Source organism: Thalassophryne amazonica, chromosome 2 (genome assembly GCF_902500255.1).
Source record: "Thalassophryne amazonica chromosome 2, fThaAma1.1, whole genome shotgun sequence".
NCBI lineage: Eukaryota > Metazoa > Chordata > Actinopteri > Batrachoidiformes > Batrachoididae > Thalassophryne > Thalassophryne amazonica.
This window is the reverse complement of record NC_047104.1, coordinates 93,910,835-93,982,923: the sequence shown is the minus strand read 5'-3', so window position 1 is coordinate 93,982,923 and position 72,089 is coordinate 93,910,835. Positions and strand designations below refer to the sequence as shown.

Here is a 72,089-nt window from a genome sequence, read left to right as displayed (position 1 = left end):
CAATAAGATTCAGTGTGATGATGGCTGTGCATGTTCCTGGGAAACAAATGATCTTCGCTGACACGCTGTCTAGAAGATGGCGCACCTGCCCTCCACGACGAGCCTGCAGGCCATCAACTGCTTAAAGGGTATCTTTGCTGCAGGATTTCGTTATAGTGACAATGCCATGTAGTTTGCTTCAGCATAATTCATAGACTTTGCTAAAGATTATGGGTTCACCCATATGACCTCCAGTCCACACTACCCCCAGTCACATGGGGCAGCTGAGAGAGTGGTTCAAACCGCTAAAAGGATCCTCAAGCAGCCTGATCCATCACTATCTCTGCTGAGGTGACATCATCAGATCCTGTAGGATGGGACCTAGTGTTACAAAATTATTTGAAGATCAAAAAGACATATAAACACTTCTACAACAGGAGACCACTTGTGGAGAGCTTCAGAAAGACCTGGAATTAGCAGGTACAATTGTTTCAAAGAAAACAATAAGTAATGCCCTTGCCTGCTACAGCCTGTATGCATGCTGACAGTGGTGGGCACAGATAACCAAAAAATTAACTTCGATAACAGATAATCAGATAACTGAAAAGTTATCTTTGATAAGATAAAACGATAAACCACCCAAAAATGTATTGGAAATTACAGATAACCAATAAATTCCAGTATTGTCTCCGGTATAGTTGCAACTACTAACAAGCTGATTTTGAGTTTTAACACCAGGATCGCTTTTGGAAGCATCAAAAGCGACAACAGACCCCAACAATGAGCCAGCACTTTTGTCTTTCAGTAGCCTGCCCCCTGCCGGAAGCTCCAGTTTACTACATGGCTTCCAGCACAGACACAACTGAAAGGAGCCAGAAAGCTCAACTCTACTCAATCACAACGCTGCCATCAGGTCGAGGTCTTGGAAAATAAAGCAGTGCTGAGTTATGGTTTGGTGTATAAATAAAATTAATACTGATAGAATAACTCAATTAATGTCAATTCTGTCATTTGTGCAAAGTTAAGATATAACATATATCTTTTAATGTTGAATAATGCACTAATTCTGAAGTTTTGTAACAAACAGACAGATGGCATTCTGGGTAAAATGTGCCTCCGCTACACTGATTGGTTGATTAATTTTATGTAAACCAACACGTTAATGTGAGGTGTGTTGGTTTTTACAGATAAATGTGCTTTGGTAAAATATGTCATTTTTATTTGTAAATAAAAAAAAGCCAAGTTGTAATTAGATAACCGTCTGATATAACCGGTGTCAAAATAAATAGAACACTGCCAACTACTGGTGCCAGTGCGAGTTTTGGCCCCTTTTCAGCTGATTTTTCATTCGTGTGAGAATTTTTTGGATCGCACCTAGTTTCAGGTTAATCGCGCGTCCTGCATCATTTAGTATACATGGAGTAAGGAGCTGCGTTTAACATCTCACAACCACCTCTCGCACTGTGCCTGTGCAAACACTGCAGACCTGTCTTGTAATGTTTTTTTGTTTTGTTTTTAAACTTTGATGTCTCCAATCGAGAGTTTTTGTAAATTAAGTTTGGAAAGTAAGTAAGTAAGTAAGCTTTATTTATAAAGCGCCTTTCACAGACCAGGGTCACAAAGCGCTGCACATGGCATACAAAAATAATCTAAAAATAACATACGAAAACAATAAAATACAATATTAGGCTAAAAAGCTAACTTAAAGAAATGCGTCTTTAGTTGCCTTCTAAAAGTATCTATACAATCCAGAGAACGAAGGGCACAGGGAAGCTCATTCCAGAGGCTAGGCGCCACCGCTTTAAAAGATCTGTCCCCGCGAGTTTTAAAACGGGTCCGAGGAACCATCAACAGGTTCTGATTGGACGACCTGAGGCTCCTGGAGGAAGCATAAGGCTGGATCAGGTCCCTGATGTACTCCGGTGCCTGTCCATGCAGAGCTCTAAAAGTCAATACCAGGATTTTGTAATGAATCCTGTAGGAGACAGGCAGCCAATGCAAAGTATTAAGAATAGGAGTAATATGGTCCCTCCTGCGGGTGCGGGTAAGCAGGTGCGCAGCAGAATTTTGCACAACCTGTAGGCGGGCCAACTCCTTCTTATTCAGACAGGTGAAAAGACTGTTACAATAATCCAAACGCGATGAGATGAACGCATGAACAATCATCTCAAGCTCTTTTAAAGTCACCATCTTACGGAGCTTAGAGATGTTCCGAATTTGGAAAAAACAGTTCTTAACCAGGTAATTTGTGTGCTGCTCCAGAGACATCCCTCCATCCAAAATGACACCCAGGTTACGCAGGCTGCTTTTGACCGTGCAGCTTAGGCTACCAAGATGCTGCTTAATTCCAGGTACAGCACTATCTGGTGCTACAATCAGAGTCTCAGTCTTATTGGAATTTAACTGCAGACTGTTCTCAGTGAGCCATTCCGTAATTTTGGCCAAACAATTTGTGAGAGAACAGAGTTTGTGTGGCTCAGTTGTCTTAAAAGAGCAGTACAGCTGCAGATCATCAGCATACAAATGATAGGACAATCACTGAACTGCTGGATCAGCTTGCTGAGAGGAAGGAGAGAAAACGAGAACAAAACAGGTCCCAAGACCGATCCCTGCGGCACACCCCACAGAGGATCTGCAGATTCTGACACTGCATTGCCCACCATCACACTAAAAGTTCTACCAGTCAGGTAAGAGGTAAACCACTGTAAAACACAACCTGACATTCCAACCAAATCCCGCAATCTGTTTATCAGAATGCCATGGTCAACGGTATCAAACACCGAAGACAGATCAAGCAGAATCAGCACAGAACATTTGCCAGTGTCAGCTGCCATCATCATGTCACTAGACACCTTCAACAGGGCTGTTTCAGTAGAATGAAACTCATGGTACCCAGATTGAAAAGTGTCATGGATGTCGTTAGCCTGCAAAAACGATCTCAATTGAGCACAGACTACCTTTTCCAAGACTTTGGCCAAGAAAGGGGTTTTAGATATTGGCCTAAAGTTCTTGATTTCTGTAGAATCCAATCCAGCTTTCTTTAACTGTGGTTCCACAATGGCATGTTTAAAATAACAGGGAAACACACCACTCACAAAGATATATTAAACATTTTAGCAATGTAGGGCCCGATGGAGTCAAATACATTCACAAACAGTTTAAACGGAAGAACATCCAAAATACCAGAGGATGGCTTCACTTTATTCATGATGGTTGAGATGTCCTCTACAGTAACAGGCTCAAATGAGGCCCAGCACTGAGTGGGAGGTTCCCAGTGCTGGGGACCATGGCATGGAGGCAGGTTGTCCTTTATAACTCTAACCTTATCAATAAAGAAATCCAGGAACTCCTCACAACTAGTTTTAGAGATAACAGGAGTGACGGCAGCAGGTGACACAAGAGAGCTGATTGTGTCAAAAAGCACTTTAGGATTTCTTTTATTGGAGGCAATCAGGCGATTAAAATAACTCGTCCTGGCCTCCTCTATCATCTTATTTAAGGAAGATATTAAGTCTCTTAAATGTAGCCTGTGAACCTCCAGTTTTGTTGACTTCCATAGGCGTTCAATCTGGCGACATGTTCTCCTTAGAGTCATAATCCCATCATTTATCCAAGGACAGAAACTTTCACCAGGAGCTTTATTAGCCTTAAGTGGTGCCACTTGATCCAAGATAGTTGCACAGTGGCTATTAACCCCTTAACGCCCAAATTTATATAGCTGTATATAAAAAAATGTTTTGTGTGTGTTTTTGCCTTTAAGTAGATGGTAAATAATGTTGAGATTATTAATTTCACTTTTGCACAAAAACTAGATAGTAATATTGGGTATTCTGGTAATGACTTTATGTTATTACATAAAGGGGGTCGTTTTGACTGTTGGGGTTTTTCCGTAATTACTGTATGGCTTTGCCTTACAATATAAAGCACCTTGGGGCAACTGTTTGTTGTGATTTGGCGCTATATAAATAAAATTGATTTGATTTGATTTATAATGTTATAATAATAATGATGGTATGTTGCAAATTTGCGACAACAGGCATACAGGTCAATTTGGTAAGTTGCATGTTTGAGTCAGAGATTGTAGCATATATGCGACGATGGGCGTTAAGGGGTTAAAGCTATTCAGAAAACAATCAGTTTCAGTGAGATTATTAAAAAGTAAAGGGTTGAACTTATCACAGAAAAGCGTAGCTGTTGTCTGTGATAATTCTCCTTTCTGCCTTAGTAGAAACAGGTCGAGACTCAGATGGCACCATCAAATCAAAGAAAACACAACAATGGTCACTCAGAAGAACATCCTCCACACATACATTGGTAATTTCCAGGCCCAGTGCAAAAACCAGATCCAATGTGTGACCCTTGTTGTGAGTGGGACCTGACACATACTGTTTAAAATGAAAATGGAAACACGACGTGGTTTTTGAACGTACGTGTGTGAGAACATATATCGGGTGCTCTGAACGTTTACACAGTGTGGTGCTGTGGTACAGTGTCTGCCCAGCTTCAGTCTGAATACTGCCATGAACACTACTGGCCAGTCGATGGCAGTAGAGACCTGGAAAAATTGCCAAAACAAAATTAGAGCGTTTTTTTTTGAAGCAGTTCTCTGTTTGCAGAGGGTAGAACTACACATTTGTTTATCACGTTAACGGTCTAAAAATTAGCGGACAAAAATTTATCGGAAGATAATTAGTCTGATAATGGTTTTCAAAGTTATCTGAAAAGATAATGTGATAATGAAAACTTTATCTTCGATAGTTATCGGATTATCGGAAGTGTGCCCACCACTGGTTATCGGATTATGTGAAATGTGCCCACCACTGCATGCTGACCACGCAAGAGTCCATTGCTAAATGAAAAAGCTTGCTGAGGCTCATTTAAAGCTTGCTGAACAACATCTTGGCAAGCCTATAAAATACTGGGAGAATATAGTCTGGTCAGATGAGACCAAAACTGAACTCTTTGGATGTCATAATACACACCATGTTTGGAGGTCATCACCCCAATAACACCACGCCAACAGTGGAAGTGGTGGAATAACATAAAAATCTATGCAAATTGTTACATCAATTTTTCTCATTGAGACAGTGGTTTTTAGAGTGTAGAGCTGCTCATGTCTGCAAGCATTTCTTCTGATGGGACTTTGTCAGTGAGTGAAGGAAGTTGCACTCTTGGCTGTGTTTCTGTCTGCTTTAGTCTGGTCACAATCTTCATCCTCAAATCAGTAGTCACACCAGGTGTTTGGGTATCATCTGCTTCCTTAACCCTACTCTCTTCTAACAGGGTCTGCTTCTTGCATTCGTACTTCTCAGCACTGTGGTGCTGTAACCTCTGGTTCTCCAGTTTCAATAGCAGCATCCTTCTGTTGATATTAGAACACTGAGCTACCAGGTGCTTCTTAGTCCGTATGTTCATCCGTAGTTCCCACATGCTTTGCATGTAACCGCTCTCATCAGGTCTGCTGTCATAGCAGCACTCCATCAGTCCATCAGTTCATTGCTGTCAGTCCTTGTCCATGTGTGTGTGCATTTTTCTAGCTTTTTATCCTAATAGCTCTTCATGCCACCATGCGGTTTATGGCGTAGTGGATGGGTTTTTATTGTGTGTTAAAAAATTCGCACTGTCAATTAGCTCGTTCAAGGGTGATTCTTAGACTATGGGAACTTATTATGTCCTTTGATCATATTGTATGAAAAACAGAAAAAAGGGGAAATTTCACACTTTTATAGTTATGTTTACAATGAAAGTGTGTTAAGAAATTTGTTCTAGTAGTCTATGATGACTTTTTCACCTTTTTTTCAGCATCATTATATGCAAATATTGCCGTTTTGTGCTTGTCCCACACCCAGACTTTGATCTTCAATGATAAAAATGAATGGTAAAGAAACGTTTTTTCTAATGTTTTAAAATATCTCTGAATAAAATATCAGTAAAATAATCAAAACATAATCGGGGTATTCAATGTCATACAACTGTTCCACCACAACACTGTAATGTCCCTAAACAGTTTGTATGAAAGATTGTTTGGGTAGTTTCTATGGAGATAAACAGTGACATCAGAGCACATGTAATAGCGCCAAATCACAACAAACAGTTGCCCCAAGGCGCTTTATATTGTAAGGCAATGGTGTGGTGGAAATTACATTTACAAGGCCAATAGTGCCCGTAGTTAAAGAATCACCCTCAAATTGTCATCTGTCAGCAAAACAAACTCTGCCATGTTTAGCTAAACGCTGTCCCCACTAGTGTGTGCATGGGTGGGGTTCACAGCGTGCAATGGTACAAAACGTGTGGAACCAAATTTGCACGGAAAACGGAACCATATTTGCACACTAAATGCAATGCAACACAAATGGGACGAATAATTCATGTCACGTGACACACAAAGCACCAATCAAATGACAAGGATCCACTCAACCGTTATATATAATATTTAATAGCTTATGTTATTTGTGTCTTCTTTATGTCTGTGTTGGTTTGATTGTAATGTGATCAATTATGCAGCCCTATTTATTATAATGATTAGGCTGTTGTGACGCTCTACGCACAGACTGTGGTAGCAACACAGCTGAGTAAGAATATCTTAATTCCTTGCCATGAATGAATCAAGGAATGGTGACTTTGTCTATGGGATGGGCCAAATATGATCACAACGGAGGCCCTGCAAAGTGAAAATGATCCACCTAAAACTCAGGTGTAACAGGAAAGAACATTGCGTAGTTGCATATCTTTATTTTTTTAATGCAAGTGAAGAACAGTTGTCTTGTTAAATTTATTCAATCCCTTGACAACACATTAGAACAGTACAAGCCCGCTAGAATAAAATACATTAGTTTAGTAAGTAGTTGATATATGGGGAGAGGTGAACAAATATTGACATGAAGGAAATGTAAAACATAGCAATGGAAACAGCAATGGAAAATCAAATAAATAAATACACAGCATACACCTGCAGAGTTGGCCATGTACTGTATATATGTCACTTTGGAATCATAAAATGGAACAGCATGCTTTCAAAAGCACAGCTGAGTTCATTCTAAAGCCTCTTTCACATTGGTGTATTCGTAGAGCTGCTTATTATGGCGTATCTTCTACACTGAGTTGAGCAGCTCTCCACCCACTTTTAGCAGCTCTACGTCGAGTTTTTGCTGCCTACGCAGCAGTATGTCGCATAGGACGGAAGAAATTAAACATGTTGAATTTTCTTCGGTGTAGAGTGCTGGACACAGTTTTAAGCATGTCTGCGCAGCACAGAGTTACTGCATGCAAGTCTGTGCAACACGGCACTCCTGTACACAACCAAAAACTGAGTGCGTGCATCCAGAGGAATCAGCCGGAGAACATGAGAACATGATCACACAGCCCACAGCGCCTGTGTGTGCTCAGAACAGGGAATCGAACCTCAACTCAGAAATCCATAAACAGCAGGTCGGTCACTGGCTCTGTCGCGCTCTCTCACTCTGTCTGTCTCTCTCTCTCTCTGTCTGTCTGTCTGCATCTCTCTCTCCCTCTGTCGCTCTCTCCTTCACTCTCTCTTTGTTGCTCTCTATCTCTCTGACTGATCAAACAATAAATAAGCACTAAATACACGCTGTGACTTTAAAATAAAAGTGCACTCGCTGCATGTCGACACACTCATCAGATGCCCTGATCAATCAGGTCTGATCAAATCAGCGGACCTGATCGGAGCAACCGGAGGTTTAAAAGTTTAGAGTCACAGCGCTTCATTCACAACAGCCTTTACCACAGCCAGACTCAGCAGCATCTGTACACAATGAAAATGATCCACCAAGACAAAAAATAATAATAATAAAATAATAATAATAATGTTAAATGACTCTGTTTCTGAGCCGCACCACACCGTGCAGAAGAGAACAGAGCGCACTTCCACAGAGGCAGAAAATAGCAGCTATGGCTACATACATGGCAGTAATGAAACTGTAAAAACCTTAGTGCCTCAGTGCAGACACGTGCCCCTCTATTCTGATAGAAATATAGAATTTTCATGCTAATTTGCATAATTAATATGCACAATTATAAGAGGGCTCAAATACAAACATTTTGAGGTATATATGGTTGCTATGTGGTTTGTAAATCTCGAGATATTGCAATTTATGTTTCCCTTACTACTGAATAATACAACAACAGAAGCTGAAAGTGGGCGTGGCTGATTACGTAATTTTCTCGCTTACTGCCGGGGTAGCAAAAGTCCAACCAGCCGTTTTTGATATGTCTAATGGTCTAGTTTAAAGATATGAAGAAAAATTCAGGGGACCATGAATTTTATGGCCATGGGATCCCCTCAGCCAATGGACTATTGATCTGATCAAGTGGTCTCTGAACGCAATTGATACTATTTTTTCCACAAGGCACTCGGGAACAGAGGACCCAACCTGTCCTGCCGGGACACATGTGATGGGTTACGTGATGGACAGCTGGCGGAGGTGGCAAGTCATGTGCCTGTACACGTTGTCTGTAGAGGACGTTGAAGATGTTTACTTATTTGGAGCTGTGGTGACCGGGTTTCTGCTGTGTGGAGCGGCCACAGCACTGGTTTACCGGAAAATTAAGAAGGTGGAGGCGGCATTAACTGGCCCATCCAAGCTGCCCAACATGATTGATTCAATTGGAAGGGCAGTGTCAGCTCAGTTGGCGGGTGTCAACCGCACGTTGGAATCCATCTCGGGGAGAATGGCTGCACTGGAAAACCACTTTGATCGTCTGTAAGACCACATCTCTCCTCAATTCAAATGTATTGGGAGCCACTCTGAAGTTTCAGACTGTGGAATCTGCCAGGCGTCTGTTAATCTGGATATCTATTTGGTTCCCAAACACCAGCTGTCCTTCAAGGCCGCTGGGATAAAATCTTCCCCCCGAAGAACACTCCTGATAGCCTCGCTCCTCGTCTCCCCCACCTCCTTGTCTTCCCCTGCCTCCCTCCCTTCCCAGTCCTGAGATGTTGACTGTGGGACCTTGAGACTCTGGTGGACTGATTCAAGACTGGGATCCCCCCCTCAGGATGGACAGATAAGGCCTGATGGCGCCTCAAGGGCAGCCTTTCCGGGCTGTCTGTCTGGACACATCCAAGTCTCGGCTGTTGTCTGTCGTCTGTTGTGTTTTTTTGTTTTTGTTATGACTGTTTTTCTGTGCTATGGTTTTTTTTTTTTGCTCTCCAGTGGTGCTGCGGGAGTTCAACGCAGCAGCAATGGAGGTTTTTCTTTTCCCAATTCTTTCCTTGTGTGTGCTTTTATATGTGTTCATGTACCGGACCGGCTTATGTGTGTTGTTGTTTGTTAAGTGTGTCATGAGGCCGGTCAAGGTTTGCTCAGCCCTGCTCGTGACCTAGGGCAGGGATATACATCTGGAGCTGGTCCCCGGGCGCCAAAAAGGCGACCTCTTCTCCTAACTGGCAATTAGGATGTATCAGGAGTGTCAGGCAAAGAAGGCAGGAGACAAATGCAGGACTCACTTAGTAGCTCTGGTGCAAGAAAGCGTTTACTGAGAGGCTTAGCTGGGTACGGTACACAGTAAGGCAGTCCAAGAAAAGCAAACAAGTCCAAAACGTCAGGCAAAGGCGTGGTCAAAAAATACAGGCAGGCGGTCAAAACACAAGGTGGAAGCAGGACTTAGACAGAGCGAGGTACAGAGCTTGAACAATGGCACAGGGCACAACGATCAGGCAAAAACCCGGTGCAACCAGTGGTGTTTAAATACTCCCAGCAAAAGGTGCAGAAAGACCTAGAACAAGGCGTGACCCAATCACAAAGAACCGCCCCCCACCAAGCTCAGAGAAGGCAGCCAAGAAACATACAGACCAGAAAAACCCAAGCAAAGCACCCCCAGCCAGAAAAGCAACAAAATCCAAAACCCCACATTTACAATAGAGGGCAAACACAATACATGACAGGATGGGTAAAATGCAGTAAACACATTTCACTGTGCAGGGAACATGTTCCTATGTGCATATAACAATAAACTTCTTTTGAATCCTTGAATCCTTTGAATCCTTGAATTGCACAAACTAAAGAGACTTTTGTGTTTTTCCCCATATTAAGGGAAACTGCTTAAACTATGGGCGTTTAAAAAAAAAAAAACAATTCTAATGAAGTTGGGACATTGTGTAAAATGTAAAAAAAGAATACGATTTGCAAATCCTCTTCAACCTATATTTAACTGAATACACCACAAAGACAAGATATTTAATGTTCAAACTGATAAACGTTATTGTTTTTGTGCAAATATTTGCTCATTTTGAAATGGATGCCTGCAACACGTTTCAAAAAAGTTGGGACAGGGCAACAAAAGACTGGGAAAGTTGATGAATGCTCAAAGAACACCTAATTGGAAACAGGTGAGTCTCATGATTGGGTATAAAAGGAGCATCCCCAAAAGGCTCAGCCATTCACAAGCAAAGATGGGGCGAGGAGCACCATTTTGTGAACAACTGCATGAAAAAATAGTCCAATAGTTTAAGAACAATGTTTCTCAATGTTCAACTGTAAGGAATTTAGGGATTCCATCATCTACAGTGCATAATATAATCAGAAGATTCAGAGAATCTGGAGAACTTTCTACATGTAAGCGGCAAGGCCGAAAACCAACATTGAATTCCCGTGACCTTCGATCCCTCAGCCGGCACTGCATTAAAAACCGACATCGTGTAAAGGATCTTACCGCATGGGCTCAGGAACACTTCAGAAAACCAGTGTCAGTTAACACAGTTCGTCGCTACATCTGCAAGTGCAAGTTAAAACTCTACCATGCAAAGCAAAAGTCATACATCAACAACATCCAGAAACGCTGCCGCCTTCTCTGGGCCCGAGCGCATTTGAAATGGACAAACGCAAAGTGGAAAAGTGTGCTGTGGTCTGAGGAGTCTACATTTCAAATTGTTTTTGGAAATCATGGATGTCGTGTCCTCCGGACAAAAGAAGAAAAAGACCATCCAGATTGTTACCTGCGCAAAGTTCAAAAGCCAGCATCTGAAATGGTATGGGGGTGTGTCTGTGCTCATGGCATGGGCAACTTACACATCTGTGATGGCATCATCAATGCTGAAAGGTACATCAAGGTTTTGGAACAAAACATGGTGCCATCCAAGCAACGTCTTTTTCAGGGATGTCCCTGCTTATTTCAGCAAGACAATGTAACATATTACAAAAGCATGGCTTCGTAGTAAAAGTGTGTGGGTATGAGACTGGCCTGCCTGCAGTCCAGACCTGTCACCCATTCAAAATGTGTGGCGCATTGTGAAACGCAAAATACGACAACAGCGACCCCAGTCTGTTGAACAACTGAAGTTGCACATCAAGCAAGAATGGGAAAGAATTCCACCTACAAAGCTTCAACAATTAGTGTCCTCAGTTCCCAAACGCTTATTGAGTGTTGTTAGAACAAAAGGTGACGTAACACAGTGGTAAACATACCACTGTCCCAGCTTTTTTGAAACGTGTTGCAGGCATCTATTTCAAAATGAGCAAATATTTGCACAAAAACTATAAAGTTTATCAGTTTGGACATTGGTAACTAGCAACTGAGGATTGCAGGGAAGTCCTGGATTGCGGCTGTCAGACACTGCTAGTCTGTGTCATCCACAGGAGCCAGCGTAGGTGTGCACTGCACAGTCATGGCACACCCTGGCACACTGGCCCCGTCTCACAGCTCACAGTTTCCACTATTAGCCAGTGCAGCGAGCTCACCTCCAAAAGTGCCTGGCCCTGGCCCGCGTAGACTAAATCTGACTCCTGCTCCTGTCTTCACGAGGACAGACCCGCAACCCTGTTCTTTTCCTCATAAGAATTAATTTGGGAGACTTTATAGTGGGGAAAATAAGTATTTGATCCCCTGTCAGTTTTGCAGGTTTTCCCACCTATAAAGAATGGAGAGGTCTGTAATTTTTATTGTACGTACACTTCAACTGTGAGAGACAGAATCTAAAAAAATATCCAGTAAATCACATTGTATGATTTTTAAATAATTAATTTGCATTTTATTGCATAAAATAAGTATTTGACCCCCTAGAATAACAGAGCTTAACAGTTGGTACAGAAACATTTGTCTGCCATTACAGAGGTCAGATGTTTCCTGTAGTTCTTGACCAAGTTTTCACACACTGGAACAGGTGTTTTGGTCCACTCCTCCATACAGATCTTCTCCAAATCTTTCAGGTTTGGAGTTTCAGCTCCCTCTAAAGATTTTCTATTGAGTTCAGGTCTGAAGACTGGCCAGGCCACTCCAGGGCCTGGAAATGCTTCTTATGGAGCCCCTCCTTAGTTGCCCTGGCTGTGTGTTTGGGGTCGTTGTCATGCTGGAAGACCCAGCCATGACCCATCTTCAATGCTCTTACTGAGGGAAGGAGGTTGTTTGCCAAAATCTCGCAATAAATGACCCCATCCATCCTGCCTTCAATACGGTGCAGTCGTCCTGTCCCCATTGCAGAAGAGCACCCCCAGAGTATGATGTTTCCACCCCCATGCTTCATGGTTGGGATGGTTTTCTTGGGGTTGTTCTCATCCTCTAAACATGGTAAGTGGAGCTGATTCCAAAAAGCTCTATTTTGGTCTCATCTGACCACATGACCTTCTCCCATGCCTCCTCTGGATCATCCAGATGGTCACTGGTGAACTTCAAATGGGCCTGGACATGTGCTGGCTTGAACAGGGGGACCTTGCTGCCCTGCAGGATTTTAAACCATGACAGCATCATGTGTTACTGATGTAATCTTTGTGACTGTGGTCCCAGCTCTCTTCAGGTCATAGACCAGGTCCTCCTATGTAGTTCTGAGCTTTCTCAGAATCATCCTTAAACCACAAAGTGAGATCTTGCATGGAATCCCAGACCGAGGGAGATTGACAGTCATCTTGTGTTTGTTCCACTTTCTAATAAATAATCATAACAGTTGTTGTCTTCTACCTAGCTGCTTGCCTGTTGTCCTGTAGTCCATCCCAGCCTTGTGCAGGTCTACAGTTTTGTCCCTGGTGTCCTTAGAGAGCTCTTTGGTCTTGGCTATGGTGGACAGGTTGGCGTGTGATTGATTGAGTGTGTGAACAGGTGTCTTTTATACAGGTAACAAGTTCAAACAGGTGCAGTTAATACAGGTAAAGAGTGCAGAATAACAGGGCTTCTTAAAGAAAAATGAACTGGTCTGTGAGAGCCAGAATTCTTGCTGGTTGGTAGGGGGTCAAATACTTATTTTATGCAATAAAATATTTAAAAATCATATAATGTGATTTTCTGGAATTTTTTTAGATTCTGTCTCTCACAGTTGAAGTGTACCTACGATAAAAATTAAAGACCTCTCCATTTTTTGTAGGTGGGAAAACCTGCAAAACTGAAAGGGGGTCAAATATTTATTTCCCCCACTGTATGCACTGGATTATGGACAAGATTACGCATCTGTCCACGCGGCCAGGTATCCCCCTGGGGGTCAACAAGGTGGCTTAGAGTTGCTTGTCTCTTAAGCGTGGTTGCGCTTTCACCTGTTCCTCTCCCTGTCGTGGATGCGCAGCACTAAAAAGCACGGACTTCTCCCCTTTGCTCCCCCACCAACACCACACTTGCTGGACTCTCCACTACGTTCTGGACAGATGTCCGAGGTTGAGATTGAGATTAATAAATGCAAATTTCTTTAGTAAATAATATACACAAGTACTACTTATGTATATTACTAACTGAAGAAATTTGCACATTATCACTTATATGTATATTTACAAGGCTAAATACTTGAATACTTTGTTCTGTGTTTACAAAGTTTAGTGCAATGTTCAGTCTACTGTGGTTGCACAAATCAGTTTTTTTTAAATAATGGTGGTGGTATTTATTTATTTATTTAAAATTTTATGTTTATTTTTTGTCATGTTTGGTGTCATTGTTGCAAAATTATTTATTTGCAGCTGTTTTCAAAACAATCTATTATTAAAGTAAGAACTCAATATTAATTTAATATTGAGTATTGAGAAGTTATTTTGGAAATAAAGAGAACCGTACTGACAAATTCTGAATTACTGTTCATTTCAGGAGGGGGGCACCACAAAGCATTTGTGTTTAGGGCACCCAAATGGCTAGCAGCGGCCCTGTACAAACGTGACCTGAACTGAGACTTCTGTGTAGCATGACACCCCTAATCAATACCAACACCAATTCTGGAACAATGTGGCTGTATTGCATCATATTTCATGAGAATAAAACATTAAAAACTGTGTTTGCCCAATAAACAAATAAGTGAAGCACATCGTGACGAACAGGATTAAATTAAAACTGGCAGAGTTTTAAGTATATACAACCTGTGCAGATGTGTGCGTGATTATGTTTTAAGATATACATTTACACAATAGTGTAGGTAATGGTGACCTGTGACTGTTCACACATAAGGTGCAGCTTCTCTCTGCAAATGTATCTTTTTTGTTGTTGCATACTCGTACTTTCACACATTAAGCAACAAATTAACAAGGGCACAATTTAGAACTAGAAATTAGGGGGGACAAAGTGCGTGGCCCGCAGGGCCGAAGCCCATAGGCTGGGGGTCTGGGGGCCGCTTTAGGCCCCCAGAAGCCAACGATTTCTAGATAAGCTCAAATACATTCTGAGCATCCAGAACAGTAATTTTAATGTTTTGAGAAGACCATAAAGTGGACACCATTTGACTTATGCAATTTGAAACTGTGGATATAAGTACTTTATTCTGAGAATAGCCAGCACTGATTTTATTAATATCCTGATGTAAGTATGGTATCACCACATGTGTAGAACTCAAAAACAATGATAGGTTGAGTTTTCATTAAAAAAAAAAAACAAAAAAAAAAAACAACAACAACTGCAATGTGGTAAAATGTGTTCATAAATATGAAAGAACAGGCTCTTAATAATTATTAACTATCGCATACTGTTTTTTTTTTCCTCAAGATTTTTTTTGCATAAGTTTGAAAAAACAACAGATCATAAGTTTAGGATAAATTACTTATGAATTTAATTTTCGAAGTGGCACTAATGACAACACTCATACTGAACATAATTCCGCTTGCATAGACTGATTTTGGAGATCAAGCAATAATTGCAGACGGGCTTTCTGAGGTCCCACATAGCTTTTCTGATTTCCTTTTCTAACTTTCAGAATTTAGTAAATTAGCATATGGTCCATTGATACTTATGTGTAGACACTAGTCCCTAGAGGCAACTATTTTTGGTTTTAAATCTGGGCAAATGCAGTCCCAGAAAATTCCGAATGTGACAAACAAGAAACAGGTGTTGTAAACAAGTCAATGCTACTAAAAATACAAACTTGCAGAAACAAAGATACTATTCTGACATGGTTTTGCACATAAGACTGACATGGTTTGCACATAACACTGGCATAGCATGTTTCAAGTACACATATATATGTCAGAAGGTGGGGGGGGACATACCATATTCTGTCCCCCCTGGTCGAAAAGGTGGGGGGGACATGTCCCCCCTATCCCCCACCAAATTGCACCCATGCAAATCAATATAGACAGATTTACTAACTTCCTGCCATAATTATTCCCCAGTTTTGGAAAAGCCTGGGCATGTACCCTGGAAAATGCAATGACTGTTTGATAGACAAACAAACATGTCCGTCCCCTCCAGGTTACAATCAATGTTGTTATCATGGATGTACCTGATTTAAAAGGGCATATAATGACAACAAACCCATTCAAATTTGGCAAACAGATCAACTGAAAAAGCAATATTTGCTCTGATTATGTAATAGACCTCCTTACCACCACCATCTGCTGCATGGTTAGTGGATGCTGGGTTGATGATGGATTAGGAGCAGGTGTGGTTATCAGTGAGAGGTTGTTTTGTGCAGAAATGTAGTGCATGTGAAAAGTAAACTTGATTTTTTAAAATTGACTTCTTATAGTTACATATGATTAGAGTTTGATGTTTTACATCATCAAAATCCAGCAATTCTGTGTCTCCAAGCAAATGAAATGGCTCATTTGAGCTGCGAGTGCTCTGTGAGACACACCTGCTGAGTTGTTCTGCTCTTTGTGTCACATACCATCACGGTGTAGATGAGATCAGTGACTGTTCAGCCATGAAACTGCTCCTGCTGCATGACCCTTTGACTGGGGAGGGACATGGGGAACATGTCTGTTGGAAACTAGAAAGTTTTGGTTATTTTTAGGATGCATCACAACAGTGTCTGTGGGTATTTTTTAATACAATTTTAATATTTAATTTTATGACACTTGGTGACCAATATCAGCGCACTGACAAAACATAATTGAACCTCTTTAAGTGCCTTCTTCCAGTGACAAATGTAAGGAATAAACAGCTTCATTTCAATGAAACAGCTACAGTTGAGCTCTTAGCACTGACATAAAGCACTGTCAGAAACCTCCGGGGGTAGTAGTGCTGCTTGTGCTGGTTGATGCGACTCCACCAAAACAGGGCCCTAAATGGTGTAGTGAGGTTAAGGGTCATACATGCACAAGGTTACATCAAGAGGTAGGAAGAAGGCAGCAGGGGATGGCTGGGGCCAAAGCACTGAGGTCACAGCTTGGGGTCCTGACAGAGGACCATCTCCATCTCAGCACGGTACAGTTTCCCTCCATCCGACAGAGCCATGATGCTCTTCTTGTACCCGACAAGTCCGTTTGCATCAACATCCTGTCACAGAGGTGGATTTACAGTGAAAAGGGTCAGTGTCGCAGTGATGCACCAGGTAGTTATTCCAGCTCTCTTCTATAATTTGCAAGTCAAAAAGTAACCAGACCTGATCTGTCAATAAGCTTAATATTGGTTACCATGTTATTCTTCTCACAGAGGTCCTTCAGCAAAGCATCCAATTCCTGCTCATCAATATAGCCGTTACCATCCTGAAGAAAGAGGAAACATGGAGGTCTCAATTATCCTGAGAGAAATTCAGGCTTATCAAAGCATTTAATTATCTAGGAAATGAATAATAAGAAGTAAATACTCATTAGTCAGTGCATTGTGGGATTCATTGGCTGAGTGCTACCAACCAACATAGTAAAGGTGGCAAATTGCAATATAAGCATGAGCGATCGGCACAGTGTAGATGACTTTAAAAGGTGGAAAGTCAATGAACTGAAACTTTATTGTAAGTGCCGATGTCTCCATGTTCATGAGAAACGCCAAGATGAACGTACTGCATTAGCATACAGGGCAGTAACTATCAATTTGCCATGTGTTTTAACTGCTAAGAACCCCGTCACACAAAGCAAGAATGTGCAGGAATCAGGCAGAATCAGCCGGAATGGGAAATACAACCCAAACCTTGAGGTGCAGTCGGGAGGGACAGATAGTCCCTCGAGGTAGGACCGGGTCGACCACATGGAATGTGGGCAGATCTAGTCTGGCCTGAGTTTTGCACACCTACACAACCGCAGACCAAACATTGTTGGACAACAGCACAGAGACTGTCAGACTGCACCAGAAACACAAATAAAGCACCCAGACTGGTGGACGATGCGCTGAGTGTTGTAACTCACTCACTCACCCACTCATACACTGATCTACTCTTCCACTAGTCCTGGCTCACTAAAAACTGTCTTCAGTTGAACTGTAAAAACACTGAGACTCTGATTATTGCTCCAGAGCAGAAAATTACTTTGTGAACCACCTTGGTTCTCTGGGCTCCTCTGTTTAGTCGAGCATCGGAAATCTTGGTGTTTGGTTTGATTAGTAATTGTTAGCCAGTAATTGATAGACATTCTAGACTCTTGGTCAAAAACTGTTTTTGAGAAATATTGCCAAGTTGAGGCCAATTTTGTCTAAGTCTGATCTGGAAGTTGTGATTCATGTTTAATTTCTTATCGTTTAGATTACTGCAACTCGCTTTTTACTTGTTTTAATAAATCTGCCTTAAATCATCTTCAAATGGTCCAAAATGCTGCAGCGAGACTTTTAACAAGATCTAGTAGACGGACTCACATTACCCCCATTCTATCCTCCCTGCACTGGCTTCCTATCAAATTTCGTATCGATTTTAAAATTTTGGTTTTGACTTTTAGAGCCTTGCATGGTCAGGCCCCCAAATATGTGTTGGATATGTTGAGCCCTACATCTCTGGTCGCTCCCTTTGTTCCTCGGAGCAGAACCTCCTCACAGTTCCGAGAACCCGCTTTAAAACCAGAGGAGACTTATCCTTTCAAGTTGTGGCTCCTAAACTTTGGAATAATCTCCCTCTGTCCCTTCGTGCGACCGTCTCTGTGGATTCTTTTAAAAGGCAGCTAAAGACATTTTTGTTTGGTCAAGCTTTTAGTTGATTGTTCTCTTAATCACTGTTTTTTTTTAACATGGTTGTGTATTTTGTTTACCTTTTGTAAAGCACTTTCTGATTTTTATGTGTAAAGGGGGGGGAGCTTCCCTGACCGGTGTCTGCCCTGTGCTATGAAGCGCACCTGAGGCTGTACCGGAGGTGAGTTCACATGTATATTTACAGTGTCATGGGCTGGCGAAACAGTTCCACCATAATTCCTCTGACAGAGTTAGATGGTACACATGTCATAATCTGTGTATTACGGGGATGACATCCCGTTTGGCTGCACTGTGGGCACTGCGCCTCTGACGCGCACAATGACGCACTGACTCGCAGTGACAGACGGTGCTTTTGATTTGATTCTGCAATGTTCATGTCTATTGCACATGATGAATGTGTGCCACATACATTTTGCATATCAACATATCCTTTGCAATCCCTGAAAGAGGATCCAGTGGAGGTGCACATACGTGGCAGAAGTGGTTAAGCTGTTATGCTGTTATAATGTTGGTGAGAACCCTGACATGTTGTTTCACTGTATCCTGAGTATAGTGATAATAAAGGCATCTTATCTTATAATTAGGCATTAAAACAGACAGTTCTGCCTCCAACATGATTATTTGAATAACAAGAAAGATACTGAAGTAAACTGGTCCAAAAATAATCTATTACTGCTACATGCTACTGCTATTATGATCAGTACACTAAACAGTTTTGGCCTGCAATTACAGGCATATGCAGAATCGCCTTTGGTGTAACATATGTGCACAGTAGTCAGTAAACAAAGGACATGGATGTACATTTAAAACAATGTGCTGTTACTGAATTCCTCACAGCTGAGGGCTGCACACCCATGGACATTCATCGATGAATGAGTGTTGTCTATGGTGACGCCTGTGTGGATGTCAGTACAGTCAGGAGCAGGGTCGGACTGGGAACAAATTTTGGCCCTGGCATTTTTCCTCTGGACCAGCCCACTATTAGCCCGACGAATCCACCCCCAAACACGCACACCCACCCGTCCATACCGAACCCCCAATGAACAAATACTATACACCTAAACACCATGAACACACACCTAAACACACACTTTCACTGTCATTTCACCTTGATCATAGTACAAAACAGAAGCAAAAGCACACAGGTGGAAAAAAGCTTTTGTGTCTCCAAAGTGTGTGAGTGAGTGAGTGAGTGAGAGAGAGAGAGAGAGAGAGAGAGAGAGAGAGAGAGAGAGACAGAGAGACAGAGAGAGAGAGAGAAAAAATAAAGGTAATATTTTGCATGAACATTACTGATTGGAATGGAGGCAAAAAAGAAGCTTGAAAAACTTAAATTAAATAATTTGACTAACTAATAACACCAAAACCTTTAAATTAAATTGGTTAAAATTAATTAACAGTGTAGAGGACAAAGCAAATTAAGTATACAAAACCACTTAATTAAATGCGTTGCTAAACTTGGGTTTGTCTGACTATATGTATCTTGTGTGTACTCAGTGGCTGAGTTAGAATTTCTTTAAAAAACATGCAAATTGCTATTTTAGGGTTTTGTTTTGTTTTTAAACTGAGCAAATAATTTGTTTTAGAGTGTGGAATACGCCAAAGAATATTTCACTTCTGTGAACTGATCCTCATAACGTGTAAAGTGAAATCAAAATGCCAGAGGGGCGGGAGCGGCCGCCTGCTCTTCCTGCAATCTGATTGGCCACCCTGTATGCTTCTCCAATTGTCATTGGCTGTTGGTCATGTCAATCATTGTGCTCGATGTAAGTCACCATTGTGTGATCAAATGGAAACAAAACTGAAACCTAGAATAAGACTGCGCCGTGTATGAAACACTACAGAACTTTTATTTTGACACAAATTCAGGAAGTGGTTCTTCAGCTGTGCTGCTGTAGCTTCACCGATCACGGACTTTCCTCGTGTTGACAGCAGAGCGCGGTTCGAGAACACTGTATTTCCATAATCTTTATAAATATGGGAGGGCTGGCCCGCACACGTGAAAACGTGCAGCGGCCCACCGGGCAAATGCCCAAAATCACAGATTATCAGTCCGAGTATGGTCAGGAGGTGAACACAGAATCTGAAGGGTGAAAATCTCGTCACAAGTCTGCATGACCAGACCCGTAGATGGAGTAGTTCTCATACAATTTTTGGGACACAGCAAGACTGTCTTCTCCGACCGATATGTGGACACTTGTAAAACCTGCACCCATACAAGTGCGTTCGTCCTTAAGACGATGCAATTCGTCAGCATGACAATGCTTATCCACACACGAGTTGACAAACACAGGATGTATTGCAGAAGCTCAAATGTTGAGATATTTTACCACACACACTGTATATTCCGGATCTCACGCCCTTTGGCTTTTTCATTTTATTCAAGTTGACATAACATCAGAAGGGACACAGTTACACTAATAATTCAGAAGTGCAACCAGCTGTGCATCGCTGGTGTAGAGAAAAGACACCTGATTTCTTCACCGACAGGATGCAAAAACTTCTCTAGCATTGGGATGAGTGGAAAGGTGAGCTGAATATGTGGAAAATGAATGACATTTCAGTATGTGCTTGTTATTGAAATAATCACGTATGAGGCAAAACCTTTCAGCTGATCCTCATAAAATATAAAATTAATGCATATTTGTTTATACTATATCATACACATTTTGTCCAGTATATATAGCATACCCATACACAGAGAGAAAATGCTCGTTTCACCTTATCATAGAGGGTGAAGAGAGCTTCAAACTCGTTGTCTGTGAGTGTGATATCCTGTGAGAGAGACACAAATAGAGCAATGAATTGTTAAAAACTGCTGGTTATTTGGACAGAGCAGATAAAGCTCCATCATATGCAGAACTGATAATATTCCCTGTAGATTATAACTGGGACTACAATTGGGTTAATCCTGGTAAAATGGACTAATCATCTGTCCAAAAGGAATTTTAGATCTACTCTAATAAGACACAGTGCAAACACTCGCAGCATATAGACACATTGCAGGTATTTTTCAATCATGAAACAACAAAGTGGTGTGTCTTCTCCTCCCTATGCATTCTCTCAGGAGTATTTTCTAGATGATATGATAATATGATTTTTTTAGTGACTGATCTAAATGCAACATATTCAAAGTAATTACAAGTACAGAATATTTTTTTATTTGAATCATTTGATTCAAATCAAATTGTAGAAACATTCAGAATAATCTGCTTCCAAATACATTCAATATGAGTGGAAATGCATCACATTTCACAAAACAATACAGCTGAGGACGAGGCATTTGTTTTAAAGCCCCATATGTCTATTCACTACTGTGATGGCATGTAATCCTCTTGTAGTGAAACCATTATTGTAAATGCTGATTCCCCAATATGCAGTAACCTTTGTACATCAAGACAGGATTTCAGTGTTTAGTGACTGAGAGATGATGAGATGAGATGATGTTTAGTCTGGGATAGAGTTAAAAATGTCAGAGCTTTGTGTATAAACTCTCACCTGGAACTTTAGCAGGAAATTTTCCTGAACAGGCAAGAGCCTGCAGTAGAACAAATAAGGTTCAATCCACTTAAATTTATAGAGTGCAAAATCATAAGTCATTTCAAAGCACTATAAATAAGTAACATCTAAACCTTAGCCATCCCATGAGCAAGCACATTTGTTGCAACAATAAGAGCAAACTCCAGTTTTTTATATATTTGTTACAGGGAGAAACCTCAAGCAGACCAAACACAATGGGGTGACACATCGGTTTTGGCCACACAGACAGAACAGAAAGCACAAAACAATACTGACAGACATGTAATGGGAAAGTTGCAACTGAGATAACCAAATATAGCTTTCCGTGTGCAATAGCAGGATTAACAGACACTCAGGTACGCAGTTTTTGGACAGCAGCATTATTTTTGGTCATTTTGCTTCTGTACATAACCATAATGTTTTTAAACTGAAGCAATCGAGATGTGATTCAAGCATGGGCTTTAAGCTTTAATTCAAGGGGTTTAAAGTTGTAGAAGAAGAAGTCAGTCCAAGACCCACTTGGCAATTCTATGAGATGCAATGTCCGTTTCCACTTTCAGTGGTCCTGTTGTGTTCTAGCCGTCCCAGGGAATTATGGCTTGACCATTACTTATTAATCCAATTGAGAATAATTAGTCTTTGTGACAGCTAGATTACAGCAGGACCATTGAAAGTGGAAACGGACGTTACAGTCTCATGGAATAACCCCATTGGTGCCACAGGCCATAAATAATTGGACAATTAACTGACAGGTACCATAGCTTCACTGCCAGGTGTAGCATGTTCTCTTTTGCTCCATGGAAAAATAATAAATACATTTTGTGGAAAACTGCACAGATAAAAGGTCTGGAATAGATTCCAACTGTTGAATTTGCATTTGGTAGCTGCTCATTGGAACTCTCAATATAATATTAATAACAGTAGGTCAGGTCTGGGAGCATGCACTGGTGCCACGTGTTTCCACATCTACCATACCATGGAACCGCTTTGGATTATGGATGGCGACCAACCTGGCAGGCAACCAGTCCATCCTCACCTCTTGAAAGTAACCAGCCACAGCCAAGTGAAATGCGAGTATCCCCTTGACCTTTCATACCCACTGGTCTCCTCATCAATGAGACACCTGCATACTGGATCATGTACGGATAAATAAGCCACATGTCCAAAATGGCAAAGGTGACATTCCCTCACAATTCAAATGATACTACCCATCTATACTCCATACTACTGCAACAAGTACGACTACTAATATTAACTACTACTACTACTACTACTACTACTACTACTAACAGTGCTAAATTTGTTCAGTGTTGTCAAATAATTGCCACAAAGTGCATTACAGCATGTATAAAAATTAGCAACAGAACACAAGACAAAACTATTTTATAGCACAGTCATACAAAAATATAAATCATAAAAAGAAAAGAAAAATTAATACCCACAGCATTACCAGCAAGATGTCTGTCCATTATGCTGCGTTTACACATAACGACAACAAGTCACGAATGCCACGAAGTACACATTCTTGACTGCTGATCACGAATGTGATGATTCGGGGCAGAGGCGTCAGGTGTCCTCAGGAACTGCTGCAACCTGTTACCACACGTTATGATTAATGGCACATGTTGCTGGAGAATTATCAGGAACCATTACGCACGGTCAAGAATAGTGTTCAGCGTTGTTGCGCGCTATTGCGCGTAACAGCGCATCGTTAAGTTCTGTCATGTTGTGAACGAGGTGAATTGTCTCCACACACACACCCATATTCATCCAACCGACTTCAGATCGCTCCAGTTTTTCAGAAGAACTTTGTGACTGCATGCATAGTTGGGCTCTGTGCCACTAAGGAGGAGGAGGACAGAGCCAGATATGTGGCCTCATGCGGGTCTCGTCTCGTGCATTTTCCCAAACATCAGGCACATGCAGCAGGTGGAACACCTGCAGGAGCGTGCTGAAGAGCACTGAAATTAGACTTTTAGCCAAGTTGGTGTCAGCAATCAAACTAAATGCGGTGCAGCAGGGTTTAATTGTGCGCACGCTTCTTCCTCTGCTGGACTGGAGGAGGTGCAGAGATGTCTGGCTGCACGTAAGTCTCCTCTTGCTCCTCTGGCTCAGACTCGTTCTCCCGCTCATCGGTTACAACAGCAGGTGGAACACCTGCAGGAGCGTCCTGAGGAGCTTCAGCAGGAACTGTGGAACGACATTTGGAGCCGAGTTTAACTGTGCGCACGTAACAGAAAACTGATTCCTCGTGGCGCCCAGTGAAATGTGACGCCGCGTTACAAGTCGTGTCAAAACTTGACAGTTTCTGTGTCACTTCGTAATAACGCGTGACAGTTTGGGCTCCAAGAACCATCACAGGAACCACTACGAACATTGTCACGTTCTATTAACGATCACTACTCATCAAGACGGATCAACACGCTCAGTTGCGACCTCCATGACGTGAGACAAAATGAGGGTGGTGTGTGACATTCGTGGAAGATTTTTTGACAGGCAAAAACATGCTCCACGAATATCAAGAATATCACGCAACAGCATACACTATTAAGAAATGTATTCAGATGCGTTAAGTCACATTAAGAATGTCAGGAATGTGTCACAAATGACAGAAAAATGACATTCATAACGCGTCTTGGTTATGTGTAAACGCACCTTTACAAAAAGGTCACCAAACAAAGAAACAAAGAAACAAAACCAAAAGATATAACACATATAAGTGTATTAAATGCAAATACTGTATATGAGGTCTGTGATAAAAGTAACAGACCTTATTATTTTTTTCAAAAACGATATGGATTTGAATCACGTGTGATTACATCAGACATGCTTGAACCCTCGTGGGCATGCAAGAGTTTTTTCATGCCTGTCGGTTACGTCATTCGTCTGTGGGCAGTCTTTGAGTGAGGAGTGGCCCACCATCTCGTCGATTTTTTCATTGTTTAGGAATGGCTCAGAGACTGCTGCTTTGTTTGATCAAAATTTTTTCAAAACTGTAAGACACAACTGAGTGGACACCATTCGATAAATTCAGCTGGTTTTCGGTAAAAAGTTTAACGGCTGATGAGAGATTTTGGTCTGGTAGTGTCGCTTTAAGGACGGCCCACGGTGCCTGATGGCGATCTGCGCTTCGAGGCGGCAGCGTCTCACCGTTTCAAGTTGAAAACTTCCACATTTCAGGCTCTGTTGACCCAGTAAGTCGTCAGAGAACAGAGAACTTGCAGAAGAAGTCGGCATGAGGAGTTTATTTGGACATTCCATTGTTAACAGACATTTTGTAATGAAAGAACGTGTGGGCAGAGTCGCATGTCGGGCCGGACCCGACCGCGGGGGGTCGCGACAGGAAAAACACCTCCGTTGGAAACCTTAACGGACAAGTTGGAACATGCCCAAGCTGTTAAACAATTTCTCAGTTACTCACTTGTTGAAAGCCATCAAAAGCCGCCTGAATTTTACAAATGGTTTTCAACACAGAGGGGTTTTTCCTGTCGCGGCGCACACAGATTTGCCGAGTCGTTTCCGTGACGACTCGGCAAATCTTTCATTAAAAAATGTCCTTAAACAGTGGAATGTCCGCATAAAGTCCTCATGCCGGCCTCTTCTGAATCTTCTCTGTTCTCTCATGACGTCCTGGGTGAATTAAGCCTTAAATTAGGATGTTTTCAGGTCGAAACAGGCTGACGACGGAGCCTGGAAGCGCTGCAGGACGTCCCGCTCCGTGGGAAGTCCTTACACCGACAGAAACACCCCATAATCTCTCATCAGCCGTTAAACCTTTCACCGAAAACCAGCTTAATTTCTCCAATAGTGTCCACTCGGATATCCCTCACAAGTCCAGAAAAAATGCTGATAAAGCAACGCGCGCCGTCCGCAGCGGCTATTCAGACAAAGAGATTCCGACGGGCGGGGTGGAGCACTCCTCACTCAAGGCCTGCCCACACGCAAATGACGTCACCGACGCGTGAAAAAACTCACGCATGCGCACGAGGGTTCAAGCATGTCTGACGTAAAAACATATGAATCAAATCCATTTATTTTTTGAAAAAAATAAAAAGGACCGCTTTTTTCATCACAGACCTCGTATACATCGAGACAAGTTTACCAGTTGATCCCACTTTATTCAAGGTTACAACAGCAGATCCAGCACAGATCCAGATTGGGAAATGACAAGTTTTCGACCAGATGGCCTTCCCAACGCAAGTCCAGTTTTACATGGGGAAACAGACAAAGCCCCTAGTCTTCCTGGTCTCCATTTTAGGAAGTACTAACTAGGACCCACTCTGCTTAGCTTCTGAGAGCTGATGGGATCAGGCTGCACAACAGAGCAGACTGGCTGCCTTTTCATCAAGACAAGACATCAACTAATTATAAATACTACAAAAAAGAGGCATGACTGTAGTCCAGATTTGGATATTTCAACCAAATCTGCCTAACTTCAACAGGCAGCCTACTGCGCAAAGTTGAGGCACAATAAGCAAAGGCTGAACACACAATAAGTCAACACACTGACAGTGCAGTGAAGACACACTCACCTGGCCATCTCAGAGAGGCCCAGCTTGCCATCATCATTAAGGTCAAACATCTTCAACTGCACAAAAAAAAAAAACAAAAAAACCCCCAAAAACAAACAAACTGTAACTCTTATTATTAAATGATTTTAGATTATAAGCATGCACTACTGGCTACAAAGCGTGCCTATTATTCTGATTTGATCAATAAAAACAAGCATAACTCAAAGTTTTTGTTTGAAACTGTAGCATTTCTCATTCATGGACGGCCACCTGTTATTCACTCTCCCTTTTCAGCACAGGACTTCTTGGACTATTTTGAGAAGAAAATTGAGGATATTAGGTTGAGCATATCTCAGCAGGTTTTGGTCCAACCACCGCATACTGCTATGGAGGTGGATGCGCCCACTGAGGTGTTACCCAGATTTACAGATTTTGATGGTATCTCGCTAGGCGCGCTGACAAAGCTCGTGACATCTACTAAAAGCACAACCTGCTTATTTGATCCCATACCAACAAAACTGTTTAAGGACCTGTGGCCCATTCTTGGGCCGACTGTGCTGGAAATGATAAATCTCTCATTAACATCTGGATTTGTTCCTAAATGTTTCAAGTCTGCAGTGATTAAACCATTACTTAAGAAATCCAATCTCGACCCTAGTGTATTGAAAAAATTATAGACTGATATCAAATCTATCCTTTTGTTCTAAAATCCTGGAAAAAGTGGTTTCGTGACAGCTCATGGACCACCTCACTGAGAATAATCTTTTTGAGCCATTGCTTTTAGAACATATCACTCCACAGAGACAGCACCTACTAAAGTTCACCTTTTGCGAGCAATGGAGTCAGATACCACTACAGTCTTGGTGCTGCTGGATCTTAGGGCTCCGTTTGATACTGTGGATCATCATATTTTAATCGATAGGCTGGAGAATCATTTTGGGATTACTGGGAGTGCCCTTGCATGGTTGCGTCATACGTGTCCAGTCATTCTTACTGTGTATTAATTAATTAAGTAATTAATTAAATTTAATGAATTGCTTCATTTCAGTCACCTCATTCCAGTCACCAATAAAGCAACTGGGATGAGGATCAGCACCACCAAATTTGAAAGCTTGGTCCTCTGTCAGAAAAGGGTGGATTGTCTCCTCTGTGTCAGAGGCAGTCTTGCCACAGTTACTTTGAAAAAGTAATCCAATTACTGATTACTGATTACTCCTTGAAAAAGTAACTTAGTTACTTTACTGATTACTCAATTGTAAAAGTAACTAAGTTAGATTACTAGTTACTTTTTTAGTTACTTTTCCCAGCTGCCGACAACAACCCTCTGCCACCTCAACATGACAATGATACCTGTTTTGCCAAAACTTACTTTATAGTCACCCTTTCTTGACTTCAATGAAAATAAATACTTGTTTTATAAAAAGTAAAATAAAGACCTCTTTCTTGACCTCATATTTAACTGTTGACAGCACTGTAACAGTAAAACTTGCAATTTCGAACCTACATTGTTTATAAATGTAACTATTAAATTCATTCTAGCATTTTTCTAACATTTAAATTCTCTCTAAATATTTTACTTGTCGAAATTAATATTATTTTAAGTAGTATTAGTAGTTGTAGTAAAAAAAGGCTTCAAAACTGGACCTTTAATCTAGGGGTGTTGTGGGGGGGGCACATCCCTCCCCCACGCCCCCATTCCATCTGGATTCGCCCCTACTTTGGCGTTTGAGCACAAAGAATGGATAACATTTATTTATGCAGAAAACGTGACCAGATTTACAAGTAAGAAAGTTTTATTGTGTTTTCACATCATGTGGTCCTCAGAAAGAGAGTTTAGGTGCATTTGAGTGGAAAATAGTGTTAGTTGTTGACGCGTCGCGGAGGATCAGCTGTTTTAACGTGCAGATATGGAGCGGCTCAGCTCAGCTCTAAATAAAGGAGGAAAAAAGTATAAAAATGTCTTTGTAAAGCTCAGTGCAGGTGTGCTGATCACCGTGCTTTAAGAGGAGACGACGAGTCGAGCAGCTGCAAAAAACCGTGGATGAAAAGCTCACAGCTCACTGAAAGTGGGCAGTTCAGTCGAACCCCGACCTCCTGCCCACAGACCAAGTTTAATGCTGCTATCGACCCACAATGAAAAATAATAGTAACGCACAGTGACATGGAGAAGTAACTTTAATCTGATTACTGATTTGGAAAGATTAACGCGTTAGATTACTCGTTACTAAAAAAAGTGGTCAGATTAGAGTAACGCGTTACTAAGTAACGCGTTACCGGCATCACTGGTCAGAGGAGAAATTTTTTGCCCCAAGTGGAGGAGTTCAAGTATCTTGGGATCATGTTCGTGAGCGGGGGATAAGTTGGAGTGTGAGATCAGCAGATGGACTGGAGCTGCATCTGATGTTCTGTGGATGCTGTGAACAGACTGTCATGGTGATGAAAGAGTTTAGCCAGAAGGTTTGACCCTTGGTTTACCAGTTGATTTATGCTCCTTTCCTCACCTATGGTCATGAACTTTTGGGCTACGACCAAAAGCACAAGGTTGCTGTTCCAAGCAGAGGAAATGAGACTCCTCCATCTGTTGTCTGGCCTTACACTCATGGACATGGTGCTTGAATATCTAGGAGGGGCTCAGAGTACAGCCTCTGCCTTTTTACATCAAAAGGAGCCATCTGAGGTGGTTTGAATATCTGGTGAAGATGCCTTCTGGACATGTCACCTGGAGGGAACCCATGCAAACATGGGGAGAACATGCAAACTCCACACAGAAAGGACCAGGCGGGAAGTGATTTCAAGATCCTCGTGCTGTGAGGCAACAGTGCTACCCATTACGCCACCATGCTGCCCATGGTTTTAAAATTAGCTCTAAAAAATTCAGTCGAAGTGGATATTCTAAGTAGACTGTTCCATAAACTAAGAGCACAATTAGCAAAGTCCCTAAGGCCCACTGACCTCTTAAAACACAGAAACACACAAGCAAACAAAAAACAGACATTGCAGAGCTGGAGCAAGCCATTGTTCAGTTGATCAACTGGCATATTATAGCTCTGGTGCCCCCAGTGGGACCAGAAGGACTGCTCCACCATGGCTCCAGCATCCTCTTGAGACTGAGAGTAATGTGGCAGATCTGCTGCATGATGAAATCTACTGCCTCTGAAGACTGGGAGTAGTACCATGATGGCTTTCAGTGAACCACCACAGGCCTTAAAAACCAGTGTTAGAATCATACCTCACCCACATTTGCTTGGTGGACAAATACAGTGCCTTGAGCAGCAAGGAAGCAGTCAAGCCCTCCAAGGATAATGCACACATGAAGGCTATTTAGGTCAGAACAAAGGACTGTATGGGAGCTGCCGAATCAAGGTGTCAGTCTAGTTCTGGTGGACACCAGAGTGATCATCTCCATTGTTCAGCGTGATGTTCATTCAAGTACTACATGCCATTGCTAGCAGCCAGGATGCAAACTAATACTCAGCTGAGAAGGCAGCATGAAAGCAATCCAAGTGGAAGACCGGGAAAGGATGCATGAGTTCTGGCTCAATAAGATCCAAGAATGGTACATCATCTGCTGGGACCTTGCTGACCCGGTGGGAAGCCACCTTTAATGTGTCCATGACTACCACAACCCTCGACATGGAGACTGTGGCTCCACAGACTGGTCAGTGGGAAGAGAAGAGGCTGAAGCGAAGGCTGGGAGCAGAACTCATAAGCAGTCCAGCATGTATTAATATTGGGTCTGTAGAGTTGTGAATGCTCATGGTGAGAATTGAGGAGCAAGGAATATTTGCAAGGACACCTGAGGAGTGAAACACTGTAGCAATAAAGCCAGAGGAGTGGTGCATACAACTCTCAAAGCTCATGGAACAGTGCACACTACTTGTGAATCCTGTTCAGCAGCACTCACTACTGGCTCAGCATAGATGCCTGGCTCACACTGGATGCCACGTGAGTGACGGTGGCGAAAGGTTGCCATGTAATCCCTATGGAAGGAGGTGTTGTGGCGCCACAAAAGTTCAAGCCATGCAATGCGACGCGATGGACGCAAATAAAGCGACGTGTATAAAGCGATTTTGAGCAATTGGCGCATTTGTGGCGCGAAATCACGTTGCATCGCGTCGCGTCATCCTCTTCCCCAAGTTGGAAAAATCTGAACTTTTTCGTCTTCTCGCGCCGCGATGACTAATCAGGGACTGGATATGTAGTGACGTGGAGATGTCTGGAGTTTATACTTGATGTGGACATGTCCTGTCTCTGGCAGCCAGCCTGTGAGCAGGACTTATGTCCCTTTTACAATTATGACAAAGTTTGAGGGGAGCGTGAGCAGCAGCACCGCAGCAGCAGCAGCAGCCAGTTTTTTTTTCACATGCTCTGAGTCCTTTCTTGTTCGCAGTGGTGATGGACAGGTTGACGATGAGATCAGACAGGAGTCCCCATGGACTATGATGTTTACAGATGACATTGTGATCTGTAGTGAGAGTAGAGAGCAAGTTGAGTCTAGTCTGGAGAGGTGGAGATATGCTCTGGAGAGCAGGGGAATGAAAGTCAGTAGACACAAGACTGAGTACATGTGTGTGAATAGGAGGGAGCCCAGTGGAATAGTGCAGTTACAAGGAGTAGAAGTGGTGAAAGTAGATGAGTTTAAATATTTGGGGTCAACTGTTCAAAGTAATGGAGAGTGTGGTGGAGAGGTGAAGAAGAGAGTGCAGGCAGCGTGGAGTGGGTGGAGAAAGGTGGCAGGAGTGATTTGTGACCGAAGAATATCAGCAAGAGTGAAGGGGAAAGTTTACAAGACAGTAGTGAGACCAGCTATGTTGTACAGTTTAGAGACGGTGGCACTAACAAAAAGACAGGAAGCAGAGCTGGAGGTGGCAGAGCTGAAGATTCTCTTTGGGAGTGACGAGAATGGACAAGATTAGGAATGAACATATCAGAGGGACAGCTCAGGTGGGACGGTCAGAGAGGCGAGATTGAGATGGTTTGGATATGCGTAGAGGAGGGACCCAGGGTATATAGGGAGAAGGATGCTGAGGATGGAGCCACCAGGCAGGAGGAGAAGAGGGAGGCCAAAGAGGAGGTTTATGGATGTGCTGAGGGAGGACATGCAGGTGCTTGGTGTGACAGAGGAAGATACAGAGGACAGGGTGAGATGGAAATGATTGATCTGCTGTGGCGACCCCTAACGGAAGAGCCGAAAGACGAAGAAGAAGAAGTGTGCGCGAACGAATCGTCCGTGAAGATGATTTTATTAACTACACAGATGTATAATAAAACAAATGGTGACTGGCTTATAACACAATTATGACAGAGTTGGAGAGGAGAGCGAGGAACTGCAGTAGCAGCCAGTATTTTTTTTTTAATTGTTCACATGTGCGCGTGTGAATGGGACAGGAGGTCCTCAAACTGGGTCCTGGAGAGGCGGAAGTACCGCTGAAAGCAAATAATGAAACTCCCCGAATTGGGAACGTCTCATGAGGATGTTGTGAACCCTGGGACGGTACCACTAGCGACATTTGTCAGCTTTCCACAACAAATAGAGCACAGCAACTCGCTCTGTTTGATCAAGGTCCACCATGTCGCCTTGACGGCGAGCGGAATGGAAGCTCCTCCTATTTGGTGACGCATTGGGGTGAATTTTTGCAGCGAAAAAAGCAGAGTGACACACCGGGCGATGGTGGCGCGTCCATCGCCAGGCGAGGGATGCGAAATTGTGGCGTTGCGTGGCATCCGGTGTGAACACAACTTTAAAGAAATGCAGCAGCCATGGGCTTGTCTCACGACTGAGCCACTAGCTCAAACTCCTCCTGTATATGGACAAATACAACCACGGCGCAGTTTGCCAAAATACCTAGTTTGTAAGGTAAACCTTAGACAAGAGATATTCCATTTATGTAGTTTTTAATGCTTAAATGTCTTTATTATAAAGTATTTAATATTCATGTTTGCATCATTTTTGCACAGTACTGTAGTATTTATTTTACTAAACTAACACATTTCTTTAGTATATGATACTCACAATTGTCTGTGTATACTCATTGAGCTTCTTGTCATCGCACTGTCTGTCAACCTTCCTCAGCAGGTCTGACAGGAAACCCTACAGGAAATAACATCATCATTATCATCATCACGATCAACATAAACATCATAATTACCACCGTCGCCATCATCATCATAAGTATCATCATCATGACCATCATCATCAACGTTATAATCCTCATCATCTCATGATCACTATCATAATCATCATTGTCACCATCATCGTTATCCTAATTGTCATAATCAACATCTTAATTGTTATCATCACCGTCATCATAATTGTCATTGTCATAATCAACGTCTTACTTGTCATCATCATCGTTATAATCATAATAGTTATTGTCACATCATCATCATCATCATAGCTGTCACTGTCATCGCAATCATATAACAATCATTATTATCATCATCATCATTATTATCATCATAATGTCATTGTCATCATCGTACTATTTTTCCAAAAATGACCTGAGCCATGATGAAGCTTGCAAAATTTGTTTTCAGAGTGGCCGTGTGTGTGTGCGTTTTAACAACAGCAAGTTTGTTCAATGCAGAAAGCATCACACATTTCTAATCAAAAGCGCTGGAAACTAATCATCATCTGAGCTAAACTTGAATTTGTTTATAGTCATTATTTCACCATGTCAGAGCAGCAGTAACATTCATATGGGCTTGAAAAAAACACATGTACTTTTAATTAGTCATCTTTTATTTTACCTTTAGCTCATTGGACTCAATGTACCCACTGCGGTCTGTGTCATAGGTCCTCCATGCCTGCAGAAGGAGAGCAATACAGTGAATTTTCAGCAAACAAGAATAAAGTGTCTGGTTGCTAGCTGCAAGGACAAAGTAAGTTAAAAACACACACTTGTCTTTAAGTTTAGAAACCGCTGTCTTGAGAGCCAGAAAATACAGCACCAATTCCAAAGAAGTTGAGACGTTGTGGGAATGTAAATAAAAACAGAATACAACCTATATTCAATTGAATACACCACAAAGACAAGATATTTAATGTTCAAACTGATAGACTTTTTGTTTTTGTGCAAATATTTGATAATTTTGAAATGGATGCCGGCAACACGTTTCAAAAAAGCTGAGACAGGGGCAACAAAAGACTGGGAAAGTTGATGAATGCTCAAAGAACACCTGTTTGGAACATTCCACAGGTGAACAGGTTAATTGGAAACAGGTGAGTGTCATGACTGGGTATTAAAGGAGCATCCCCAAAAGGCTCCGCCATTCACAAGCAAAGATGGAGCAAGGATCACCACTTTGTGAACAACTGCATGAAAAAATAGTCCAACAGTTTAAGAACAATGTTTCTCAACGTTCAATTGCAAGGAAGTTAGGGATTCCATCATCTACAGTCCATAATATAATCAGAAAATTCAGAGAATCTGGAGAATCTGCATGGTCCTGTGGTGTCTGATTTTATTGAGTGGTATAAGGCCTCCTTTTAAAGGATAAACTCCTCAAAAACAAAAGAGATGCATATTGACTTTAGGAGATCTCCCCCTCCCCCCTGTCCTGTGCTCTTTGGCTCAGAGCCGGTGGAAGTGGTGCACCAGTACAAATATTTGGGAACAATTATTGATGACAAACTGACTTTCGAGGCTCAAGTTGATGTCCTCTGTTCCAAGGCCCATCAGCGCATGCACTTTTATTGGAAACTGCGGAATTTTAATGTTGAGAAGACTTTTATGAGAATGTTTTATTCATGTTTTATTGAGCCTATTTTAACATTTTCTTTTATATGTTGGTTTGGTGCTCTTTCTATGAAGAATAAAAAGCACCTGCAAAGCACTGTGCACACCTGTGGCAAAACTGCAGGATGCACTTTTAATGACCTGCAGGATGTGTACAGGACACATCTTTTGAAAAGGGCGAGACAGATCTCCTCAGACCCCAGCCATCCTCTATGGGCTGAGTTCACACTGCTGCCATCCGGCTGCAGGTTCACTGTCCCCAAGTATAGAACCAACAGATTTAAAAATTATTTTATTCCAGTTGCAGTTGGTGTTTTAAAACCAGTCTCTGCAACTGTAATTGTTGTTCATCTTTTTAATTGTCTATTTTTTGTGTTATTGTTTTACTGGATGTGTGAATTGGGGTGTATTTTTGCTGCTGCTGCAAACCAAACTGCCCCCTTGGGGATAATAAAGACACCTTGAACCTTGAACCTTCTACACGTAAGCGGCAAGGCCAAAAACCAACATTGAATGCCCACGACCTTCGATCCCTCAGGCAGCACTGCATTAAAAACCTACATCATTGTGTAAAGGATCTTACCGCGTGGGCTCAGGAACACTTCAGAAAACCATTGTCAGTTACCACAGTTTGTCGCTACATCTACAAGTGCAAGTTAAAACTCTACCATGCAAAGCAAAAGACATACATCAACAACATCCAGAAACGTCGCCGCCTTCTCTGGGCCCGAGCTCATTTGAAATGGACAGATGCAAAGTGGAAAAGTGTGCTGTGGTCTGATGAGTCCACATTTCAAATTGTTTTTGGAAATCCTGGAAGTCGTGTCCTCTGGGCAAAAGAGGAAGAAGACCATCCAGATTGTTACCAGCGCAAAGTTCAAAAGTCAGCATCTGTGATTGTATGGGGGTGTGTTAGTGCCCATGGCATGGGCAACTTACACATCTGTGATGCTGAAAGGTACATCCAGGTTTTAGAGCAATACATGGTGCCATCCAAGCAATGTCTTTTTCAGGGACGTCCCTGCTTATTTCAGCAAGACAATGCCAAGCCACATTCTGCACGTGTTACAACAGCGTGGCTTCGTAGTAAAAGAGTGCAGGTACTAGAGTGGCCTGCCTGCAGTCCAGACCTGTCACCCACTGAAAATGTGTGGCGCATTATGAAGCACAAAATACGAGAACGGAGTTGTACATCAAGTAAGAATGGGAAAGAATTCCACCTACAAATTTATTTGTATGTTACTGCTGCAAATAATTATTTGAACACCTGTGAAAATCAATGTTAATATTTCGTACAATAGCCTTTGTTTGCAATTACAGAGGTCAAACGTTTCCTGTAGTTTTTCACCAGGTTTTCACACACTGCAGCAGGGATTTTGGTCCACTCCTCCATATAGATCTTCTCTAGATCTTTCAGGTTTGGAGTTTCAGTTCCCTCCAAAGATTTTCTATTGAGTTCAGGTCTGGAGACTGGCCAGGCCACTCCAGGACCTTGAAATGCTTCTTACGGAGGCCCTCCTTAGTTGCCCTGCCTGTGTGTTTGGGGTCATTGTCATGCTGGAAGACCCAGCCATGACCCATCTTCAATGCTCTTACTGAGGGAAGGAGGTGGTTTGCCAAAATCTCACAATACATGACCCCATCCATCCTCCCTTCAAAACGGTGCAGTCGTCCTGTTCCCTTTGCAGAAGAACACCCCGAGAGTATGATGTGTCCACCCCCATGTTTCATGGTTGGGATGGTTTTCTTGGGGTTGTTCTCATCCTCTGAACATGGTAAGTGCAGTTGATTCCAAAAAGCTATATTTTGGTCTCATCTGACCACATGACCTTCTCCCATGCCTCCTCTGGATCATCCAGATGGTCACTGGAGAATTTCAGATGGGCCTGGACATGTGCTGGTTTGAGCAATCAATCAATCAATTTTTTCAATCAATTTTTTTATATAGCGCCAAATCACAACAAACAGTTGCCCCAAGGCGCTTTATATTGTAAGGCAAGGCCATACAATAATTATGTAAAACCCCAACGGTCAAAACGACCCCCTGTGAGCAAGCACTTGGCTACAGTGTGAATTAACTGAAGGCTTTTTAGGGAACTTTTAGGACAACCTGATAATAATGAATTACAATAGTCCAGCCTAGAGGAAATAAATGCATGAATTAGTTTTTCAGCATCACTCTGAGACAAGACCTTTCTGATTTTAGAGATATTGCGTAAATGCAAAAAAGCAGTCCTACATATTTGTTTAATATGCGCTTTGAATGACATATCGTGATCAAAAATGACTCCAAGATTTCTCACAGTATTACTAGAGGTCAGGGTAATGCCATCCAGAGTAAGGATCTGGTTAGACACCATGTTTCTAAGATTTGTGGGGCCAAGCACAATAACTTCAGATTTATCTGAGTTTAAAAGCAGGAAATTAGAGGTCATCCATGTCTTTATGTCTGCAAGACAATCCTGCAGTTTAGCTAATTGGTGTGTGTCCTCTGGCTTCATGGATAGATAAAGCTGGGTATCATCTGCGTAACAATGAAAATTTAAGCAATACCGTCTAATAATACTGCCTAAGGGAAGCATGTATAAAGTGAATAAAATTGGTCCTAGCACAGAACCTTGTGGAACTCCATAATTAACTTTAGTCTGTGAAGAAGATTCCCCATTTACATGAACAAATTGTAATCTATTAGACAAATATGATTCAAACCACCGCAGCGCAGTGCCTTTAATACCTATGGCATGCTCTAATCTCTGTAATAAAATTTTATGGTCAACAGTATCAAAAGCAGCACTGAGGTCTAACAGAACAAGCACAGAGATGAGTCCACTGTCCGAGGCCATAAGATCATTTGTAACCTTCACTAATGCTGTTTCTGTACTATGATGAATTCTAAAACCTGACTGAAACTCTTCAAATAGACCATTCCACTGCAGATGATCAGTTAGCTGTTTTACAACTACCCTTTCAAGAATTTTTGAGAGAAAAGGAAGGTTGGAGATTGGCCTATAATTAGCTAAGATAGCTGGGTCAAGTGATGGCTTTATAAGTAATGGTTTAATTACTGCCACCTTAAAAGCCTGTGGTACATAGCCAACTAACAAAGACAGATTGATCATATTTAAGATCGAAGCATTAAATAATGGTAGGGCTTCCTTGAGCAGCCTGGTAGGAATGGGGTCTAATAAACATGTTGACGGTTTGGATGAAGTAACTAATGAAAGGGGGACCTTGCTGCCCTGCAGGATTTGAAACCATGATAGCATCATGTGTTACTAATGTAATCTTTGTGACTGTGGTCCCGGCTCTCTTCAGGTCATTGACCAGGTCCTCCTGTGTAGTTCTGAGCTTTCTCAGAATCATCCTTACCCCACAAAGTGAGATCTTGCATGGAATCCCAGACCTTGGGAGATTGACAGTTCTGGAGGGATAATACATAATCATAACTGTTGTTGTCTTCTACTAAGCTGCTTACCTGTTGGTCTGTAGTCCATCCCAGCCTTGTGCAGGTCTACAATTTTGTCCCTGGTGTCCTTAGACAGCTCTTTGGTCTTGGCTTTGGTGGACAGGTTGGAGTGTGTGAACAGGTGTCTTTTATACAGGTAACAAGTTTAAACAGGTGCAATTAATACAGGTAAAGAGGGCAGAATAAGACGGCTTCTTAAAGAAAAATTAACAGGTCTGTGTGAGCCAGAATTCTTGCTGGTTGGTAGGTATTCAAATACTTATTTGCAGCAGTAACGTACAAATAATTTTTAAAAAAATCATACATTGTGATTTCTGGATTCAGGTGATGTAACACAGTGGTAAACATACCACTGTCCCAGCTTTTTTGAAACGTGTTGCAGGCATCCATTTCAAAATGAGCTAATATTTGCACAAAAAGAATAAAGTTTATCAGTTTGAACATTAAATATCTTGTCTTTGTGGTGTATTGAATTGAATATAGGATGACGAGGATTTGCAAATCATAGCATTCTGTATTTATTTACATTTTACACAACGTCCCAACCTCATTGGAATTGGGGTTGTAGCTAAAATGAAGAGAAATGACAGTAATGGCAGTCTCTCATTGAAGATTTTGGCTCCAGCTTGCCTCCTGATTTCAAAATTGATGAAATCAGGCACAATTTTTGGACCTGATTTCCAGGGATTTCAGCACTTCAGCATCCAGAGACTTCAGCATCTCAGGACGAATCTCATTCAGTTCCAAAACAACATGAACAGCAACATTATATACGGTTGACTGTAAAATCCATACAAACATGAAAAGGTATTTCTGATGAAAACACACAGACTTCATATGCACAAGTACTTACAGCCATAAACGCAGTGCTAGATTGTACAAACTCTCTGAAACAGATCACAAAGTTTTCTTCTGTGGGCAGAAGCTGAACCAGCTATAGAGACAAAATAAATAATACTCAACAGACTCATATTATTTAATGCTTTGTATGTATTTTATATACAGCTATTTGATTTGTCTCACCTCTGACATTTCAATCCTCCCATCAGCATTCTTGTCAAATTTGGCCATAAACTCCTTCATCTTGTCTTTGAATGTAGCTTGTGAAATATCCTGATAATCAGGTACAAGGTACAGTTTCAGTTAAAATGTACATTCAAGACAAAATCCAACTAAAACCTGCAATTTTATTTTCATCTCATCTGATGACGCAGTGCCGGTAGAATTAACAATATGATGTTAAAATCATGCAAAATGTGAAATGCATTCATGTTAGTACCACAGCCATAGTTCGATTTTAGCGGTTACCCGGGAACCCGTGGCACCCTACTTTGGGGGTGGACACACAACTCTCTAGACTTGCATTCCCGACTGGAATCCACCTTTTTTATTCAGTCAAGTTAACATGATGGACCTTGATCACATAGAGCGAGTTCAAGGATTCAAGGATTCAAAAGAATTTTATTGTCATATGCACACAGGAACATGTTCCCTGCACAATGAAATGTGTTTACTGCATTTTACCCATCCTAATTGCCAGTTAGGAGCAGAGGTCGCCTTTTTGGCGCCCGGGGACCAGCTCCAGATGTACATCCCTGCCTTAGGTCACGAGCAGGGCTGAGCAAACCTTGACCGGCCTCATGACAAACAGACAACACACACATAACACACACAACACACATAAGCCGGCCCGGTACATGAACACATATAAAAGCACACACAAGGTAAAAATTGGGAAGAAAAACCTCCAGTGCTGCTGCGTTGAACCACGCAGCAGCCCTGAAGAAAAAAAAACCCATCGCACAGATAAACAATGACAATCACACAAAACAGATGAAAACAGACGACAGCCGAGACTTGAATGTGTCCAGTGTTCAGACAGACAGCCCGGAAGGCCGCCTAATTGGCGCCATCAACAGCCTTATCTGTCCATCCTGGGGGGGAGGGGGGCTCCCAGTCCTGAAACAGTCCACCAGAGTCTCAAGGTCCCACAGTCAACATCTCAGGACTGGGAGGAGACAGAGAGGCGGGGAAGACAAGGAAGTGAGGCATCAGAAGTGTTCTTCGGAGGAGGATTTTATTCCAGTGGCCTTGAAGAGCAGCTGGTGTTTGGGAACCAAATAGATATCCAGATTAGCAGACACCTGAAAGATTCCACAGTCTGAAACAGAGTGGCTTCCAATACATCTGAATAGAGAAGAGAAGATGTGGTCATTACTGACGATCAAAGCAGTTTTCCAGTGTAGCCATTCTCCCCGAGATGGATTCCAACGTGCGGTTAACACCCGCCGACTGAGCTGACACTGCCCTTCCAATCGAATCAATCATGTGGGGCAGCCTGGACGGGCCAATTAGTGCTGCTTCCACCTTCTTAATTTTCCGGTAAACCAGTGCTATGGCCGCTCCACACAGCAGAAACCCGGTCACCACAGCTCCAAATAAATAGACATCTTCAACGTCCTCCACAGACAACGTGTACAGGCACATGACTTGCCACCTCTTCCAACTATCCATCACGTAACCCGCCACATGTGTCCCGGCAGGACAGGTCGGGTCCTCCGCTCCCAAGTGTCTTGTAGAAAAAATAGTATCAATTGCGCTCAGAGACCACTTGATCAGATCCATTTTTGCCGTTTTCCAGAAAAGCAGAGCTGGCAGCCTCACAGACAACACAGTACAGAAGCAGGAAAGACAAGGAGGGAGGAGGGATGAAAAATGCGACCATCTCGACCGAGAGCAAGAAGGCAAGAGAGTTGTTGTGGAAAGCTGACGAACGTCATGAGACGTTCCCAATTCGCTGTATTTGCTATAGGAGCTGCGTCTGGATGACGGCCACTTTCAGCGGTCCTTCCACCTCTGCAGGATCCAGTTTGATTACCTCCTGTCCCGTTCATGCGCGCACATGTAAACAATAAAAAAAACCCTCCGCTGCTTGCTGTGGGGCTGCTGCTCGCTCTTCCCCCAAAAACCTCTGTCATAACTCTGTTTAGAAGCCAGTCACCATTTGTTTTATTATACATATGTGTGGTTAATAAATAATCTTCAAGGACGATTCGCTCGCGTGCGCACGTAAAAAAAACAAAACAAAAAAACAAAACCTCCGCTCCCCCTACTGCGGGGCTGATGCTCGCTCCACAAACTCTGTCATAATTGTGTTTAGAAACCAGTCACCATTTGCTTTATTATACATCTGTGTAGTTAATAAATAAAATAATATTCACGGACGATTCGCTCGTGCACGCACGTAAAAAAAACCCTCCGCTCCTCCTGCTGCGGTGCTGCTGCTCGCTCTAAAAACTCTGTCATAATTGTGTTATAAACCAGTCACCATTTGCTTTATTATACATCTGTGTAGTTAATAAATAAAATAATCTTTGGACAATTTACTCATGCGCGCACGTGAAAAAGCTTAGATGACCCCACTGCCAATCTGCCTTTGCATATTGGCATTGGGGTCTCTCAGCTTCTGACAAGGTTAGAAAATTTCTAAATTTCAGAAAATAAAGCGGTAGGTTTGGCACCAAACTTTTGCGAGGGGCACCAAACGTTTCAGATTTTGGTGCCCTTAAGGCACACAACTATTTATTCTAAAAGGCAAACCCTGACCACAGCACCAGCAATCAGCATCTTTTGTCATTTAAATAAAATATTTAAATATGTGGCTGATTTAACTGTGGAAATGATCAGCACACACTCACCACGTCTGCTCCTTGTCGCTTAGTCTCCAGCTCTTTGATGAAGTTCTCCAGCTCTGTCCCTTCGATATAACCGTTTCCTATGAAGATTCAATAGAGTTCCATTAAAAGGTACATAAAGATTAAAAGTCATCAAACCTGTGTGCCAAGTCAGATCTGAAAACCAAATATTGTGAGTTCAAATAATTCATGCTTGGTTAATCTACTCACTCTCTCTCTCTACACACACACACACACACACACACACACACACACACACACACACACACACACACACACACACACACACACACACACACACACACACACACATATATAGTGGTCCCTCGCTATAACGCGGTTCATCTTTCATGGCCTCGCAGTTTCGCGCATTTTTTTAGAGCAATTTTGCATGCTTTTTTTTTTTAACAGCACACTGTGTTCTGCATCCTTATCAGGCGGGCCGGTCGCGGCACCGGTCGGCATCACCGCGATTGCTCTCACTGCCTCCGATGCGCTTTCTGTGGGCTCGGTAAATGCCGCAACGGGCCACTCACACCGCCCTCCTCTCTGTTGTGCGGAACTGCGCCAAATCTGGTAACAGGTCCAGAGACTACGCTCGCTGTTTTGATGTGGATGTTGACCGCTGCCGCAGAGCTCCGTGGCCACTGAGAGAGGACTTGGATTCTTTGCGGGTGCTGCATCCGTACCCCCGGAGGCAGTGAGCGAAGGGAGAGCATGCGCATTGTGTTCTGCGTGTGTCTGATTATAATCTTCTCACACAGAAGAAAAAAGAGTGTTTACACAGGAGAGAAAAGTGAGAAAATGTTAATGCCTGTTTGAGAAAAGTGTATAAAGTGTGTGGTGAGGGGTTTTACAGCCTTAAAACATCTATATTTGCAAAAAATAGCGCTAACTATATATATATATGTATATATATATATATATATATATATATATATATATATATATATATATATATATATATATAGTGTTTCACTTTCTTTCTGTTCCAAAATCCTTGGTCTGCTTATTTATTTGGATCTGCTCCCCCTCCCCATTTATTTTCCAGGCAACATTTTTCCTATGTTTCTTGAAAATACATTAATTTATTCTTTTGTAATCCAGCTAAGAATACATACTAACCCACCATCACAAACAGATGAGGGTGAATGCACCCTTCATCAAAGAAGTAACACAATAATTACATATTCGCACACTTGCCATCATAAAATATGCTAAACAGATCAAAACTATACAACTTTTCAGCCAGCTATTGTTTGTCAACAAACATATTATCAGGTTTGATAGGCAGGACAGGCTGGACGCAAATGCAGGACGCTGGAACACAGCTCAGTGGAGTAAAAACATTTACTGGGTAAACAGGCTGGGGTCAGTACAGAGAAAGGCAGTCCATGCAGAGCAACAGTATCAAAACATCAGGCAAAAAGGCGTGGTTAAAGTACACAAGCAGGCAGTCAAAAAACGATGAAGTAAACAGAGCAAGGCAAAAATACAGGAACTGAGCTGGAAGGAAGGCACAAGGCGCATCGATCTGGCGAAGAACAAAGGCAAGCTGTGAGGCTTATAAGCACCCAGGTGATTACTGCAAGTCAAGAACAGGTGTGCAAAGAAGCTCCCAGAACTGGGGTGTGGCCAGACAGAGAGAGAGACACCCCTTCATCAAGGGCCAAGAGAGGGAGACAAGAAAAAGCAGCACAGAGAAAACCCAAGCAGAAAGACAGAGCAAGACACAGACTGAACACAAAAACAACCCAACAATCCAAGAACTTGACAGTACCCCCCCTCAAGGGCCAACCCCTGACAGCCCAGGAGCAGAAGGGTGAGAAGCATGAAACTCACGCACAAAACCGGGGTCCAAAATAAACCGGGAGGGAATCCAGGACTGCTCCTCTGGGCCATACCCCTCCCAGTCCACCAAGTAATGGAAGCCATGACCCTGCCACCTAGAAGCCAGGAGGCACTGCACAGTGAAGATGGGACCCCCATCCACAAAGCGGGTGGACGGCGGGGGGATCAGCAGGTGGGCACAGAGGGCTGGAACGGACTGGTTTAAGATGACTGATGTGGAAAGTGGGATGGACTCTCATGGACCTAGGAAGACGAAGACAGACGGAGACTGGATTAATGATCTTAGCTACAGGGAATGGACCAACGAACCTGGGAGCCATCTTCCGAGGCACACCACAAAGCGGCAGGTGTCGGGTGGACAGCCAGACCTGTTGTCCCGGAATGTACGAGGGTGCCACCAACCATCTACGCTGCCGCCTTGTAACTTTTCCAGGTCCGTCGGCACCACATGATGAGTAACAGAGCAGAAGGTACAGGTGAGCGCAGATCTGTGGAGGTGAACAGAGAAGGTTGATGACCAAAAACAATGTGGAATGGAGAAAAACCAGACGCAGCAGTAGGCAGGCAATTATGTGCTAGTTCAATCCAGGGTAATTGGGTGGATCAGGAGGCGGGAAACTGGGAGGACAGAATACACAGGCCTTTCTCCAGTTCCTGATTAAGGCGTTCTGTCTGTCCGTTAGCTTGAGGGTGGTAACCCGAGGTAAGACTAGACGTGACCCCGAGAAGCCGGCAGAACTCCCTCCAGAACTGTGAAACAAACTGGGGACACCAGTGTGAGACTATTCCTGAGACAAATCGTGTTGCTTAAAAACATGTACCAATTGTGCTTCAGCAGTTTCTTTTGCAGACGGGACCTTAGGTAAAGGTACAAAATGGACCATTTTGGACAATCAATCTACTACAGTCATAATTACAGAGTTTCCCAGAGAGGGCGGTAAACCAGTCACAAAATCCACTGAAATATGAGTCCAAGGCCAAGCAGGAATGGGAAGAGGTAACAGAACACCCATGGGTGGACGCGTAAAAGACTTATGCATAGCACAGATGGAACAAGTATCTACATATTCCTTGACATCAGACAACATTTTTTGCCACCAAAACCTTTGAGAGAGAACATACATTGCTCTCTGGGCGCTCGGGTGGCACGAAAAGCAACTGTCATATCTCTATTGAATGACCTCCCCCCTAAGTGAGGTTGGAACAAACAACTTGCCATTAGGGCAATCTGGGGGGACGGGAGTATTCCCCAATACCGACCTAATTTTAGATTCAATGTTCCAGGTGAGAGCGGACACGAAACACATTTCGGGAAGAATCGGCTCGGGAGTGGGAGTGGAGTCGGTGGACTCACCTAGACAGGAAAGCGCGGCAGGTTTGCCATTCTTGGAACCTGGATGATACGACAAAACAAAATTGAACCGGCTGAAAAAGATGGCCCACCGAACCTGATGCGCATTGAGATGCTTAGCGGTGTGGAGATACTCCAGGTTTTAATGGTCAGTCCAGACCAAAAAAGGCAACTGTGCTCGCTCCAACCAGTGGCGCCACTCCTCCAAGGCCACTTTGACCATCAGCAGTTTGCGATCTCCAATGCCGTCGTTGCGTTCGGCAGCAGTGAGCACAGGGATGCAACTTGTCACTGGACCTTGTTTGGGAAAGCACTGTCCCAATACCAATATCGGACGCATCTACTTTAACCACGAACTGCCGGGCGGGGTCAGGAAGGAGCAGCACGGGGGCCATTGTGAAATGATTCTTTAGGTTCTGGAACGCTTCATCGCATTCAGGGGTCCACACAAAGGAACGAAGTGAGGAGGTTACATTATGTAATGGAGCTGCAATCATAATGAAATTGCGGATGAATCTGCGATAAAAGCTGGCGAAACCCGGGAACCTCTGAACGTCCTTGCGGCACTTAGGAACCGCCCACTTGCGGGCCATGGCCACCTCAGCCGTATCCATCTGAATCTGAGCCTGAGAAATCACAAAACCCAAGAATGACATGGTGGAACAGTGGAATTCACATTTTTCTGCTTTGACATAGAGATGATTTTGTAGCAGAGTCTGGAGAATGGAACGAACCTGTTGAGTGTGAGTCTCTAGATCAGTGGTCTCCAAACTATTCCAGAAAGGGCCGAGAGGGTGCAGGTTTTCTTTGCAGCCACTGACTTCAGCAGGTGATTTCACTGATGAACTCATCCCACCTGTTCAAAGGGATGTTAATTAGTGAAATCACCTGCTGAAGTCAGTGGCTGCAAAGAAAAACTGCACCCTCTCGGCCCTTTCTGGAATAGTTTGGGGACCACTGCTCTAGATCAGGGGAGTAAATAAGAATATCGTCAAGATAAACAAAAATGCACTTGTTAAGAAACTCGCGCAACACGTCATTTGCGAGATTCTGAATTACAGCTGGAGTGTTGGTGAGTCCAAATGGCATTACCAAATATTCATAGTGGCCAGTGGCAGTATTAAAGGCGGTTTTCCATTCATCACCAGCGCAAATGCGAACCAGATGGTAGGTGTTTCGTAAATCCAGCTTAGTAAATATCTTAGCTCCCTCCAACAGTTCGAAAGTGGATGAAATTAACGGCAAAGGATACCGGTTTTTAACAGTGATGTCGTTGAGACCACGATAATCAATACAAGGGTAGAGTGATTTCTCCTTTTTCTCAACAAAGAAAAACCCCGCCCCGGCGGGCGAGGACAAGGGGCGAATCAAGTCGGCCGCGAGTGATTCCTGAATATATGTGTTCATGGCTTAGCATTCCGGCACTGAAAGAGAGAACAATTTTCTCCGGGGAGGAGCAGCCCTGGGAGTAAATCAATGGCGCAGTCGTACTCGTGACAGCAGCATGCAGGAGCCCCCTCTAGATCTTACTTATTTACACCAGAGGTGCTGACCAGCTTAATCAAACAGACATCATTACACGCAGGTCCCAAGGACTTTATCTTCCCATGAGACCAGTCTCTATGGGGTTTGTGGTGTTGCAACCAGGGGTGCCCCAGGATTACCGGGTGAGTCATTTTGTCAAAAATGTGGAAACTGATGAGTTCTGAATGATTGTCTGGAATGGTCATACAAACAGATTGAGTGTGGAACAGAATTTGGCCTAATTGGCAACCATCCACTGCATGGACCACCAGAGGGTGTGACAGTCAATACAACTTAAGATGGAGGGACCTGGCAAGAGAGGATAACATTAAATTAGAATCGGCACCAGAATCAATAAACAGTGGGCAGACCAGGGTGGACAAATCAGACTTTAGCTCTGCATTTAACATATTCTGAGACGAGGGAACTATTGAGCTTTGACTCACCCGCACTACTGCTCTTGGCCGCACTGGGGCACCCCTGAAAGGACAATGTATGAGAATATGACCAGGTTGTCCCTCCACATGGCGGCGCTCCTTCTCTTCCTTGATGAGGCGTCCTGTCCCACTTGCATGGGCTCCTCGACGGAAGTGCAGGGGAGGGCGCCCGGGTGACCGGAAATAGGCGGCCGATCAGTTGTAGGAGCAGGATGATGGCGATCATGACAAGGACGGTCAGACAGGCGGCGGTTGGTGCGCATGGCCAGAGCAATGAGGTCGTCCAGGTCTTCGGGCAGATCCACCTCAATGAGCTGATTCTGGATGCTGTCATTCAATCCCTGAAAGAACACATCCTGGAGTGCTGCGGGATGCCACTTGCTCTTTGCGGCCAAAATGAGGAAGTCTATGGTGTAATCAGCCGCTCGGCGATTACCTTGCTTTAGCCTCATCAGCGCGCATGCCACCTCACACCCAGGAGAGAAGTGCTGGAATACCTGCTGGAGTGATTTGGTGAAGGTTGGCAGGGAGGAGCAAGATGGAGAATCTCGGCTCCATTCAGCCCTGGCCCATGCTGCTGCCTGGCCGGTCAGGTAAGTGATGAAAAATGCTATCTTTGACCTTTCAGTCGGGAACATTGCTCAAAATGAAGTTCGCACTGAGTAATGAAAAGTTTGACATCCGCAGACTCACCAGAAAAATGCTCAGGTCACGAGAATTGGTTGCAGACCTCTGGGAGCTGGCAGGGCAGCTGACAATCCCGGAAGAGGTGTGGCGGTGGGAGTCGTGCTGGTCATAGCCTGATGTTTCATAGCGATAAGTAGATGCTCCATCTGAGCGCTCACAAAGTCCATAAATGAGTCTTGCCGTTTCGCCAGCTCACTGATTCCGTAGGTTGGGGTCGGTACACAGAAAGGCAGTCCATGCAGAGCAACAGTATCAAAAACATCAGGCAAAAAGACTTGGCTGAAGTACACAAGCAGAAAATTGTAGCTGAAAATTCAGCTACAATTTGCCAGAAGGTGCATCTAAGATGAAAGTCTAGATTTTATGTTTTGGTGAAAGAATTAAGTAATTTTATTTTTTATAGGCTTTTATAGCCTCATTTTTATTGACTTAAAGAGAAAAGACAGCACTTTGTCTGTCTGTCTCTCCTTCTCAATTTCAGTGACGCTTTACTGATATAGGAGACATGTTTAGATTGTCAAAGCAAGTGTTACAGAGTAAAAATTAATTCTTCTGTCTGTCTCTCTCTATCTGTCTCCCTCTTTTTGTCTCTCGTTTGCTCTCTCTCTCTCTCTCTCTCTCGATTTAGCTCTCCATCTCTCTCTCTTTTTCTTTCTCTGTGGCTGTGTTTGTGCTGTGCAAACTTTGAACTTTTGGAAACACAAAACCTTTCAACTGTAAAATTAGTGTATCATCATCGACTTTTTTCCCTTGCAGCTGACAGAATCTCTGTTCAGCTCCTCCTCGGCTGCATGCTGAGCTGACTTTTCATAGCGTTTTACAGCCTCGGGACAGTGAAGTGGCTAACTTTTTAGCACACATTTTCAGCAACAATTCAGTTAATTTTTCAGAAAATCCGTGCTCAACGAACATACAATTTGAATCCAAGAGCTGGGCAGAAATTTGCTGCTAACTTCAGCTAGAACACTGTGAAAAAGAGAGCAAACAACAGCAGTTCAGATGATTCACAGTGGCTCTTCTCCAGTATTGGAAAATGTCATGGGTTGGATTGGTATTTTCCAATACGTGAATTACGTCGGTATCGGAACCCAATACCGAACCGGGATCGGATTGGACCCATCCCTACTGTAGTTACTGCAGCTCTGCACATCACCTTTGTTCTTAAAAATAGGAACTAGCACACTTCATGTCCACTCCTCAGGCATCCTCTCTCCAAGATTTTATTAAACAATCTGGTTAGAAACTCCACTGCCATCTCTGCTAGACATTTCCATGTCTCCACCGGAATGTCATCTGGACCAACTGCCTTTCCACTCTTCATCCTCTTCATAGCTGCACTCACTTCTTCCTTACGTATCCCTTGTAATTCCTGATTTGCTGTCTCCACATCAACCAGCCTTTTATCGCTCTCATTTTCTTCATTCAAAAAACAAAAAGAGAGGGGCTGAGCTGTCGACCGATCACCACCTGGTGGTGAGTTGGATCCGCTGGGAGGGGAGGAAGCTGGTCAGACCTGGCAGGCCCAAACGTATCATGAGGGTCTGCAGGGAACGACTGGCAGAACCCTCTGTCAGCGAGGTCTTCAACTCCCACCTCCGGGAGAGCTTCTCCCAGATCCCGGGGGAGGTTGGAGACATGGAGTCTGAGTGGACCATGTTCTCCACCTCCATTGTCGATGCAGCCACCTGCAGCTGTGGTCGCAAGGTCTCTGGTGCCTGTCGCAGCGGCAATCCCTGAACCCAGTGGTGGATGTCGGAAGTAAGGGATGCTGTCAAGCTGAAGAAGGAGTCCTACTTGTCTTTGATGGTAAGTGGGACTCCGGAGGCAGCTAACAGGTACTGGCAGGCCAAGCGTGCTGCAGCTTGCGCAGTCGCAGAGGCAAAAACTCGGGTCTGGGAGGAGTTCGGAGAGGCCATGGAGGAGGATTATTGGTTGGCCTAGAAGAAGTTCTGACAAACCGTCCGACGCCTCAGGAGGCAGAAGTAGCTGTCCGCCAACATTGTCTATAGTGTGGGTGGGGAGCTGTTGACCCTGACTGGGGTTGTTGTTGGGCGGTGGAAGGAATACTTCGAGGATCTCCTCAATTCCATCGTCACATCTTCTGAAGAGGAAGCAGAGACTGGGGACTCAGAGGCGGACTTGTCCATCACCCAGGCCGAAGTCACAGAGGTGGTCAGAAAGCTCCTTGATGGCAAGGCTCCTGGGGTGGACGAAATCTGTCAAGAGTACCTTAAGTCTCTGGATGTTGTGGGACTGTCTTGGTTGACACGTCTCTGCAACACTGCGTGGTGGTCAGGGACAGTACCCCTGGATTGGCAGACCAGGGTGGTGGTCCCTCTGTTTAAGAAGGGGAGCCGGAGGGTGTGTTCCAACTACAGGGGATCACACTCCTCAGCCTCCCCGGTAAGGTCTATTCCAGGGTGCTGGACAGGAGAATTCGCGCGATAGTCAAACCTCGGATTCAGGAAGAGCAGTGTGGTTTTCGTCCTGGTCGCTGCACACTGGACCAGCTCTACACCCTCCATCGGGTGCTCGAGGGTTCATGGGAGTTCGCCCAACCAGTCCACATGTGCTTTGTGGATTTGGAGAAGGCGTTTAACCGTGTCCCTTGAGGCGCCCTGTGGGGGGTGCTCCGGGAGTATGGAGTCCAGGGTCCTTTGCTAAGGGCTATCCGGTCCCTGTACGACCGCAACAGGAGCTTGGTTCGGATTGCTGGTAGTAAGTCAAACCTGTTTCCAGTGCACGTTGGCCTCCACCAGGGTTGCCCTTTGTCACCAGTTTTGTTCATTACCTTTATGGACAGAATTTCTAGGTGCAGCCAGGGTGTAGAGGGGGTCCAGTTTGGGAACCACAGAATCTCATCTCTGCTGTTTGCGGATGATGTGGTCCTGTTGGCTTTGTCAAACCAGGACCTTCAGCGTGCACTGGGGTGGATTGCAGCCAAGTGTGAAGCGTCCGGGATGAAGATCAGCACCTCCAAATCCGAGGCCATGGTTCTCGACCGGAAAAAGGTGCCTTGCCCTCTTCAGGTCGGTGGGGTGTCCTTGCCTCAGGTGGAGGAGTTTAAGTATCTCAGGGTCTTGTTCACGAGTGAGGGACGGATGGAGCATGAGATCGATAGATGGATCGGTGCAGCGTCTGCAGTGATGTGGTTGCTGTATCGGAACGTCGTGGTGAAGAGAGAGCTGAGTAGGGGGGCAAAGCTCTCGATTTACCGATTGATCTACGTTCCGACCCTCACCTATGGTCATGAGATTTGGCTCATGACCGAAAGAACAAGATCGCGAGTACAAGCGGCCGAGATGAGTTTCCTCCGCAGGGTGGCTGGGCGCACCCTTAGAGATAGGGTGAGGAGCTCGGTCACTTGGGAGGAGCTCGGAGTCGAGCCACTGCTCCTCCACATTGAAAGGAGCCAGCTGAGGTGGCTCGGGCATCTTTTCCAGATGCCCCCTGGATGCCTCGCTGGAGAGGTGTTCTGGGCACGTCCCATCGGGAGGAGGCCCCGGGGAAGACCCAGGACACGCTGGAGGGACTACGTCTCTCAGCTGGCTTCGGAACGCCTCGGGGTTCCCCCAGAGGAGCTGCGGGAGGTGTGTGTGGATCGGGAGGTCTGGGCGGCTTTGCTTGAGCTGATGCCCCCACGACCTGACCTAGGATAAGCGGAAGAAAATGATGACTGTGAATTTTGCTTCCATTGCCGGCAAATAAAAGCTGTTACTTTGGGACTTTGATTTTTCTTTGACTTTTCTAGACACCTTTAAAGAGATATTTTTTGAACTACTGAGCACAGCTAAAACAGACTTTCATCTGGTGATCAAGGACTCTGTCCGGCATCTTCACTACAATCACAATGACATAATAGCCTTGTATGGAATTGAGAATGGGTGGTTGCATAATTTTAGGACCATTCCTACATTGGTACACTTCCCTTCGACAATTAATGTAACTGCTCAGGTCAAAACTTTGTTGAATTTGTTCAACAAACAGCAACAATCATGAGTCTGCAGAATATCTAATGTCTGCATTCATATGTCTCATGCAAATTGTCATTTAGTCATGTCTTTGGCACTAATAGTGGAGACTCTTTTATGGAGCTAAATCCAGGCCAAAAGTTTTGTAATCTAAAAAAAAAAACCCAAACATATACATGCACACAGTGCTGCAGCTGGAGTGTATGCAGCATAATGCACCTTGGGGCAACTGTTTGTTGTGATTTGGCGCTATATAAATAAAATTGATTTGATTTGATTTAATGACTCAAGGCGTTTTTTTGCGAGGGATGGAAGCGGGCAGTAAGATTGATGTTTATTGGGGCATTCTGTCCTTGTCTCTTCTTATGGCAAGCACAGAATGCCCCAATAAACATGATCAGTGATGATTTAATACAATGTTTTACTCCACTCGACATGTAGTATTGTCTTATTAATTATAGAAATGAGTACCATCTGTCTGCAGCTGCAGAAACCGTTATGCTTTATAGCATTAAAAACATGCAAATAACAACAGATGTACACAATAACAATGATTCACTGTGGTCCTCTGTGCATCTCTTAATCTCTTATCCTCTCATCTACTTTTCTTTGTGAGTATTTTCTCCCGCCACCACCCTGTCCCTCTGTCCCACTTCATTTGCACACTGTATTTCAGAGGTGCTCCATGTCACCATCTGTGTTTCAGGTCAGTTGTTGTTTTCATATAATCAAATCACTGCAGAAACACAAATCTGTGAGTGTGGAAACAAAGCAAGTTGACCAAAAGAAAGACCTACTTCACTCTGATATAATAGGCTGACACTGGAAACAGCACTGGAACATGATTTACTTCAAAATCAGCATTCAAATTAAACAGTGACTGAAATGCTCCTAGCAAAGAATCGTCTCATGTTGACAAAAATAAAAATAAATATTGGCACATACGTTGCAAGATCAGCTCTGTTTTGGCACAGAAAAAAAAGCAGGCATGGCCTGTGCCAAGCAGAAACATTCTGTTTGTTCGTTTGTCAGCAGAATATCTTGAAATTTGTGACATTACAAAAACTCTTAAAAAATAAAAATGCACTACCTCACAACGTTAAAGAAATAGATGAGTGTAAATATTTCAAGTCGGTTCGAGATCATAAACAAAATGAAGACCTCATGCAAAGGTCTCCTACTCATAAAATTTTGTTGCAACTAGGGTTTTGTATCGAGAACCGGTTCTTTTCGAGTATCGTTAAGAAATGATTCGATCCACCGATATCAATAGTCTTTTTGCTTAACGATTCCTGTATCGGTCCTTCAGAGCAGCCGTCGTTTTTGGGTGTGTTTGTTGGGAAAATGATCATTTTTCTGCGTTGATTACAGACCCTGTAGTGGCTCTGTAATCAACCATTTCTGCAGCGCGACACCACTTTGAAGCGTGAACCAATGAAGCAATGCTTCGATCAACTGGCTCATGGTTCTTTGATTTGCTGCTCTTCAGAAGTGGCAAGTCCGCTTCTTAACGCTCTCAAAGCCATTAAAATATCGTGTGTCACTTTTGTGTGGATTAAAGTCACTAACTGGGACTCTTGTCTTGTTGCAGTCAAGAAACGAGAATTGTCCTCCGTTCCGTTGGCACAGCTCCAAACACTGTGCGGCTCTACAGAGTCTGCTCAGAATTAATAGCTTCAAAACAAATTGCCGCTTCAAATAAAATGACTCCTCTTACAAACGCTGTAATACAGACAAGAAACTACAATTGACTAAAAAATTTTTTTTCCTCTCAAAATGAGATGTCCTGCATTCTTTATTAATTACATCCTGACGTGCAGCACAGCTAGCTGCAAGAGCTCAGCTCAGATGTATGGAAAGACATTCATGCCACTAATGTCTGAAAGGAAATGTTTGACAAAAACTAGATTTTCTTTATTTCTATTTATGTCCAGAGATCAAGGATCCACCATGTAGTTTATTATGTCCAGAGTTTAAGGATCCAGTGTGTTATGTGTCGACGCGGGTTGAGGAGCGGACCTGCGTCAGACAGGACCCAGCGCTAAAAATAACCAGAAAGCGGTTCCAAACAGAAACTATTTATTATTCACCTGTGCTTAAAAGTGTAAAAACATAAAAACAACGTCCCTCTGGTGGAGTGATTCGTGGCTCGCTCTCTAGCGCCCGCAAGGATTAAAGCCGGTGCTCCTGGACTTCCTACCACCGCCAAACACCCCCCAGGTGGACACGACAAACTGATTCTCTGTGAAGCAAAGAGAAGGTGAGGTAAGTCAACAGATACAACTATATCTTCCAATAAACACACGCTATCAGCAACACACTCAGGTCAGTGTCCTTTTTTTTACTTTATGCAAATGAGCAGCTTCTCACAACAAGTGGAGGATCACTTATCCTTCACGCCACAGCAGTGAGAAGCAAACTGCACAATTCTCTTCACAATTCCAGTATACTGTGTAACAAAACACCAAGTTACTATCAACAATTACTTAAACACTTAATTACCTTAGTGTGTGCTGACAGCATGTGTCCTCACCCCTCCCTGCTTCACGGGCTCGATGTGTCAAACCCAGGCGCGGTCCTCAGCGTCTCACAAACGAACGTCACAAGGTCGAGTTCCCGGCAGTTCTGCTCAAATCACACATGACTTAAATGCAGAACGCCATCCAATTATCTGCTTCAGCTGCAAGTCGTCCAGGTTGCACGTGAGCACCAATCACAGGTGCTTTCCATGATGTTGATGAGGGTGAAGACTCTTCAGCCAGCACCTTCTTCACAGACAAATCAGCCCTCATGCCACCTGGAGAGCAAAGAAAAGAAAAGAACACCAAAACATCCAGCCACACCCCCCCAACACACAACACAGTGACCAATTTCATATTAATTTACTTTAAGAATCAATAAAATGCTGTTCAATTTCAAATCAATTTCAATTTAATCAGCTTATAAAGTGCCAAATCACAACAAAAGCCATCTCAAGGCGCCTCACACAGAACAGTTCAACATAAAAAATTAAAACAAATAAATAAAAATTAAAAAATTCAAATAAATAATTAAAAACAGAAGTAAAAGAATAAAACAGATTTAAAAAAAAACTATTCATAAGAAAGAGAATAAAATAGGCTTTAAGTCTTGACTTAAAAATGTCCACGGACTCCGACTGCCTCACGCTCGCAGGAAGACCGTTCCACAGAGCGGGTGCACCATAAGAAAAAGCTGTTTGACCCACTGACATAGAAAACCTGTAAAGCCTACTTTTAGTACACAAAAAATTCACAAGAGGTATCGATAAGGGAATCGATAAGGAATCGGATCGATAAGCGGAATCGATAATGGTATAGATATCGATAAAATCTTATCGATATCCATCTAGTTGCAACCCTAAATTACTTGTTATAGATGTATTGCACACAAACATGTAGACACAGACGGGGTAACCTCATAACCTCCGACCTCCTCTATCAATTAGTTAAGGTAAAAATAGAACGAATATCAACTTTGAGCTTCAGTTTAGCTTTTAAAACGGTAATAAAGCAGTACAAATATGTACTATAAACTATTTAAGCAATCTAAATCAAAAGGGTATCTTTGAAACTCAGTGGTAAAATCTGGACATTAGTTGAATGAACAAAGTAAAATGTAAGAGGAAGACAACTATTTAGTGTCTGTACCATCATCAAGACCCAAAAGAGTCTATCACACACATACTTATAGACTTAGTTCCTCCAGCTCCAATTGGAACACTGGACAGCTATATCTTCTCTCCAGATTTGTTACTCCACTGCTATGACTTTCGCATCACTCCATCTGAGGCCCATCTTCTCACTCATGACTTTAATGCCACTAATCATGCATGAAAACAGCTCTGAAAGCAACTCTGAGTAGACTCCCTCAGTACATAGACATTGTGCTGCCAGCAGGTGGGACCCAATGGAAAAGTAACCTCAGTGGAGCCCAGCATATCCAACATCTGCCCATTAACAGTGCGAGAGTCAATATAGTTCTTTTGCAAATGTCGGTTCCTCAAAGCGGGGACTGACTAATCAATGAGACATAAGCTCCAGAGTGCACTAATATAGGAACCTCATTACTTTCCACTACACCCCTGACATAAGATGCATAAGATGTGGGACGGTCATTACAGTCTATAGTTGTGTCATCTCATAAGAATTTGTTCTTGCTGCTCATGTTTTTTTGTGTGTGTGTGTGTGTGTGTGTGTGTGTCTGTGTCATTACAGCAGATCTGGTAGAGCTCCAGATGTTGATTTAGCAAACATTTTATGCCGGCACTTCTTGGCACAACTCCAGATGTACAATGAGAATGGGACACAATACAAATGGCCTGGAACCAAAAGCCTTCTCAGGCCACAGCAACCATCCTAACCACTTGTTCCACCATGGTGACGCCCATATAAAAATGTCTGAGATGAAGACAGTGTTGAACAAAGAGCAATATGGAACAACTGTGTTTAGATGATGCCTTGTTTAAAAAAAAGGTCCACATAAACTCTTAATTCATTAGTGCTCAGTGAATTTCTTTCAAGATGGATGGACGTGTCTTATGGAGCGCACCATTGCACACAGAGCAGATGTATCTCTCTGTCACCACAAAGCGCCTTCACACACTGCAGATTGCTCAAGTGAACCTCACAAACAAGCCAATGATCAAAATGACTGAACAACATTAAAGACTTGTATTTTAAATACTGCATCCATGTTTTCTTTATACTGTCACTACATTCCTGCCCAGGGTGTACCCTGCCTCACCTCCTATGACTGCTGGGATAGTTTCCCGCCCCTTTAACTGGAGTAAGCGGGTATAGAAACTGAATGAATGTCACTACATCAAGTCACGTGACTACAAGTCAAAATATAACCATGTGGCTGATAAAGTCAACACTTACATCAGGAATATGTATGTTTGAAATCCAATATTAGGAGATTACAAGGTGACATTTTGAAATCTGCAGATTAATCAGATTCTTTTACAGGCAAGATGGAAGTCTGGCTATCTGACTGAATGTTAATATTTTCAAAGTGAATGAGGAAATTGTGAGAATAACATGCAAAAGATTAATTTGGTTACCTGTTTATTTCACTATGTTTTGTTAAATTAATTGAATTATTTGTCTCCCTGTTTATCTGCTGATGAGTCATGTTATGTCTTTTCAGATGTCAAACAGAAAAATGACCTGAACCACACAGGGAATTCTCTCCCTTTTCATTCACTAAAAGGATTAGTTTGTTCAGTCAGAAATGATACGGCAGTGAGATTTTATGATGGTTTTGTGACATATATACTCCTGAGCTGTAGGGGGAGCTTTGTAGAGAAGAATGTGATCAAAACAAAGCAGCCGAAAACTTACCAAAGTTAAAATGGACTGCATTTATATAACGCTTTTCCATCTGCATCAGACACTCAAAGCGCTTTACACATCAATGCCTCACATTCACCCCGATGTCAGGCTGCTGCCATGCAAGGCGCCACTACACACCACGAGCAACTAGGGGATTAAGGACCTTTCCCAAGGACCCTTAGTAATTTTCCTGTCAGTCCGGGATTTGAACCGAGGATCCTCTGGTCTTAAGCCCAATGCTTAACCACTAGACCATCACCTCCCCTAGTTGCCAGGTTCTCCTTTAAAATGTCTTTAAAAATATACTTAGAGCTACTAAGAAACTACTAGAAAATGTTACTGCACATCTTCAGGTAATTTTACATGTTGCCTGAAAAAAAAGACAATTTACCATCTTTTCTGGAGTATAAGTCGTACCTCTGAAAAAATGGCACTTGAAGAGGAACAAATCAAATCAATTTTATTTATATAGTTGCCCCAAGGCGCTTTATATTGTAAGGCAAAAGCCATACAATAATTACAGAAAAACCCAAACGGTCAAAACGACCCCCTGTGAGCAAGCACTTGGCGACAGTGGGAAGGAAAAACTCCCTTTTAACAGGAAGAAACCTCCAGCAGAACCAGGCTCAGGGAGGGGCAGTCTTTTGCTGGGACTGGTTGGGGCTGAGGGGAGAGAATCAGGAAAAAGACATGCTGTGGAAGACAGCAGAGATCAATCACTAATGATTAAATGCAGAGTGGTGCATACAGAGCAAAAAGAGAAAGAAACAACCCAAATATAAATTGCACTGGACTATAAGAAGCACTGGAGTATAACTCACAGGACCTCCCAAACAACTAAAAAAAACAAAAATGCAACTTATATGCTGGAAAATATGGTAATTATACATGATTTCTGTTTTTCCACAGGACAGACTAACTAAAAACAAACAAACAAAATGTCAGAAAAATGTGATGTGCATTGTTTTGTCAATATGACTAATGTTAAACAGTCTCTAGAATTGAATAATAATTCAACATTTTCCCATGGCCTAATGTTACAAAAACAAAACAAACAAACACAAACCAAAATACAAATATTGTAATATGAAATTGCAATACTTGCACAACTGCATTTCTTAAAAATCTTGATACACATCAAATTAGCACTCAAGTATCATCGTAATAGTATCATATCAGGAGATAGTTGCAATATCTATCTATCTATTTTGTGTATGCTTCTGCTGTCATACTTGTATTATTTGTATAATATTCCTACATATGAAGGTGGAACATGAAAATCAATGAAACATCTTTTTCTCCTCCTCCCCAGCAAAAAACAACCACGGAGAAATCACTGCCACATCCTCACACATAACCTCAAACACACATACACGAGCAGCTGACTTAGAACTGGTGCGGACCAGGGGATGTGTGTGTATATGTATGTACATATACATTCTTATTCCATCCTCATTACCTTGGGATCCTCTTGCCCAGATCGTCACTACCTCATTCTCACACGTAACCTCACTCCCACATCCTCACTACCTCATCCTCACACACCCTCACCACATCATTCTCACTCATAACTTCACTCACACATCTTCACTACCTCATTTTCACACATAACTTCACTCACACATCCTCACTAACTCATCTTCACACAACTTCATTCACACATCCTCACTAACTCATCTTCACTCATAACTTCACTCACACATCCTCACTACCTCATCTTCACACATAACTTTACTCACACATCCTCACTACCTCATCCTCACAGATAAAATCACACATAACCACTCATACATCCTCACGACATAATTCTCACACATAACCACTCACACATCCTCACTACTTCATCCTTACACATCACTTCAGAATCAGAATCAGAATCACCTTTATTGTCATTGTAATTTGCCATACAAGGAGATTTGAGTGCAACTCCAAAAAGGTGCTTCTGTGGTGCAAGTATTTTTTAGATAATAAAAGATAGTGAAATTTAACGGTAAATTATTCAGAGTATACGAGGGCTGTCAATAAAGTTACGGTCCTTTTTATTTTTTTCAAAAACTATATGGATTTCATTCATATGTTTTTACGTCAGACATGCTTGAACCCTCGTGCGCATGCGTGAGTTTTTCCACGCCTGTCGGTGACGTCATTCGCCTGTGAGCACTCCTTGTGGGAGGAGTCGTCCAGCCCCTCGTCGGAATTCCTTTGTCTGAGAAGTTGCTGAGAGACTGGCGCGTTGTTTGATCAAAATTTTTCTAAACCTGTGAGACACATCGAAGTGGACACGGTTCGAAAAATTAAGCTGGTTTTCAGTGAAAATTTTAACAGCTGATGAGAGATTTTGAGGTGATTCTGTCGCTTTAAGGACTTCCCACAGAGTGAGACGTCGCGCAGCGCTCTCAGGCGGCGTCATCAGCCTGTTCAAGCTGAAAACCTCCACATTTCAGGCTCTATTGATCCAGGACGTCGTGAGAGAACAGAGAAGTTTCAGAAGAAGTCGGTTTCAGCATTTTATCCGGATATTCCACTGTTAAAGGAGATTTTTTTAATGAAAGACGTGCGGACGGGTCCGCGCATCGGGATGCAGCCGACGTGACGCTCCGCCACAGGAAAAACACCTCTGTTGAAAGCCTTAAGGACAAGTTGGAACATGTCCTGCATGTTAAACAATTTCTCATATACTCACTCCACTGAAAGCCATCAAAAGCCGCCTGGATTTTACAAATGGTTATCAACACGGAGGTGTTTTTCCTGTGCCGCCGCACCGCGTCGGCTGCGTCCCGACGCGCGGATCCGTCCGCACGTCTTTCATTAAAAAAATCTCCTTTAACAGTGGAATATCCGGATAAAATGCTGAAACCGACTTCTTCTGAAACTTCTCTGTTCTCTCACGACGTCCTGGATCAATAGAGCCTGAAATGTGGAGGTTTTCAGCTTGAACAGGCTGATGACGCCGCCTGAGAGCGCTGCACGACGTCTCACTCTGTGGGAAGTCCTTAAAGCGACAGAATCACCTCAAAATCTCTCATCAGCTGTTAAAATTTTCACTGAAAACCAGCTTAATTTTTCGAACCGTGTCCACTTCGATGTGTCTCACAGGTTTAGAAAAAATTTTGATCAAACAACGCGCCAGTCTCTCAGCAACTTCTCAGACAAAGGAATTCCGACGAGGGGCTGGATGACTCCTCCCACAAGGAGTGCTCACAGGCGAATGACGTCACCGACAGGCGTGGAAAAACTCACGCATGCGCACGAGGGTTCAAGCATGTCTGACGTAAAAACATATGAATGAAATCCATATAGTTTTTGAAAAAAATAAAAAGGACCGTTACTTTATTGACAGCCCTCGTATGTACAACTAATAGAAACATAAGGTAAAATAAAGTAAAATAAAATGTGGACCAAGTAAAATGTAAAATGAGAATTATATTCAACTGTACTGCAAGGGAAAATTGCACATGGTTTACAGATATTGCACAAGAAACTTGAAAGGTGTGGATTAGAATGATTTATTATTGTTCAGTGCAGTGATCGCTCTGGGGAGAAAGCTGTCCCTGAGTCTGTTTATCCTAGTTTTGATTGACCTATACCGTCGGCCGGAGGGTAGCAGGTCAAACAGGTGGTTGCTAGGGTGGGATGTGTCTTTGCTGATGCTGGCAGCTCTGCTGAGGTAGCGAGAGCTGGCAATGTCTTCCAGGCTGGGCAGAGAGCAACCAATGATCCCCTGGGCCGTTTTGATCACCCTCTGCAGCGCTCTCCTGTCTGCTGCTGAGCATCCCCCGTACCACGCTGTGATGCAGTACGTCAGGATGCTCTCGATGGTGGCTCTGTAGAACAACACCAGCAGCTTCTCCTCCAGATCGTTTCTCCTGAGCACCCTCAGGAAGTGGAGTCGCTGCTGGGCTTTCTTCACCACCACTGTGGTGTTGGTAGTCCAGGAGAGGCTGTCAGAGGGTTGCACTCCCAGGAACCTGATGGAGCTGACCCTTTCCAAACAGTCCCCTTGGATGTAGAGCAGGGCTGGGTCAGCCCTGTTCTTCCTGAAGTCCAAGATTATTTCTTTTGTTTTTGTGGTGTTCAGCGGCAGGTTGTTAGCTGAACACCACACTGTCAGTCGATTGACCTCATCTCTGTAGTCAGTCTCATCCCCCCTGAGATGAGCCCAAGCACGGTGGTGTCATCCGCAAACTTTATGATGGTGTTTGTGGGATGAGTCGGAGAGCAGTTGTGTGTGTAAAGAGTGAACAGGAGGGGCCTCAGTACACAGCCTTGAGGGGAACCGGTGCTGAGTGTGATGGTGGAGGAAAGGTGGGGGCCAAGTTTCACGGACTGTGGGCGGTTTGTGAGGAAGTCCTTGATCCACTGGCAGATGGGGGTGGAGATGCCCAGATGTGTCAGTTTCTGGACCAGGATCTCCAGGATAATGTGTTTGAAGGCTGAGCTGAAGTCCAGGAAGAGCATCCTCACATAGCTCCCCTGGTGCGCCAGGTGGCTCAGCGCAGTGTGGAGCGCTGTGGTGCGCTGTGGTGATAGCATCCTATGTGGAGCAGATTGCCCTGTAGTCAAACTGGTGGGGGTCCAGAGTGGGAGGCAGACAGGCTCTGATGTGCTGAGAGACCAGTCTTTCAAAGCACTTCATGACCACAGGCGTAAGTGCAACAGGCCTGTAGTCATTTATGTTCTCCACTGCTGACTTCTTTGGGACCGGAATGATGGTGGAGGATTTGAGGGAGAGTGGAATGATTTGATGGGACAGGTTGAAGATGCAGGTGAAAACTCCAGCCAGTTGGTCAGTGCACGCTTTGAGTACCTTTCCAGGTACACCATCAGAGCCGGCCGCCTTCCTGGGGTTCACCGCCTTCAGCACACGTCTCACTTCGTATTTTTAAAGTGTTTGCGTGCTAGTGCTGGAGGGTGGTGGGTGTGGAGTTGCAGCTGGTCTGTCTGTTTCAAAGCAGGCAAAGAAGCGGTTCAGCTCCTCTGCCAGCGAGACGTCAGACCTAGCATTTTCTGGGTTGCTGCTTCTGTAGTTGGTTATATGATTTATTCCCTGCCACATCCTTCTGGGGTCATTTACAGCGAAGTGGTCCTCTATCTTTTCCTTGTAGGTAGCCTTGGCCTCTCCGATGCCTCTTTTCAGATCGGACCTGGCCGGGCTGTACAGGGCCTTGTCCCGATTTAAAGGCGGTGTTGTGTCTTTTTAATAGGGACTGGACTGCACTGTTCATCCAGGACTTCTGGTTTGGAAAAACCCTGACCCTTTTGATGACAGTGACAGTGTCAACACAGTTCTTAATGTAAGAGAGTATGGTGTCGGTGTACTCTTGCAGGTTGTGGTTGGAAAATAAATGCCATACAGTCTGTGAGAAGCAGTCCTGTAGCTGGGAGAGTGCTCCCTCAGGCCAGGTTTGGATAGTCTTTCGTTGTGGCTTTGTTCGCCTCAGCAGGGGGGTGTAGGTGGGGGTGAGGGATAGGCAGAGATGTCAGATCCAGCGAGATGGGGGAGGGGAGTGACTTTGTACACATGTTTTATGTTTGAGTCGACATGGTCCAAAGTATTTTCCCCTCTGGTGGCACACTTCACGTACTGGACGAACTTAGGGAGCACAGTCTTTAAACACGCTTGGTTGAAGTCACCAGCAACAATACAAACGCCATCCGGGTGGGCCAGCTGCTGTTTATTTACACAGGCAAGCAAGAGGATAAGGGCCTTGCTAACGTTAGCATCGGGTGGGATATAAATAGCAAACACGACTCCTGTGAACTCCCTTGGGAGATAAACAGGTCTGCACGAGACTGCCAGCATCTCTAAATCAGGAGAACAGTGAGAGTCAATGATTCTGCTGCTACAGCACCACTCGTGGTTCACATAAACACAGAGCCCTCCACCTCTGTACTTACCCGAATCACTGGTTATGTCCTGCTGGTGTAGCGTGCGGCCTGCTAGCTCAACTGCAGCATTGGGGATCAGCGGGTGAAGCCACGTCTCCGTGATGAAAATAATGCTGCAGTTCCGCACAAAGCTGTCTGTGGCCATCTGTAGCTCCAGTTCATCCATTTTGTGTGTGATGGATCTGGTGTTTGAGAGGAAGAGGCTCGGTAATGCTGGCCTGTGAGGTTGTTTACATAGCCTAGCATCAGAGCTGGACCGACATCCTCACTTCTGCTTCCTGTCTCTACGCCGCCTTCCCCATCTGCTGGGCAGGCTGGTAATCCACGGAGAGCCTGGTGTTCTCGCTATGTCCTCTGGAATGTTGTGGTACTGGTGGAATTCGCTCGTTACCGACGGTTTGTACCTCAGACTGAGGTCAATAATGTTCTGGTGGCTGAAGCTGTGGGTCCCTTTACAAAACTCGAAGAATATACACGCAAAGACATCACTCACACATCCTCACTACTTCATCCTCACACATAAGCTCACTCACACATCTTCACTACCTCATCCTCACACATCACTTCACTCACATCCTCACTACCTCATCCTCCCATATAGCTTCCCTCACGACCTCATTCTCACAGATAAAATCAATCACACATCCTCACTACCTCATTCCCACACATAACCACTCATACATCCTCACCACATAATTCTCACACATAACTTCACTCACACTTTCTCATTACATCATTCTCACACATCTCTTCACTCACACAACCTGACAACCTCATTCTCACACTTAACTTCACTCACACATTCTCATTACATCATTCTCACACATCTCTTCACTCACACAACCTGACAACCTCATTCTCACACTTAACTTCACTCACACATTCTCATTACATCATTCTCACACATACATTCACTCACACACCGTGACTACTTCTCAGCCATAACTTCACTCACACATCCTCACTACTTCATCCTCACACATAAGCTCACTCACACATCTTCACTACCTCATCCTCACACATCACTTCACTCACACATCCTCACTACCTCATCCTCCCATATAGCTTCCCTCACACATCCTCACTACCTCATTCTCACACATAACCACTTATACATCCTCACCACATAATTCTCACACATAATTTTACTCACACTTTCTCATTACATCATTCTCACACCTCTTCACTCACACAACCTGACAACCTCATTCTAACACATAACTTCACTCACACATTCTCATTACATCATTCTCACACATACATTCACTCACACACCGTGACTACTTCTCAGCCATAACTTCACTCACACATCCTTACTACCTCATTCTCACACATAACCTCACGTACACATCCTCACTACTTCATTCTCACACACAACTACACTCGCACATCCTCACTACCTCATCCTCCCACATAACCTCAACCTCACTCACATATCCTGACTGTTACATATTTACCCCATTCTCACTTTCAAATTATCATGAGAATTCTCAAGGGATCCTTGTATATCCCAGTTTTTGCAAGAATGCTGCTCTGCTGCAGTTACAGTGATTGATATGAGAGGTTGCTGTGTAGTTTTTACCAGTGCTGGATAAAACACATTTTATAATTTTAATTTTATAAAACTAATGCTTGCCTCTACTGGTGGTTGGCTCTCACTGCGGTATTGTATCACTTCCTGTTCCGGAGCACAGCGGTGTTTTTCTGTATCTGTTAGCTGTTTAATCTGCGCAGTTAGATTGATCTAGTTATCTAGATTACGATTTGTTTCCCAGTGTAATCTTTACGTGCCTTAACTAAAGCACTCCTTCTGCTGAATCACCTCTAAATTATTTACACATTATTCACTTTGCGTGTTTTTAGGAATCCGCTAGCTTAGCATAGCTACTAGCTCTTAGCCGATTTAGCATGGCGGCTTCTCCTGTCTCTCCCGCACTTTTCTGCTCTGGGTGTGAAATGTTTAGTTATTCCTCGGCCTCCTTTAGCAGTAACGGTACTTGTAATAAGTGTAGCTTATTCGTAGCTTTGGAGGCCAGGCTGGGCGAATTGGAGACTCGGCTCCGCACCGTGGAAAATTCTACAGCTAGCCAGGCCCCTGTAGTCGGTGCGGACCAAGGTAGCTTAGCCGCCGTTAGTTACCCCCTGGCAGATCCCGAGCAGCCGGGAAAGCAGGCTGACTGGGTGACTGTGAGGAGGAAGCGTAGCCCTAAACAGAAGCCCCGTGTACACCGCCAACCCGTTCACATCTCTAACCGTTTTTCCCCACTCGACGACACACCCGCCGAGGATCAAACTCTGGTTATTGGCGACTCTGTTTTGCGAAATGTGAAGTTAGCGACACCAGCAACCATAGTCAATTGTCTTCCGGGGGCCAGAGCAGGCGACATTGAAGGAAATTTGAAACTGCTGGCTAAGGCTAAGCGTAAATTTGGTAAGATTGTAATTCACGTCGGCAGTAATGACACCCGGTTACGCCAATCGGAGGTCACTAAAATTAACATTAAATTGGTGTGTAACTTTGCAAAAACAATGTCGGACTCTGTAGTTTTCTCTGGGCCCCTCCCCAATCAGACCGGGAGTGACATGTTTAGCCGCATGTTCTCCTTGAATTGCTGGCTGTCTGAGTGGTGTCCAAAAAATGAGGTGGGCTTCATAGATAATTGGCAAAGCTTCTGGGGAAAACCTGGTCTTGTTAGGAGAGACGGCATCCATCCCACTTTGGATGGAGCAGCTCTCATTTCTAGAAATCTGGCCAATTTTCTTAAATCCTCCAAACCGTGACTATCCAGGGTTGGGACCAGGAAGCAGAGTTGTAGTCTTACACACCTCTCTGCAGCTTCTCTCCCCCTGCCATCCCCTCATTACCCCATCCCCGTAGAGACGGTGCCTGCTCCCAGACTACCAATAACCAGCAAAAATCTATTTAAGCATAAAAATTCAAAAAGAAAAAATAATATAGCACCTTCAACTGCACCACAGACTAAAACAGTTAAATGTGGTCTATTAAACATTAGGTCTCTCTCTTCTAAGTCCCTGTTGGTAAATGATATAATAATTGATCAACATATTGTTTTATTCTGCCTTACAGAAACCTGGTTACAGCAGGATGAATATGTTAGTTTAAATGAGTCAACACCCCCGAGTCACACTAACTGTCAGAATGCTCGTAGCACGGGCCGGGGCGGAGGATTAGCAGCAATCTTCCATTCCAGCTTATTAATTAATCAAAAACCCAGACAGAGCTTTAATTCATTTGAAAGCTTGACTCTTAGTCTTGTCCATTCAAATTGGAAGTCCCAAAAAACAGTTTTATTTGTTATTATCTATCGTCCACCTGGTCGTTACTGTGAGTTTCTCTGTGAATTTTCAGACCTTTTGTCTGACTTAGTGCTTAGCTCAGATAAGATAATTATAGTGGGCGATTTTAACATCCACACAGATGCTGAGAATGACAGCCTCAACACTGCATTTAATCTATTATTAGACTCTATTGGCTTTGCTCAAAAAGTAAATGAGTCCACCCACCACTTTAATCATATCTTAGATCTTGTTCTGACTTATGGTATGGAAATAGAAGACTTAACAGTATTCCCTGAAAACTCCCTTCTGTCTGATCATTTCTTAATAACATTTACATTTACTCTGATGGACTACCCAGCAGTGGGGAATAAGTTTCATTACACTAGAAGTCTTTCAGAAAGCGCTGTAACTAGGTTTAAGGATATGATTCCTTCTTTATGTTCTCTAATGCCATATACCAACACAGTGCAGAGTAGCTACCTAAACTCTGTAAGTGAGATAGAGTATCTCGTCAATAGTTTTACATCCTCATTGAAGACAACTTTGGATGCTGTAGCTCCTCTAAAAAAGAGAGCTTTAAATCAGAAGTGCCTGACTCCGTGGTATAACTCACAAACTCGTAGCTTAAAGCAGATAACCCGTAAGTTGGAGAGGAAATGGCGTCTCACTAATTTAGAAGATCTTCACTTAGCCTGGAAAAAGAGTCTGTTGCTCTATAAAAAAGCCCTCCGTAAAGCTAGGACATCTTTCTACTCATCACTAATTGAAGAAAATAAGAACAACCCCAGGTTTCTTTTCAGCACTGTAGCCAGGCTGACAAAGAGTCAGAGCTCTACTGAGCTGAGTATTCCATTAACTTTAACTAGTAATGACTTCATGACTTTCTTTGCTAACAAAATTTTAACTATTAGAGAAAAAATTACTCATAACCATCCCAAGACGTATCGTTATCTTTGGCTGCTTTCAGTGATGCCGGTATTTGGTTAGACTCTTTCTCTCCGATTGTTCTGTCTGAGTTATTTTCATTAGTTACTTCATCCAAACCATCAACATGTTTATTAGACCCCATTCCTACCAGGCTGCTCAAGGAAGCCCTACCATTATTTAATGCTTCGATCTTAAATATGATCAATCTATCTTTGTTAGTTGGCTATGTACCACAGGCTTTTAAGGTGGCAGTAATTAAACCATTACTTAAAAGCCATCACTTGACCCAGCTATCTTAGCTAATTATAGGCCAATCTCCAACCTTCCTTTTCTCTCAAAAAGTCTTGAAAGGGTAGTTGTAAAACAGCTAACTGATCATCTGCAGAGGAATGGTCTATTTGAAGAGTTTCAGTCAGGTTTTAGAATTCATCATAGTACAGAAACAGCATTAGTGAAGGTTACAAATGATCTTCTTATGGCCTCGGACAGTGGACTCATCTCTGTGCTTGTTCTGTTAGACCTCAGTGCTGCTTTTGATACTGTTGACCATAAAATTTTATTACAGAGATTAGAGCATGCCATAGGTATTAAAGGCACTGCGCTGCGGTGGTTTGAATCATATTTGTCTAATAGATTACAATTTGTTCATGTAAATGGGGAATCTTCTTCACAGACTAAAGTTAATTATGGAGTTCCACAAGGTTCTGTGCTAGGACCAATTTTATTCACTTTATACATGCTTCCCTTAGGCAGTATTATTAGACGGTATTGCTTAAATTTTCATTGTTACGCAGATGATACCCAGCTTTATCTATCCATGAAGCCAGAGGACACACACCAATTAGCTAAACTGCAGGATTGTCTTACAGACATAAAGACATGGATGACCTCTAATTTCCTGCTTTTAAACTCAGATAAAACTGAAGTTATTGTACTTGGCCCCACAAATCTTAGAAACATGGTGTCTAACCAGATCCTTACTCTGGATGGCATTACCCTGACCTCTAGTAATACTGTGAGAAATCTTGGAGTCATTTTGATCAGGATATGTCATTCAAAGCGCATATTAAACAAATATGTAGGACTGCTTTTTTGCATTTACGCAATATCTCTAAAATCAGAAAGGTCTTGTCTCAGAGTGATGCTGAAAAACTAATTCATGCATTTATTTCCTCTAGGCTGGACTATTGTAATTCATTATTATCAGGTTGTCCTAAAAGTTCCCTAAAAACCCTTCAGTTAATTCAAAATGCTGCAGCTAGAGTACTGACGGGGACTAGAAGGAGAGAGCATATCTCACCCATATTGGCCTCTCTTCATTGGCTTCCTGTTAATTCTAGAATAGAATTTAAAATTCTTCTTCTTACTTATAAGGTTTTGAATAATCAGGTCCCATCTTATCTTAGGGACCTCATAGTACCATATCACCCCAATAGAGCGCTTCGCTCTCAGACTGCAGGCTTACTTGTAGTTCCTAGGGTTTGTAAGAGTAGAATGGGAGGCAGAGCCTTCAGCTTTCAGGCTCCTCTCCTGTGGAACCAGCTCCCAATTCAGATCAGGGAGACAGACACCCTCTCTACTTTTAAGATTAGGCTTAAAACTTTCCTTTTTGCTAAAGCTTATAGTTAGGGCTGGATCAGGTGACCCTGAACCATCCCTTAGTTATGCTGCTATAGACGTAGACTGCTGGGGGTTCCCATGATGCACTGTTTCTTTCTCTTTTTGCTCTGTATGCACCACTCTGCATTTAATCATTAGTGATCGATCTCTGCTCCCCTCCACAGCATGTCTTTTTCCTGGTTCTCTCCCTCAGCCCCAACCAGTCCCAGCAGAAGACTGCCCCTCCCTGAGCCTGGTTCTGCTGGAGGTTTCTTCCTGTTAAAAGGGAGTTTTTCCTTCCCACTGTAGCCAAGTGCTCGCTCACAGGGGGTCGTTTTGACCGTTGGGGTTTTACATAATTATTGTATGGCCTTGCCTTACAATATAAAGCGCCAACTGTTTGTTGTGATTTGGCGCTATATAAAAAAATTGATTGATTGATTGATTGATAATTAGATGTACTGTTTTGGCAATAACTCTCAACCTCACATCCTTACCCTACATCGACACCCTGATTCTTCACTCCTGATGTTTACTCAAAATCCTCACTGCCACATTCTCACCCTGACCTCCTAATCCTAATGTTTAATCCAGATCCCTCACATCATCACTCCCACATACATTTTCGACCTAAATCTCCACCCTGACCTATTCTCCTCTTCACGTCTTTCTCATGTTCCCTCTCAGTTTTCTCTCATTCATCCTCTTCCTGCTTTTTCCCACCTCCAAGTCACTGTCTTCTCTTTTACTCAAAACCACTTCAGCAAAACATCTGTGCAGATCAAATAAGATAATTACCTATAATTGGCGTGGAATTATAATAGTGATCACTGCAATTAAAAAAGTCCAAACTATGGGCATTAAATTAAAATTCATGATTTACAGCAGTCACTTCATTTTTAAAAACATCTCCTTTTAAACAGTAGCTCAATTTAAAATTTTTGAAAGAAGAAGAAAAAAAAACATACAGTGAAATTAATAGTATTACGTTCTTCTACTGCTTCTTAATTTTACAATCAGCCACTTCGGCGCACTGACCGTCCTCGTCGTACCGCTTCCACAGCTCGATGAACTGGGACGCGGTGAGCTCGGCCACGTGCAGTTGATGGGGCGCCTGCTGGGCTTCAGTTGCCATGTCTGCGCTTTCTCCGTCCTTTCAGACACTTGGAGGTAAAAAGTTTTCCCGGCACGGACAATCGTGCTGCTGTGGGAGGTTCTTTCTCAGAGCAGCAGCTTTTTAAACCCCTGTGGCGTCTGCACTACCTCTGTGGACCAAAGGAGGGCGCTGGGCACTGTGAAGGAAGTCTGCAGCAAGAAACGCAAGAGGAGCAGCTCCTGCAGGAGTTACCAAATAAAGGAGTTACCAAATACTGCTGGTTTGATAACAGCGTCATCTAATCATGCTGCTCCCGTGCTTGATGGAGCTTGTTTTCCTCCTCCCCTTCAGATTTTGTTCCAAATCCCTCCATCATTCACTGTCTACTGTTTACTATCAGCCTTACTGACCATCACACACTTGATTATTCTTAAAGACCAACAGGGGTCAAAGGGGGACTCGGGTTCTTTGTCCAATCAAACCCATAGCTTGGTATAAGTTGAAGCAGCACCATAACTGCTGTGTTGCTACTAAGCCACCAAATGACGTTGGTCCTTCAGCAGGATGAACATCTCCTGCTTTGGTCCCAAGAAGATGGAATGAAGGATGGATGCTGAGGGGCAGGAGGGGAGAAGAAAGAGATGCAAAAGAAGATGGAAGCAACAACAAAGTATTGCAGCAAGCCAATAGTGTGTGTGCACGCCTACGACACGAAAATGCAGGAGTGGATGGAGATCAGTAGGAGATATTTATACACAGTCCAGCAGCATAAACACTAAACCCTGTGAATAATAGTTACACTTAATTTGTAGGAGGTATTTGCAAACATAGATATCTTCAAAGCAAGTGCGCACACACACACACACACACACACACACACAGACGCACGCACACACAAAACTAAGTGCTGGTATTAATTTTGATATTAGGGCTGCATGCTATTCAGATCCTCTTTGTGGATCACATCATTATTACCCAATAATAATGATACTGAGAGAGAGTGGAATTCACAGTTCAAATCAAAGAAGAATCATTTAAAAGTAATACAAGACACCACGTGGGCATAAAACAGATATTAGAGGTTTGCAGCCAAATATACTACATAGGCACTGAGGTGAGCATCAGGAGGCACAAACATACATCGGTTGATTACAAAGTAACACTGTTGGCAGGATGTAGCAGATGATCAAATAACTGAAGGTTATTAATGCTTTAATGTCCCTGTAATCTTGTCGTCTTACATCATAAAATTTGTGAGTATATACGTAAATTCTGCCCTCTGTTGCTTTTCAAGAATATGGTCTGTGACCCTATTGTACCAAGTAGGCATCTTTTCCAGGGACTTGACCAGTGTACTCTTGATGGCACATGGACTCACATGTTCATTGCTCTTTTCATGCCTTTTACAGTAGTAGTAGTGCTATGTGACTAAAAAGATTAATCCAGGTTTTGAGTATATTTCTTATTGTTACATGGGAAACAAGGTACCAGTAGATTCAGTAGATTCTCACAAATCCAACAAGACCAAGCATTCATGATATGCACACTCTTAAGGCTATGAAATTGGGCTATTAGTAAAAAAAAGTAGAAAAGGGGGTGTTCACAATAATAGTAGTGTGGCATTCAGCAGTGAGTTTGTCACTTTTGTGGAACAAACAGGTGTGAATCAGGTATCCCCTATTTAAGGCTGAAGCCAGCACCCGTTGAACATGCTTTTCTCTTTGAAAGCCTGAGGAAAATGGGATGTTCAAGACATTGTTCAGAAGAACATCATAGTTTGATTAAAAAGTTGATTGGAGAGGGGAAAACTTATACGCAGGTGCAAAAAATTATAGGCTGTTCATCTACAATGATCTCCAATGTGTTGTGTGTTGGGGGGGGCGTGGCTGGATGTTTTGGTGTTCTTTTCTTTTCTTTGCTCTCCAGGTGGCATGAGGGCTGATTTGTCTGTGAAGAAGGTGCTGGCTGAAGAGTCTTCACCCTCATCAACATCATGGAAAGCACCTGTGCTTGGTGCTCACGTGCAACCTGGACGACTTGCAGCTGAAGCAGATAATTGGATGGCGTTCTGCATTTAAGTCATGTGTGATTCAAGCAGAACTGCCGGGAACTCGACCTTGTGACGTTCGTTTGTGAGACGCTGAGGACCGCGCCTGGGTTTGACACATCGAGCCCGTGAAGCAGGGAGGGGTGAGGACACATGCTGTCAGCACACACGAAAGGTAATTAAGTGTTTAAGTACTTGTTGATAGTAACTTGGTGTTTTGTTACACAGTGTACTGGAATTGTAAAGAGGATTGCGTAGTTTGCTTCTCACTGCTGTGGCGTGAAGGATAAGTGATCCTCCACTTGTTGTGAGAGGCTGCTCATTTGCATAAAGTAAAAAAAGGATACTGACCTGAGTGTGTTGCTGGCAGCGTGTGTTTATTGGAAGATATAGTTGTATCTGTTGACTTACCTCACCGTCTCTTTGCTTTACAGAGAATCAGTTTGTCATGTCCACCTGGGGGGTGTTTGGCGGTGGTAGGAAGTCCAGGAGCGCCGGCTTTAATCCTTGCGGGCGCTGGAGAGCGAGCCGCGGATCACTCCACCAGAGGGACGTTGTTTTTTTTATGTTTTTACACTTTTAAACACAGGTGTATAATAAATAGTTTTTGTTTGGAACCGCTTTCTGGTTATTTTTAGCGCTGGGTCCTGTCTGACGCAGGCTGACCAGACAAGACATCCCTGAGATCAGAGGCAGGGGCGTAGCACCAAATTCTGGGCCCTAGGTACTAGCCATATTGAAGACCCCCCTCCGTTCTTTTTATTAACACAAAGACCAAATTTGTAATGCGTAGTCAAACCAGGTCTAAATCATGTGTACCTTAGGTCACACCTGGGAGTCAGAACCCTTTTTAAAGCTGGGGGAGCAATATTGAGTTGGGGGGTCTGGGGGACCAAACTGC

The 72,089-nt window shown here is 43.2% G+C and overlaps 1 protein-coding gene across 1 annotated transcript; it reads right to left on the bottom strand.

Annotated features, from left to right (window-relative positions):
• Positions 1 to 15,872: 15,872 nt before the first annotated feature.
• Positions 15,873 to 69,245, bottom strand: LOC117502614 (calretinin-like). The gene is made up of 11 exons (XM_034161674.1): positions 69,084 to 69,245; positions 41,159 to 41,235; positions 38,484 to 38,573; positions 38,314 to 38,394; positions 33,006 to 33,062; positions 32,269 to 32,346; positions 26,277 to 26,332; positions 21,724 to 21,763; positions 20,947 to 21,000; positions 16,749 to 16,820; positions 15,873 to 16,611 (listed from the first exon to the last, which is right to left on the bottom strand). The coding sequence occupies exons 1-11, from the start codon at positions 69,178 to 69,180 to the stop codon at positions 16,495 to 16,497; spliced, it is 819 nt and encodes a 272-aa protein (XP_034017565.1). The 5' UTR covers positions 69,181 to 69,245; the 3' UTR covers positions 15,873 to 16,494.
• Positions 69,246 to 72,089: the final 2,844 nt, after the last annotated feature.

Bases quoted from the DNA above. Each gene is read 5' to 3' on its own strand.
- LOC117502614 (XM_034161674.1), bottom strand. From the start codon at position 69,180: ATGGCAACTGAAGCCCAGCAGGCGCCCCATCAACTGCACGTGGCCGAG. The intron at 21,001-21,723 runs GTGAGAGTTTAT...TCTCTCTCACAG, and splicing joins ATTTCCTGCTAAAGTTCCAG to GATATCACACTCACAGACAA. The intron at 16,821-20,946 runs GTGAAACGAGCA...CTCTTTCTTCAG, and splicing joins TCTTCACCCTCTATGATAAG to GATGGTAACGGCTATATTGA.